The sequence below is a fragment of the Syzygium oleosum genome, unplaced genomic scaffold, assembly GCF_021117445.2.
Source record: "Syzygium oleosum isolate NSW1041296 unplaced genomic scaffold, Sole_v2.1 Sole_v2.19, whole genome shotgun sequence".
Classification (NCBI taxonomy): domain Eukaryota; kingdom Viridiplantae; phylum Streptophyta; class Magnoliopsida; order Myrtales; family Myrtaceae; genus Syzygium; species Syzygium oleosum.
The window spans coordinates 4722064-4781211 of NW_026607503.1; the positions used below are offsets into that span (position 1 = coordinate 4722064).

At 40.6% G+C, this 59148-nt stretch overlaps 4 protein-coding genes and 2 pseudogenes across 4 annotated transcripts; 3 read left to right on the plus strand and 3 right to left on the minus strand.

Moving 5' to 3' along the window:
* Positions 1–818: 818 nt before the first annotated feature.
* On the minus strand, positions 819–4970 carry LOC115674059 (uncharacterized). The gene is made up of 7 exons (XM_030596381.2): positions 4684–4970; positions 3510–3635; positions 2760–2960; positions 2580–2676; positions 1635–1738; positions 1479–1530; positions 819–1209 (listed from the first exon to the last, which is right to left on the minus strand). Exons 1-7 carry the CDS (start codon positions 4914–4916, stop codon positions 988–990), a joined length of 1035 nt encoding a protein of 344 aa, XP_030452241.1. The 5' UTR covers positions 4917–4970; the 3' UTR covers positions 819–987.
* A 3244-nt stretch (positions 4971–8214) lies between these two features.
* On the minus strand, positions 8215–9691 carry LOC115674077 (loganic acid O-methyltransferase-like). Its single transcript, XM_056320114.1, has 3 exons — positions 9608–9691; positions 8708–9376; positions 8215–8565 (listed from the first exon to the last, which is right to left on the minus strand). Exons 1-3 carry the CDS (start codon positions 9689–9691, stop codon positions 8215–8217), a joined length of 1104 nt encoding a protein of 367 aa, XP_056176089.1.
* Positions 9692–11214: 1523 nt separating this feature from the next.
* Positions 11215–14159, plus strand: LOC115673950 (integrin-linked protein kinase 1-like). The gene is made up of 9 exons (XM_030596213.1): positions 11215–11469; positions 11622–11714; positions 11910–11993; positions 12188–12279; positions 12395–12515; positions 12877–12956; positions 13489–13551; positions 13873–13964; positions 14128–14159. The coding sequence occupies exons 1-9, from the start codon at positions 11215–11217 to the stop codon at positions 14157–14159; spliced, it is 912 nt and encodes a 303-aa protein (XP_030452073.1).
* A 3475-nt stretch (positions 14160–17634) lies between these two features.
* LOC115673923 (protein DETOXIFICATION 14-like) lies at positions 17635–19880 on the plus strand. The gene is made up of 7 exons (XM_030596189.2): positions 17635–17865; positions 17946–18490; positions 18576–18662; positions 18741–18797; positions 18903–19141; positions 19333–19538; positions 19794–19880. The coding sequence occupies exons 1-7, from the start codon at positions 17635–17637 to the stop codon at positions 19878–19880; spliced, it is 1452 nt and encodes a 483-aa protein (XP_030452049.1).
* A 466-nt stretch (positions 19881–20346) lies between these two features.
* LOC130140549 (protein DETOXIFICATION 14-like) lies at positions 20347–38818 on the minus strand (annotated as a pseudogene).
* Positions 38819–42585: 3767 nt separating this feature from the next.
* On the plus strand, positions 42586–45432 carry LOC115673924 (protein DETOXIFICATION 14-like; annotated as a pseudogene).
* The last annotated feature ends 13716 nt before the right edge of the window (positions 45433–59148 follow it).

Here is a 59148-nt window from a genome sequence, read left to right on the forward strand (position 1 = left end):
TATCATGCCTTCGTCTAGTCTTAGTGTACAAGGCATATAATTTTGTCGAATTGCCACATGACCGAATCAATCGGGAAAGGGCTATATGAATAGTTGACAAGTACTGCTCGAAATTTTAAACATCTAGTGTCAATTGGAGTTTGCAATCCTTTGAGTATGCATGCTTGGTTTGTTTATTGAAAATTTACAATAAACGAGAGTTTCGATTCATTGAAATTTGGCCAATTACATCTTTTTCGTTTTGTATTTGTAACAAGCTTCTTCTTAATATTTCTAATAATTTCAGATGCAGAATTTCTTTGTTATTTAAGAAAATTGAACCTAACTGAGTCTCAATAAAAGGTGGAGGTCGGGAAAGAGGAGAGCGATCCCAAACTGCCCTAATTTCTGAGGGAAGTTTCCGCTCTTCCAAGCCAGGCACAGGACTGCGCGGCCCAAGGGTTGGTTCGATTCAAGTGAAGGACAACGACACATTCCGCACCCGACCGAACTGATTCCTCATGTAACAGGTTGATCCCGCTCTCCAGACCCCTCCGGAACCGACTTAATGCCCACACCCGGGTCACAAGCTCCAGTTACGGAGCTCGGCAATTTTTGATCTATCTATAGACTATAGTAAAGCGTCCGCTGAAGACACATTCTGTCGGTATAGGAGTTTGGACAAGCATACACCAAAGCCAAAAAGCGAGTGCTCTTCTTCTCACCCGTGCCCAATTTGTTGCGTTTGTAACCCCAGTCCTTGTTCGTTCACATCGAAGAAAGAATCCCACACACCCACACAAATAAATAAGTGGAAGACAGCACAAAAAATTACCAGCTTTACATGAAATTCTGTATTCCTCCGGCATCTGCAAGTCCAGTAAATGCAGCAAAAACTTCTAGCCTTTCACTAGATCGTTCGGGTTTTCAAGAAACATGAGTTGTTTTGACGATGCTATAATGGACAAAGAAAGATATCTTGGGGGAAACAATTGCAAGAGTGGATTCCTAGTTCCGGAGAAACGCAACTGTGGCGACGCGTGACCCGACTGACCCACCAAACATGAAGGTCTGATACGAGCGAACATGGTTGATGTATCTAAAGGGAGGATCTCTGCACGTGTCATTGTCCTTTGCCTCTAGTTCCAACAGTTGACGACCTCCCCTTTGATTATAGTTCTCCACTTCTCGGACCAGTTCATCTTTGGTGCTGTTACACGAGGTGATGACCTATCATCACCAGGCATGGGGACAAAAAAGATAAGTTAACTTTCATCAGTACATATTTCTATGTGCAAAATTAACAACAAAATTAGCTATATGGCAGAGAAAACCATAAGTAATGATCAGCATGAACAGAAACCATGGTGTTCTAAGTGGAACTGTTAACTTGAAGATCCCTGTTTACGAAGGATAGGGATAACAGGACCTTTTAGTTGAAAAATATTCAATGAAACTAGAAGTACAGAACTACATAGGTAACAGATTCAGGACATTACCAACAACCCACCAGGAGCCACCAATCTTGAAACAGAATCCCAGTACATAATCCTGAAAACGAAGCATGTATTCAGATCTTAATAGGGAATCAACATACAAGTATATGTCAACTCTACATGAAACACAAAGGAATGTCAAAGTATTTTGCTGCTTACCTTTTAATATTGCCATCAGGATGCAATCCAATGGCATCTAGTGTGCCTTTGTCCACGACAAGCTGAAACTGCTGATCCAGCTTTGTTTCAAGAATATCATCAACCTAAAGCCAAAAGAGAGGAAAATGAATACAAAAATGACACAATGCTAATTAAATGCCTCGGTAATGCTCCATGCCCATCCTATTAGAGAAACTACCTTTAAAAATTTCTGCAACTTGTTGCATAAATAAGTCACAGACTGAGCCATGTATTGCTGTACCCGTTTCAAGTACAACCAGACAACATAAAAAACAACTCAATATAAGACAAACAAGAGAGAATAAAAGAAACATAAGCAAATTGCAGAGCATGATGAGGCTATGGAGCAATGGTTTCTTGGGAAAGAGCTTGGCATAGTCCTGGAAGCCCAAGCACATACCAGGGCCCCTCATGCAAAATAACCCAGGTAATTCGAAGAAGAGTTGATCAAACCATTCAAAAGACTCTTCAGGCTAATATCTGCCTTTTGGCTAAATAGTTTGCTGCCACATGAAAGGATATGGAAAACAGAGAACAACAAAGATATAATTATAACTTTACCAAAAAAAAAAGATATAATTATAATGGGTAGTCAATCCATGTGATGTAGTATTACTCAACTGTCTTCTTGCTTTGATAGTAGTACCTACTTAGTTCCTCTTTATCAATTATAGGCAACATTGCAATCACCACCCATACATTTGAAAATCAACTATTGCACCAAAACTAATGAATAAATGGATTAGAGATCTTCAAAAGGGGGATCCAAAAATATGAACCTCAGTATATACAAATTAACCCATCAAGTAGTCGACATCTACAAGAAGCAGGATACCATCCATTTCACTTGGGCAAGGAAAGGAGAAAAAGAAACTACAGTGGGAACTCAAATTGTATGTCCAAAGAGTTTTGTGACTGTCATACCAAAAATTTAATATTGGGAAATCCATCCCGAACAGCCAACCTCCGAGCTAGGTCAATTGCCCCGTCACTATAATCAACTCCAGTCAAGTCAGAAAACCTGAAAAGGAGGAAGACAGATTAAGTCTTGGTCAAGGATCTAGGGTTAATAATCCAGGCAAACTCCCTGTCCTGAATGCATACCCCTGCTTAGCAAGCTCCTGAAGAAGCAAACCGTTGCCTGTTCCTATGTCAAGTACGCTCCAGCCACATAAATGTTTATCTCCTTCTTCAGCGGATTCATATTTGACATCATCAGCATCAGTTGGCAAGTGACCTTGGGCAATTTGAATGCAGAGATTTGTGGTCCAAGTAACTACTACATCCATAACATCTGCACCAAACCTTCAACATACCCAGCTAGTCAAACAAATTAATTTGGAAGAAAAAAAGGAGGATTTTATGTCATAAAAATCTTCAATTACCTACCTCATCATTTGTTCACTACTTAGCATTATAAATGAACTTGTGAAGCATTTGCAATTTTAGGATTGGTTGTTATACATAAATGCTTTGACTTAGAACATTAAATTCTAGGAATACAATGAAGAACTGCCTAAATACAACACCATGTAGTTCCAGGCATTGCCACCATTACAACAAACTACAACGCAAGGGGAAAAAGATACATGAGCCCAATTACAGTTTCTCTCTGACATACTAAGAAATACGCCATCATTAAACTTTCTTCCGAGTTCAAAGTTATGAGTGAGCACCAATATAACATCAATCCCCCTAATAGATAATGTTTGGGGTTAATCAATTTTCTCCATCCAAGTTTACCATATAAGGTTATTGTCAGTACAAATATTAAGTAAATACAAATGACTATTCGCTCAAAGTATGAAAGAAAAGAGAATGTGTTCTGCACTTTTAAGTACAAGAAATGCTCACCAAACTTCACCCACATGACCATGCTCACGGAAGTTCGTCAATTCATCTGCATACGCAGCATCCCAATAGCTCTGAAGACCAAGCATTGAGCTTACCCCATCAGCATCGGGTTCTTCCTTGTCCGAACTGTTAGCACACGTCCAAGATAGTTAGCATTCCACATTCGAAGATTTTCATATATGTTGTTGCTGAATGGAGTATAAACTAGTAGAAACAAAAAAAAAAGGCAAAACTAATTCAAAGTAAAGCTACCAATTAGCTCATTTCTATACAATAGTACCAAGAAAACGGAAAACTTTTAGTCAAAGTAGAGCTATCAATTAGCTCATTTTGCAACTTTTCAAGAAGCAGTCAAACAATCCTCTCTTCTTCAAGAATCAATATTGGGAGCCCTACACTGCCAATCATCTACTCCTTGGGTGAACACCAGTCATTTACCTCCAGTTTATAACTGCAGAGCCGCATTCAAACAAGATATTGATCGTACCAAGAAAAGAATTCATTCAAACTGACATTAACCAGAGAAGGTACAGCCCTCCAGCCAGTAATTTCCACGGAAAGATTTCAAACTAAGTCAGCATTGCGTTTATACATAGGCTCCACAAATTTCGCACCTTGCAAATTCTGAGTAGCCGGTGGACCAGATGTTGGCCCTCCCTCGCATGCCCTTACAATTATTATTTTTTTTTTTCGTATTCACCTCCGAGGAAGCATCTCAGAGGTTTTTCCTTTTGGGTGCAAATCTCAGTTTAGTCTCACACCAATTCATAGAGGAAACTCGCATACATGAGAAATGCATAAATTCCGCAAATTTAAGCATCATACAGACATTAACGCGGAACTCATATAACTATCTACCCCAAATTGACAACTGAGGTTAGGTTAAAGAGAAAAGGAGTTTGTGCAGAGTGCCATCATAAAAAACTACGAACCCATCTCCAGCAGCCGCAAATCCACCCGAAATCGTCAGTTTCGCGGCAACACAGTCCGATTCACTAGCTCAACGCTAATTCAACAAGTCAAGAGCCACTTCGATCATCAACACGTAGAGCAGCCAACATTTCCACAGGACATCTGATAGCCCCCAAAACGATACGGGAAGAAAAAGGAGCAGCGAAAAGGCCCGGAAACGAAACACGGAGCGCGAAGAGGGGAAGGAGGAAGAGCGCGAGACCTGTAATCGGAGGCGGCGGCGCGGAAGTTGCCGGAGGTGAGGAGGGCCTCGGCGGCGTCGGCGTGGCGCTGGTCGTCATCGAGGGTGCTGCCGTACTCGCTCTTGATCGACCAGGAGTCCGCCGCCACCGAGCGGTCGTCGTCGGACACGAGATCGACCGACGCCGGGCCGGGCCGGGCCGGCTGGGGCGGCGGCGGCTCGGGGTCCTCCGGCGGCGATCTGATGCCGGCCATCCGATGCTCGCTCTCTCTCTCTCTCTCTCTCTCTCTCTCTCTTCCTCGGACTGTTGTATTACTCGTGGGGGTTTTGGACATTTTTGAACCTGCGAGTACGAGATTTGGATCCACGTTCTCAGAGATCCGGTCCGGTCCGGTCCGATCCGGCGGTGCTGACTCAGCGGACCGGACCGGACCGGTTCGGGCCGGAGCCTGGTAGAAGCTTGGGACCCGCACGGCCATCTCGAGGGCGTAATTGAACCGAGCCGAGGCGGAGAAGAAAAAATAATCACTTTAATAATCGAGTCAAAATCTCGAGCTTATCAAGTATTTTTGTCACGTCCATTGCTGATCTGATAGACCAAAGTAAAAAAAGCGCATATTCAAATTTATTTGAGTTGTGGCGACAAAGAAAATCTGCTTTGATGACCCATGTTCTTAGGGTTAGGCGATAATAAGCACATTGAACTGTCATGTGGTTTTGACCAAAGAAAAAACTATCATGTGGTTGAGAGCACTCACAAATTAGGCACAGCAGACGAGATTATCAAGGGACCACTTGGCTAATAGTGGATCACATTGGCCTCCTCTTCAGGCTCTGTAATAATCTGGTCCAATGAGAGCAGGGAGTGATCGTCGGGCCAAAGAGCCTAAATAAGGAGCGGCTCCTGGTAGGCTTTTAGGATGGTGAAAGGGGTAGGAATGAACCGAATTATGTATCAAATATAAGGAGAATAATTCTAATGTACGTGTGTTTATGTGTAAAAAACTAGAATTAACTCACAGAAGCATTTTTTGACGTAACGGCAAACTTTGCTTTGAAATTCCAAAGTTGAGCAAGCCCAAGCTAGGGCACAACCAAAATGAGTGACCTTCTGGGAAAGTGAACGCATATACGCTAAAGGACAAAACTGTGAGGTTTGGTATGAGACTGGCCAAAGTAAGCAACATCTCGAATGAGTTAATTCAAGGATGTCGTAAACTCGCTATGTCAAAAGTGAGAGAAATCCCATCTCCCTCGAACCCTTTTTCGCCCCATGTCGCCACGAGCATAGGACTTCAAAAAAAGGATCCTATCAACTCATCTTGACCCCGGAACAAATCATGCGGTCCGTGCAATCGTACACATGGTGGAAAATTTTAGACATTAGATTGGTCCATGCTTGCTAAAGAAAAGCTCGTTTATAATAGTATTTCAAGATTTCGTCATTGAGAAAATCACTTTCCATTTCCAAGATAATAGTATTTTTGCTTGGAGATGCGTATACGCATGTATAAGTACAATGAAAGATATAACCAAAGTGTCCCCCAATAAAAGGGAGCAATGATGCGGATGAGAACCATTATATTTTTTTGTCTTAGCAAGCGAAGGACGGCGTGTCATTTTCCAGCAATGCCAAGCCATGAAAATGGCCATGATAAACTTTATTCATTGCTTGATCATGGGTTAATCGTCTCCCTTTTGTCCATGAAATGTCTTGTCTTATATCATCCACATTCATTATTCACATCACCATCAACCTCAAAAAGGGAGATCTTATTTATGAGGTTGGGGGACAAGCGCATTAAAAGCCCTAAAAATATCACGAAAGTACAATCAAGTCCTTAAAATTGTCGCAAAAATGTAATCAAGTCTTAAAATTTATTTAGTTGGTGCAATCAAATTCTAAAACTTGTTAACATTTCCCTTTTGTGAAGTTAGAATGACTTGATTGCACTAACTTGATAGGTTTTAGAACTTGATTGCACCAACTTGACAAGTTTTAGGAATTGATTGTAGTTTTTGAAAGTTTTAGAACTTGATTATATTTTTGTAACAAGTTTTAGGACTTGGTTACACTTTTTTAATATTTTAGGATCCTATTACACTTTTATGATAAATTTTAAGACTTTCGATATACTTATCATTGATGGGTTTGCAACATGTTTAACCAAGAAGTCAAGGGAACATGGCTAAAAGTCAAAAGCCTTTTGTTAACATTAGTTGTGGCGGCGTACTTGCACGAAATTGAGATTCCCATCCCTATATAGTATTAAATCTTGGGATAAGTGTATTAAAAGTCCTTAAACTTGTCATGAAAGTGCAATTGAATTTCAAAACTTTCAAAAAGTGCAATCAAGTCTTAAAACTTATCACGAAAGTGCGATCAAGTCCTAAAACTTTTGAAAAGTGTACTCAAGTCATAAAACATATCACGAAAGTTCAATTGAGTCCTAAAACTTTCGAAAAGTGCAATCACAAGAATGACTTGATTGGATCAATTTAATAAGTTTTAAGACTTAATTGCACTTTTTGAAGTTTTAAGACTCATCGTACTTTCATTATAAGTTATATAACTTAATTGTACTTTTCGAAATTTTTAAGGCACAACAACACTTTCTCGACAAGCTTGACAACTTCTGATTCACTTATCCCTTTAAATCTTTATGAATTGCTTTTAGTGACTATGCGAGAAGCCAAGGGAACATGGCTAAAAGTCAAAGCCATTTGCTAAACTAATAGTTGTGGCGACGGACTCGCTCGAAATTGAGATCCCCGTCCGACAGTATTAAATCTTTTGTGAATTGCTTTTAGCGACGAAGCCAAGGCCGTTCCTAGAAGTCCGCCAGCCCATTCTTAAAGTAAAAGGGCTCTAGGGACAATCGACCGTAATGCAGCCTCCATTATTGGGGTATTCACCTTGGTCTATGCACGTTGGTCTCTCGCCCGAGACGTGCTCTATTCAGCGGCCTTCTTTGAGAGGACTTGGTATATGCTATTCCACTTGTGGACTAACTAATCATATTTTAGCAGGACAATGATACAAATGGTCCCTGAATTTTGATCCAATGTATAATGTGATCCATGAACTTTTAACCTGTTTAGTGTGGTCCCTAAACTTTAGCCTAATGTCCAATGTTGTCCCTAAACTTTTTTTTTGTTCAATATAGTCTCTCGACTTTTGGTACATGTCCAATATAGTCCATGAACTATATGAAAATGTTTAATGCAGTCCCTGATCTTGAATTAAGAAAATGACTCTATTGAACTATTTTCATATAATTCGGATACTAAATTAAACATGTACCATAAGTTCAGGGAACAAATTAAATATTCAGGGATCACATTGAATAAATTTAAAATTTAGAGATCACATTATATATTGAGTCAAAGTTCATGGACTATTTATTTTGTTTTCCCTATTTTAGCTGAGAGTGAGAGGCCTGTGCACAAGGATGATAGCTTCTGTTAGACCGTCCAATGGACAACGCAAACAAACAGATGGACTTGTCATATAAGAGTATCTGTTCACATCAAACGCAGTACACTCCGGAATCAAGCGACTGTGCGCTTCAGGAGGATGAACAGTTCGCCGGGTGACTTGTACCCGGGGTCCGATAGCATGGAAGACTCTTCGATCTTCTTCTCGAACCGGTCAAATAACCCGTCCACTATCTCGGCCCCGAAATGCTCCTTGATGAGCCCCTCCAGGAGCGCCCTGAAGTACGAGGTGACCATGGACAGCCGCTCTGTGATGTTCCCTCTGTTGATCTTGGGCCGATCAAGCAGCTCGATCCTCTCGATGCTGAACGAACCGTTTCTCTTTATGACTGCTTCCAGCTCTTGCTGACTAGCATAGTATCTGGGGAGGTTGAAAGAGTCCACATCGTTTTCACTTAGCAACCCCTAAAGCCAAGAAAACAAGTAAGATTGATCATTGAACGCAAATTCGAAATGAACTCGAGACATTCCATAGAGATGGCCTCAATGTACTCAACTTTCTGACCAATGTCAATGGAAGGCGCAGACTCGGAAGCAGATTTCGTACCTCAATGGCCATGTCGATGAGGCAGGAACCTAGGACTCCACCCATTGCTATGAGCGTGCATTGCTGGGCAGTTGTCCCGTACAAGAGGCACGGAACGACAAGGGCCATAAGCCCTCCGCACATGAGCTCTTGCTCTCTGGCTCCGAGGAAACGCTCCAAGTCTCTTGCAAATTGAGCTGCGTACGCCTCATGGACCTCTGGAGGGCCGTATGCATAGTCGATCCTTCCCTTGTTCCATGCAGGCGAGTCCTTGTCCACCACTTCTTTCGGCACTTCTGTGAGCCAGTGCAGGGCGTAGGAGCAGTGGATAATGTGAATCGAAGCCTTGGGAAATAGGCGGCCATGAAATCCTCCGGGGACGCCAGCCACAAAGTAGTGCCGGTCACAGGGAATCAATTTGAAGAGGGTGTTGAAGTCGTTGGAAGTGAAGTCGTTGAAGAACACTTGGAACTCGGTGGTCTCAGAACTGAGGCCATCAGAACTGAACTTGACTTCAAGGGATTCAATAATGTTCTGCACCGCAATGAAGGTGTTGGGCCCGACGGAGCAGCCTAAATCTGCGATGCAGAATGTGGTTGAGGCTGCCAAAGGAGAAACGAATCGTTTGGTATCGAGCTTCTCGGCGATGGACTCTTTGATCAAGGCCTTGGCGGCTTCTACTCCCCATTTCTGCAAAATTTCTACTCTTGATCATAATCCTGGTCAGTAAACACTCTAATCGAAAAGAATTAGTTCTTAATAGGGCATCAGGAACTTTGATGGTTGAACATAAAGAAGACACATAAGATGATTATTAGCCTGATAAAGGATGTCATCCAGAGAAAACAAAGCTGGAAAACATTGCCATAAAGGTGAAGAAACACATAAAGCTGCAGGTGAAATATGTTGGCCAGAATGCACTGCCTGAAAGGTGGAGTTGCGGGTGTAACTGTACAAGCCATCTCCTCCATTCGCCGGAAGTGATCGAGTTGGTACACAGGCCATCTCTCTCTCTCTCTCTCTCTCTCTCTCTCTCTCTCTCTCTCTCTCACATGTGGACACACACAAGGGCACTTTCCACTGGACCTGCTATATTAGGTCTGTCATGATATATAAGCCAAACTGCATTTTAGGCTCCGAAGTAACCGAGGCTGATTGCTCAAGTTGAATGAAAAATGAAAAAGATCGTTAAAAGATACTTGTTAATTGATTTAAAAAAATGAGCAGAAGTAGTTAATTCCTAAGGCCGGCCAACAATCCTTCAGTACAACTCACACTTTCTTGGCTGACAGTAACCTATGTCCGGACACTTGCATTCACCTTCTCCTTCTGATTATAAAAATAGGGTGAAATATACCAAACCATTGAACTATTTAGGCATTCCTGTCTTTTAGTTGGTGAGAATCAAGATCATCAGATTCCAGACCTAGACCAGGTGAGCAAAAGTGATGTACCTTCTGATATTGCTGCACATTCCAAATCCCACAAACCTTATGATGGATCTTACATGTTTCTGAACCAAAAAATATATATCAACTCTGCTTCAAACTCCGCTTCTGAATTCGGCAGATTGACTAGTTTTTCGCAGTTTGAGTTTCTTTCTTAAGATAAAACAACTGTACATTCCTCATTTGATCTGTATTAAAAGAGAGATGGGGATGATAATTGTTTGCAGAAAGGTCGTCCAAATATTAGAGCCCACTTTTCAGTAAATCCCTTCCTCTAGAACCAAAAAAATTATCAGGAACTTTGGCCCTATACAAATTTCTATGCTACCAGAATAAATGAGCATTTGCATCTCTAATTAGACCTATTTCTTCTTTTCGTTTCATCAGTTTCCTCAATAAACTGCAAAGCACATTACTTGAAAATAATACTAAATGCTTGGATCATAATTCAACTCCTAATTACACTGACCAAAAGAAATCTTAATTAGATATATACTCCTTTTCCCGCAATTAGATTGGGATTTTCCCACCAAATCTGGTTGGAGACTCAATCCTCGCTGGCTCTTAACTCGAGTTATGGACTGTACTGGACTATGAATATGGCCTTTAAAGCTCACAACAGTCTTACAAATAGTACCATTACTCATCATCTTGCCCTAGGAGCTCAAAGAAACTCAATAAAGTTCAACAATAGATGAATAATTCTGAAAGTTGGCATCAATTGAAAACAGACAAGAACAAGGGAATTGGCCGTTAAGCCCTATACTTCTTTCATAGGTGTAACCGCTGGTTTCCGCTTTGTCATTTAAGTAACAGCTATCCATTCAGCAGACTACTATTACTAGGCCAAACTTCTTCGCTGATGTGCTCAGAAATTAGATTCTTACCAACAGGGTAAGTGGCACATTGTTGCTCACACATGAATCACAGGATAGCAAAGGACCAAGAAGAAATTTTAAATGCAGTTTCTCTCTTCCTTTCACGTGATAGTTAATTTCTATGTTCTTGCTGGACACACCTAAACAAGGGAAATTCTCATGCTATACAGGGAAGCTGTGAAGTTTTGTTGAGATCAAGATGATGGGTCAGTTGCGGCATGAAGAATCTACTGATGACTTTGACATGCAACTTATTGGAAACTTTCTGAGCTTTGCTTCGAGGGGTGATAGAGTAGGCTTGAACCAGATGCTCAGGAAAGGCATATCTCCTAACGTCCAAGACTATGATAAGAGGACTGCTTTACATCTCGCAGCGAGTGAGGGCCACGCTCCTATCGTTGAGCTTCTTCTTCTTTACAAGGCTGATGTTAACCTTCAAGATCGATGGAGCCGCACTGTAAGCTTCTATCTAGCGCATCATCTCTTGTTGATAACTGATTTGTTTGTTGTTTTCTTTTTCTGAAGATATCGTGCTTGAAGTTAAAAACCATCATGTGTCTATTTTATGTTCTTTATCAGACTAAAACTCTATGATTTTCTTACCTGAAGCCCTTGACTGATGCGAGAAGTTATGGACACCGAGATATTTGCAGGATCCTGGAAGTGAATGGCGGCATAGATTTCAAAAACGATCAACCAATGGTAACTAGCTTAATCTCTACAGTAAAGTTAGTTCATAAAAAATATTTTCAATGTGGACTTTATTACTTTGTTGAGCCAAGTCCTCTAAGCAATGTGCCCGAACATGGTTGATATCTCCAAAGAGTACCCTGTTAGCTTTTATTAGAGAAAATGGATGCAATGAATGCATCTAACCCCGTAATTTCCATTTTGCAGACGGTTCGACATGAATCTGATTTGAATGAAGTGAATATCGATATCACAGAACTTAATCTTCTGCATCCTTCTATTGTCAAACAGGTAGGAGCCTCCATGAACAGATGTAAGAGGTATCTAAAGAGGCCATGTTCAGTACTTTATCAAGCATATAAATCACGTCTGAGATTAGCTAAATCACATTAACTATATTACATGGCAAAACTACCGACAGAGTGTGAGTAAATGACTGCAAATATTCAGGTATTAATTGGTCATTAGCATTGTTTCTGCTGCAGGGTCTATTTGGCAAGTCTGAGAAGGTCAAGTGGCGTGGAACAATGGTCGTCAAAACCATAGTTGAGAACCAAATCTGCCATCCTGTCAAAATGTGCGTAAAAGCTTCAGTTTTTCTCATCTTCCTTGGACAGTTTCGTGAATTTATTTCTCTCTGAGGATGGAATTATGCAAGGGGACTGAATTTTCCTATTTCAAGAATGATACAGGAAATTATCAGCGAAGGACAACACTCTCTTACGAGAACTCAGGCACCCCAACATATTGCAGTTTCTTGGTTCAATTGTGCATGGAGAGGAAATGATTTTGATCACTGAATATTTACCAAAGGTATCATCAAACTTTATCACTCTACTTCTCAAATGACCCTCCCTCTGTGTTAAACTAATTTTCTTTTTTTGTGCATGAATCTTCATTTACTACTTGAAATTGTGATATCCCATCTCATTATCTGTTAGAATTCTGTTGTTTTCAATGTCTAGGAGGCTCAATGAACAAAATATTATGCAGACAGTTATAACAACTGAAGAATATTTAAGATCAAATATAGAACTCTCCTTTTAATTAGGGTTTGCATTGTACAGTGAAGATACTTTTGAGCAGACCAAGGCTTGAGCTCTTAGGAAGCTACTTCACTCATCAATCTTTCTTTCAACTGTCCACTCACCTTGCTGTTCCAAATGTGTTTCAGGGGAATCTTGAGGACATCGTGGAGGGGAAAGTAAGAATAGAACTGCACACTGCTTTGCAATATGCGCTGGACATAGCTAGGTGAATGAAGCTTTTCTCTCTCTCAATCTTTTTTCTCACTGGAAAATAAAATTCATTATTCTGATATTATTTCAGCTGCGCAAACCTTTTGATACATTAGATATCTTAGGATTCCACTCTTATTTACCCTTCTAAGTGGCTAGACTATTCAAATTCATGATGTTCAGTGAAAGCAAATGGTCTGAAACTAGTACTGTGAAGCTTTGGAATTTTAGCTGTCTTTTTGTTTGCGGTCGAATCTGATGGCCAACTTGTAATGTTTCTGTTTAGAAACTTTATCTTCTCTATGCAACATCATAACCGTGCTTATTTCTGAAACACAAAGCTAAAAACGTACATCATGTGCTCAAGAGTTCAAGACTTGCTTGATTGAGGACTCGGTTGAAGCAGCATAAGCATATATAGCTAGTAATTATGCTGATAAAACTGCAATTCAAGTGTGCTGCAAATTCACCGACTTAAGTTGCATCATTCAAAAAGTAAATTACACAACCACCATAATACATTTATCAATTTCCAAAGTAATTTGCAGGGGAATGAATTATCTCCACCAGCATAAACCCTTTCCTATAGTGCACAATCATCTCCATCCCAGGTAAGTATGTTTCTGGGCCAGGCACTGCATTTGCTGAAGTGATGTCAGGTATTGAAACTTAGGACACAGTTAAGATCAAGTCAATTCCTAGACTTTTTTTTCTATTACAACACTTATAGAGTGATGGTGGAGAACTTCTTTAAGAATAATTAGACAGAGCACAAGCTAAAGTGAAGTCTTAGCAGAAGTAATACAATATGTAGCATCACTGAATGCCCTGGCTTTGTACCTCATCAATTTTTAGAACCAAGAATTGTTTTGAAGTCATGTCCTGACCCTGTGTCAGTGTATCTCACCTATGCTTCCTCCCTTTGTATATAGAAACCTGTTACAGGACGAAGGGGGACACTTAAAGATTGGTGAATATTGGGTCCCAATGTTATATGAGAAAATACAACCTAATCAAGAAACCGGTATGTGACCAAGTATTTTTAGTTAAGTCAATATTAACTTTACCGCTCCTCTTATCAAGTCTTCTGCTTCACAGGTACAAGAAAGGATGGCTCTGGCCACAAAAGAAACCCATCGGGCGACATTAAGAAAGATATCCTTTTATTTGGTATCATAATTTATCAGGTCAGCAAACTGCATATGACAAGCGCAAATAGCTTGTAGCATAAGCAGAAAAAGTAGCTTTTCTTCCATAAATTTATCACCAACTACTTTTAAGCATCGGTGACTGACAAACATCATTTTGTTGTGTTTTCATAAATCTTGCCACTCTTTTTTTTCTCTTCTATTTCCCGCTAAGTCTGTCGCATTGTCTAAGCTTACAAGAGTTATTTCCTGTTGGGGATTATACGATTGGAGAGCAGATGTTAGAAGGAAGGCACCTGCCAAATAGTAAGAACTCTGATGCCATGCATATCGAGTATGCTGATTTCGAAGTGAAGTTCCAGATGAGCAAGTGTCCGAAAAGAATTCAACAGTAAGTGAAGCCAGTTATGCATATCGAGTTCTATACTGTCCAAGTACTTCATTTCGCTTTATGAGTTGCATATCGAGAAAACTTATATTTTGCAAATCAGAGTTAAGCACTTACATCTCTTGCTTCCGTGGTTAGACAGTGATTTTGACTGATTAGCGAGTCAATAGCATATAAAATATCCCAAAGAAGTTGCCGAAATAAAGTATCTTTGATTTTTCATTGCATCTCTCAAGATTTAGTATGCTTTCAGAGTATTTCATGATTAGGTCCAGCAAAGGCAAGTACACATTGAATGCAATGCAAACAGACTGGTTCACGAAAAGTAAAGCAACTTTGACCTCTAGGATAATCCGCATGCTTATACATCAAGGTGTTCTGCAACATCAATGTGGCCTACAAGCTGAGACGTTCATTATACTCATTTTCTTTAGTTTCGATTGCAGATTAATCGAGGAGTGCATAAGTAAGGATCCACATCAAAGGCCTGACTTCATAGCTGTGATCCAAACACTTGAAGAAGTTTCCTCGAGCCTCACGCGGCCCGCATGCGTCTGCTGAATTTGCAGATACACACCTAACATGTGGATGGTGGACATAGTAAGGGAAATGTTGTTTTCTGTTACTCTACCACGGCAGCGTGAACCAAAGAAAAAGACTTGGGTAAAAAATAATTGCAGAAATAAAACCTGAATACAGCAAATTTTGGCGGTGTGCCTAATTCACGGTGAGAGATCAATGAAATAGTTCTACTATGATTGGCGAGATGAAATTACAATCGTTCAATCACACTATTTCAGTCCTAGATTAAAACCAAATTCACAAGAACCAATCACAAGAAAGGAGTTTTCTCACTCTTAACCCTCTTGGGTGACCGGTAATGGTTCTCAGTGCTCTCTGTCTCTTGCAAGGTTTTACTCATAGTAAGCACACTCACTACGCACACCAGACATTTATGTGCAAAAAACTACGAGTTCGCTGACCTGGACATAGACTTCATCTTGAATAAGGAAAAGAAGTACAGTGGGAAATCAATTTCCCTTTTTGCATCACCCACGACTTTGTCAACCAGAGTCCAATTTAGACTTTCCTAATATGGGTCGGGTCTTCTTGCAATTCAATTGCGGATCAAATTTTCAAGTCAATGGAGATTAATTTCGAGCCACAATCAGTACTTTCTTTAACTAACAACTTAGCATGCTTTATAGACAACGATCCAGGCCGTCCTTTATCTGACTCTAGCTGAGGATTGCCTGATTCGAATGGTTAAGAAAAGAAAACTAAGTTTGTCAAGAAGGTTGGCAAGTCCTTGCCTAAAAGGTTCTTGTTGCCACATGCTAGACGATCATAAGTATCTATTACGTGGATCAACCATCCCAAATCTTAGCCAAACAAAGGTAAAATAGGAATGGGATGCCAATTCCTTTTAGAACCACACATGATGTAAACAGTTCAGGAAACACGAGGTTCGACTGTCCAATCAACGTGAAAAAGGATCCTCATCAAATACATCAGCAGATCCTCCAACCTATAAGAAGTTACTGCAGACAATGACTTAACAATCACAAACATTTGGTCCAGAAACGAACACAATCAGATATTCTCCTGGATTGAAGGCACTTTCGAACGAGCATTGCCGGGTGCATTTGTGGAGCCAGGTTACTGCACAATCTGTATGCCATGTCCTAATGAAAGGCACCCTCCCTTTCACGCAACTTGGATGACATTAGAGGCGCATAGGGATCTTCGGTTGGATCCACACGTGGAATGCGTGATCCTTCAGCTATGGGGCGACATATTAGATTATATCTAGAGTTTGAGCCGTGTAACGAAGTTCAATCCAAAGCCTGGCCATGTGTCATTTAAATTAGGAAAGTTCTGATTGGACTTATGGTTGACCTGACATTTGAAGTAACAATAAATCCTTGTTGGAGCTGGATGATTGAGTCGGCAAAAAAGTACGGAAATTGATTTCCACTTTGAAATCGATGAACAAAGAGTTTCCTAGTTTAATATAGGGTTAATACCACGAAAAATCCTAAACTGGAACATCTGGAACAAATTTACCCCAAACCGGTACATTCGTAACTAATTTTTTTACCACAAAAAACCCCAAACTTGTATATTTATGACAAATTTACCCTCTGTTAAATTAGATAATATCACGAAAAATCACAAACTATTACACATGAATTGAGGGTAAAATCTCGAACTGGTACACCCGTCAACTGCTATGTATCATTTAACTCAAAATTTGACAGTAAAATTTAACGTAAACTGACGAAGGATAAATTTGTCATGGATGTACCACTTTAGGGTTTTTAGTGGTCAAAAAATTAGTTTTGGGTAAATTTATCAGATGTATATCACTTTGAGGTTTTTCGTGGTATTAACCCTTTTTGTATATACAAGCTTGTTTTGGTGCCGAACATCCCACTGAGATCGCTTGTCTTATTGAAGGTGAAAGTTTGGAAGCTAAGAAGTAATTCTCCGTGATTTATTTTTTTGAGAAGTTATGTTAAGCTAAACACCGTGAATTTTGGTGTAATAGACTTGTAAGCACTTGAGTAAATGATTGTAACTCTGTGACTCTTTGATTGATCAGTGAATTCTTTGCGGCTGGCTCTTTCCGTGGAACAGCTATGATACCCAAATCGAACCATGTAAATCTTTTGCATTCTTTATCGCCTCTTTTTAATTTCTCTGATAATTTTGATCTCTTCTGTTAGAGTTGAGTTACATAGCTTCTTCGTTATTTAACAACATATTCATTTTAGTTGATTTTGCAATATGAAGACACATTTCATTGAAATCCCATCGTACAATATAATAGATTTGGTTTTGAATTTGGCTAACGCCGAAAAAGTCCTCTTCTTTCAAACAAAATAACGGGTGCTGAGTTGCTTTTCTTTACTTCCGAAGAGAAAAGAATAGTTTAGTGCTTTGAACGTTGTTTTTGTCCCAACACAAGCTGCCATCGGTCTCGTCATACGTGCACTGACCATGTTGATCATATAATCTTTCAGGGGACGATGATTAGTCAAACGCAACTTGGAGACAAACTCAGGAATAATGTAGTAGTTGCAAATTGCCTCTTCACTCACCCTTTTTTAAAACTGTTGCATCCAGGAGCAGACCTGAAACTGACCCGAAGAGCCATGGAAGAGGCGCCGGAGAGCGAGCACATAAAATGGGTGTTAACAAGAGACCTGTATGTGCAAGAACTGAAGAAGGCTACTCGCATAGCAGCTCCAATGGTGGTGGTTTCGGTGTTGCAGTACCTCGTGCAACTCGTGTCAGTGGTTGCAGTCGGACACCTTGGCCAACTCTCGCTATCCAGCGTTGCCATCGCCACTTCTCTGGCCAATGTCACCGGCTTCAGTCTCCTTGTAAGCCAATGCCATTGCTTAGTAACTTGGTCACATTCTTAAACAATAGAAATCTAAGTCGTATTGGATATTCCTAACAGTCAGGATTGGCTGGCGGACTCGAAACTCTATGCGGGCAAGCTTTCGGTGCCGGGCAATTCCAGAAACTCGGAGCTTATTTTTTCAGCGCCACCATGTCTCTCATTCTCGTTTGTCCTCCAGTTTGCATCCTCTGGATTTTCACGGACAAGCTCCTGGAACGAATGGGCCAAGATCCTGTAATCTCACTCGAAGCCCGTAAATACTTGATGTGGCTCATTCCTGCGCTGCTCGGGGGCGCGATCCTCAAGCCGCTCGTTCGGTTTCTCCAAACTCAAAGCCTGATACTTCCCATGCTCCTCAGCTCCTTCTTGGTCCTCTGTTTACACATACCCCTTTGCTGGATTCTTGTGTACAAATTGGAGCTAGGAAGCATGGGCGCAGCCTTGGCCTTCAGCATATCGACTTGGTTGAATGCAATGCTGCTCGGGTTCTACATCGTGTTCTCGTCAGCATGTGAGAAAACCCGTGCACGGTTCAATAAAAACGCCTTTCATGGAATCCTCGAGTTCTTCAGATACGGAATTCCTTCTGCTGTAATGATATGGTCAGTCTCTCTATGTCCCAGAAAAGAGAAACTTTCTTGCTGTTTCATCCTCTCTTCAATTGTTTCTCGATGCCTGTTCTTGCAGCCTAAAATGGTGGTCGTGTGAGCTGCTCCTGTTGTCATCTGGCTTTTTACCAAATCCAAAGCTCGAGACCTCGGTTCTCTCCATATGGTATGGTATAAAGCAGTTCAGCAATCATTTTTACACAAATCGGCAATCTTTCTGACTGTAATAATCTTAATGGTTCAGTCTTACGATCTCTACATTGCACTTCACTGTGCCATATGGTTTTGGAGCTGCTGCAAGGTAAAACTCGCGTTTCTCTCCATCCCTAGTAAGGTACAGTCACAAGAATGTTAGGTAAATTATGTTTCAAGTTTTCAATGGATTTGGTTTTCTGAGTTTTTGCAGTACTCGGGTCTCAAACGAACTCGGAGCAGGGAACCCGAACCGGGCAAGGGTGGTAGTTCTGGTAATATTGTCTCTAGCTATTATTGAAGCGGTCATTGTGGGAATTGTGCTCTTCTGCTGTCGTTATGTACTGGGATATGCTTACAGCAATGAGAACGAAGTGGTGCATTACATTGGAGTCATGACTCCTCTTATTTGTCTCTCCATTTTCATGGACAGTATACAGGCAGTCCTATCTGGTCAGCTCTTACATATCTCTATTCCTTCCATTTTCCTTCTTTCCTCCTTTGAGAAACCGTACTCGTTACATCTCGGGGACATTCTCTCAGATATTTGTCCTCCTTGAATGTGGTTCGACCCTCTCTACAGATTAAGAACTTCAATTTTTTGACCACCAGTTGAATTGATTTGATCATGTTTGATGAATCAGGAGTAGCCAGGGGAAGTGGATGGCAGCGCATAGGAGCATACGTAAACATCGGGGCGTTCTATTTGATAGGACTCCCAATTGGACTAATTCTCGGTTTTGTCCTGCATCTACGAGCGAAGGGGCTTTGGATCGGTGTCATATCAGGAACCGCCGTGCAATCGGCCCTCCTCTCTCTCATTACTGGAGCCACAAATTGGCAAAAGCAGGTGCTTGCTCAAAAAGCTCCTGTAGATGGCACGTTGTTAGATTTTGAAGTCTGCACATCGACATGACATATAAACGAAAAACCCACTTCCACTTTCAACAACACCTTTTGAGCACCCCCTTTTAGGAACAGCCTACCTGAATCCGGTCAGGGATCATAATGTCTCTCGATCTAAAGTTCAATTGGGAGGAAGAAATTGCGCAGCAACACAAGTTTAATATGTCCTCGTTTAACATGCCGTGAACTTATGTTGCAGGTGAACGAGGTCAGGAAGAGGATATTTGCACAAAATCCTCACCAAGAGCAATGTGACCAGAGGACTAGGATTATATCTGCAAGATAAATTGCGAATTTCACTTGCTGCGTTTCCCATCAATTGTTAACAGGGAATAGTTAGTATTATTAATCAGATGCGCTTACTTTCCGTGGAATTCATACAGTTGGTGTAATTTTGAGTTGATTCCGTGTGTATGTGCAGTAATACCATGGATAGTGTTGTCATTACATTGCGACCCTACTTGCACAGTTGTGACTACTGTATCTGTACGTACTTGATTCTGATTGTGTCCTTATACGTATGAGTACACGATAAATGGATGAATGATCAGAAATCGATTTGCAAGAGCAGGGGAGATTTAGATCAGGGTCATGAACACGTGGGGGCAAGCTAGCACATGCAATGCCATCCTAATTTCATGGAGTTCACATAGGCAAAGGAAAGATCGTGAAGTATTTGAACTATCACGAGGGACCACAACAGATGATCCTCGATCATGAATCATAGAATTATCACGATGGTCCATAGTTCTTTAAATTGGAGGATGGTTTTGATTAGAAGCAATACCTAACAAGAGATCCATGTATAGATGAAAGACCATGACAACTGTAACATGAATTTTTCGTTTCCATATTATCAAAGACGATGAACATAGTGATAGAGGACAAAGACAACATGCGTTACTAATAACACATCCAGATATGAGGCAAGGCTCTTCTAGGCCATCCTACACAGTTTTGAGTTCTCTCTCCCCCGCACCATTCTCCTCCATATGCATCATACCATATAGAAAAAATCTGGGATATTGCCTACAGTGCCTTGATCATGAAGATTTTGCGAGAAAAGGGCATTGCAATCCCAGTGAGCTCAAGACCAAGAAGATGCAGACTTTGGAGATAGGGAAATGGACCTGAGGAAGATGAATCTTAGGCCAACCCCTGCTGGTTGGATAGATCTAAAAGGTGAAGCTGTGAAGATTGCAGAGAAGGATGATCTTGAACATGCGTGCAACATACATGCAAACCATGTCCTTTCAAAACTTGATTGCATGCATATTGCATGTGTATTCAAGATTATCACAAACATCATTTTAGGTCTAGGCCCGGTTCGGGGTTCCCTCCTCCGAGTTCGTTTGATACCCGAGTACTGCAAAAGCGCAAAACCCCATGTCCTTTCAAAACTTGAAACATAATTTGCATTACATTCTTGTGACAGCACATTGGAAGGGAACAAGGGAAACACGAGTTTTACCTGGCAGCGGCTCCTTGATATAGCTAGCAAGGATCACCTAGAGGGGGGTGAATAGGTGATCTAAAACAATTTTAATAATTTATGCGGAAACAAAATAAACCACAGAAGAGTCTGAATAAAATTCAGATTCAAGACAGATTATATAGACGGTGCTCTGGATGTGTAGAATGTAAAGTAAGAGATAAGGGATAGAGAATCTGCACACAAGTTTATAGTGGTTCGGCTTATAGCAAGCCTACGTCCACTCTCCCACGCTTACAGCCTACCGGCTGGATTTCACTATGTAATCAAGAGGAATTACAACTTCTGAGTGTCAACACTCTTGTGTATGATAGGACTCTCTATCTCACACAATCACTCTTACAAAGTGTCCCTCAAGATCTTAATGTTTTGCTCAGAACGACAAGAGAAATGATTGGAGTATGCTCAGACTTTGGACTTGTTGATTCTTGATTCTATTCTTCCTTCTGCTGCTCGTTGATTTCTTTAAATACTCCTCTACTTCCAAACTAGCTGTTGGACAGCTTTCAGAGGATCATCTTCCAATCTTCACCTTGGACAGATTTGTATAGAAAGGATTGAGTAGCCGTTGGATGACAGATTCTGAATCCCGCTGATTCTGGCCGCCCATACAATCAGAATCTTGGTTTCCATAAGTAGAGCTTTGTCCGTTGTAATGCATTCCTTTCGTGATGTTTGATTGTCAATCAATTTGATTTAGATTGAGACAATCAGAACATTCCTTCTGTGAAATCCATGCCAGATCACTAGCTGTTGTGTTACGTTCTGAATTCTGCCGTCTGAAGAAATTCTGCGTCTGCATCTGAGGAGCTTCTGCTTCTGCGTCTGAAGAATTTCTGCATCTGAATAATTTCTTCGTCTGCATCTGCATCTGAATAACTTCTGAGTTTGAATTTCAGAACTTTGATTATGTGGGTCTTCATAATCATACTTGACAGATTGTAAAGTCTGAATAACTTTCTTCTCAGCTTCCAGAATATACAGTCCTGGAATAAAATTGTTCAGAATAAGTATCAGACTTTCAATAACATAGAAGGTTTTGTCATCTTCAAAATTAATAGAAGTTTTCCTCAACAATCTCCCCCTTTTTTATGGTGACAAAACTTTCTTGCAGTTTGAATTATTTTGAAAATAAATAAATATATTAAGCTCATGAAACACAAATTGAAAGATCAAACTCTGTTGATATCTATGTCTTTCTTCCTTTGAATATAACATGTGAATCTGCAAAACCTGCATATAATTTCTCCCCCTTTTTGTCATCAACAAAAAGAATAATAATAGATAGAATAATGCACTGAGATTAAGTAATCAACCAGTCTAACAAAAGTATGAGATATATTACAGACCAATGGAAAAAAATGTGGATAGAAAAGTTGAAAAACATGCTATTTTTTAGGAGTACGAATCAGTTGAAAATTTTCCAATATTGATACAGCCTCCTCAATCTTTGAACTGCATTGACTTATGGCCTTATCCATGTTGGATGAGCACATAGTAATGGCTTCCTCTAATGCTGCTTTATCTGCTGCTGACTGAAGTTGTTGAGCCTTAGTGTTTTCCTCAACAATGTTCTGTAGATTCTGCATATGTTGTTCTAGAGCAGCTTGCTTGTCTTTAATCTCAAGCAGAATAGAAAGGATGTTCTGATTTTCGGATGGCTGACCTTGGACATTAGCTTCCTCAGACTGATTGTACTCTGTGGCTGATTCTGGCAGAATCTCCCCCTGAACAGGTGATGGATCTTCAGAAACATGTTCTGCATGAATGGATTCTGAAACCTTGGGATCTGGTTCAGGAACATGTTTCGAGCCTCCCTGTTTCAAAGTGATCAGCTTCTGCTTCATCATTTTCATCTTGCAGAAGAATTTTACGCTTTTTGCTGTACACTTTTATTGGGGTAGGAGAATCAGGCTGCTTGCTGGCTGAACTTGTTCTTTTCCTTTGCTCATTTGCTTTCTGAACTTTCTTGCCAACAGATTTTGCCTCTGACTTTTCAGCCTCTTTTCCTTTTACTCTTTCCCTTATATCCTCGCAGTTCTTCATTTTGGGGAGCATTCGTTCTCCAACAAACATAACAGGTAGCATGGTTTCTCGTAACTCATCAGGAATAGATATATTGAGATACATGAAGATACGAGTGATTAAAGCTCCATATGGCAGATGACCCTTATCCTTCTGTAGTGCCCTGTACATATGGAATATGATGAGGTGAGGGAGAGAGAAAGATTGACTTGTCAAGATAGCCCAAATAAGCTTGATCTCTGATTTTGATAGGTCAGTTTTTGAGGCATCTTTTGGCTTCAAACAGTTTGTTATGATCTTATACAAGATCACAGATCGTCTTGATAAGTCAGAATAGGAGAGATGACGCTTTGATCCTTGAGCAAAATTCGGATTTTCAGAAGCCACCTGAGAAGCCTTTTCAAGATTTATTGCCAATGGAGTAAAAGTGGAGTGTGTGGCTCCAATTATCCTTGCCAACTCATGCGCTTTTAAATCAACCTTCTTGTCACCAACAGTAAACTGAATCCAATTTGGTGACAGTATTGAAAGATTGGAATAAAAGTAGGCAGTTAATTCAGCATAAGTATGGGCAGATTGAAGACAAAATTCATAAATCCCTAACTTCTCAAACAGGTGCTGTACAGAAATGCCAGCCTTCTTCAGATATTCGAAATCCACAGTTCTATTGTTCATTACTCCTCTAGTAAGTAACAACTTGTAGTACATATGATGCGCAGTGCTTCTGAACAAGCTTCCTGTTCCAGGCAAACTAGATGCTATGCCCACCTTTATATCAAAAGTCTCAAAAAATCGTGCATCATTATCAGGAATGACAAATTTTGAAGCACTAGTGGATTTAGGGCTTACATGAACCGATTTCTTTTCAGAAGGAGTTGAGGCTTCTCCAACTTTTTCTTTGCCCTTTCGTGAGGAAGTCTCTTGTGGGGTAGAACGGGTTGGAACTTGTCCAGATTGAGTACAGTAATCAGTATAGGTTTTCACAATGTGAGTTTCAGAGCGAAGATTGTTGTCTTTCAGACAAGCACGAAGAGCCGACTCAGAGGCATTGAACCTTTTCAACCTTTGATAATGTTCCCACACATGTTTAATGCTTCTGAACCGAAAATCAGTTTTACCAGACGATTTTGGAGGAGACGATCGCTGAGGTGTTGACGCTTCAGAAGGATCTGCAGGATGATCGGATTCTGAGTCCGAAACTTCCAGATATTCTGCCGATGCAGTAGGTTTCGAGTCTTGATTAAGAATACGAGAAGATCTTCTACGGGCCACCATCTTGACCGGCATTATGATCACCTTTGGAGACGAAAGTTTCGATCTTTGGAGGAAGAGGAGGAGAGTCTCTGAATATCGGAAGGGTTTTGAGAGTGAAAAAGGTCGTACTGATAGAGTTTTGAAAAGAGAAGAACGGGTTTAAAAAGGAGGTGGATAATTTTTGGAAGGAAAAGTTACTTTTAGAAAATAAAAAGATATCCCAAGCAAGTAGGAAGAGAATATACTTGAAGCTTAACCAAACAGGATGATATCATAACAATATATGAAGCACAATTTATCAGATGAATTAGAATACATACCTGATTTGCTTCCAAAAGTAACGATTATAAAAATATCCTGCCAGACATGCCAAATATATACCCGCCAAAATTTGAATAAGGAACGTACCTTTCTTTGTGAGTCTGAAAAATGTTCAGACTGAGAATACTTGAGTCTGAAAAATTCCTGTCTATCAAACACTTCAAGAAAATGGATAAGTGATGCACAGTTTGTCTCTTATAAACTCAAATGAAGATTTGTCAAGAGGTTTTGTAAATATATCAGCTAATTGATTCTTAGAATCAATAAATTGAATATTTACATCACCATTTTGAACATGATCTCGAATAAAGTGATGCTTGATTTCAATATGCTTAGCTCGAGAATGAAGAATCGGGTTCTTTGTCAAATTGATTGTACTTGTGTTGTCACATTTGATTGCAACACTTGATTCTTCAATATCAAAGTCTTGTAATTGCTGCTTCATCCACAGAATCTGTGCACAGCAACTTCCCAATGCTACATATTCTACTTCTGCTGTAGAAAGTGCAACTGTATTCTGCTTCTTTGAGTACCAGGATACCAACATATTTCCAAGCAGTTGACATGTACCTGAAGTACTTTTCCTGTCCACTTTACATCCAGCTAAATCAGCATCAGAATATCCAGTAAGAGTAAAATCTGAATCTTTGAAATACCAAAGACCTAACATTGGATATGTTCCAATGTATTTGATTATTCTCTTTACTACAGAAAAATGAGATTCTCTTGGGTCTGATTGAAATCTCGCACACATACAGACACTAAAAAGAATATCAGGTCTAGATGCAGTTAGATACAATAATGAACCTATCATGCTTCTATATACCTTCTGATCAACCTTTTTACCATTTTCATCTTTGTCCAGTTTGGATGAATGAGACATGGGAATATCTGTCTTCTTGCAATTTTGTAATCCAAACTTCTTGATAATCTCCTTTGCATACTTCTCTTGGCAAATGAATGTACCATCTTTGGTTTGTTTCACTTGAAGGCCAAGAAAAAATGATAATTCTCCCATCATACTCATCTCGAACTCGTTCTGCATATTCTTTGAGAATTCCTTGCAAAGCAATTCGTTAGGGGATCCAAAGATTATATCATCAACATAAATTTGAACAAGTAGGAAATCCTTACCCTTTTTCTTAACAAATAAAGTTGTATCAACCGTACCTTTGGTAAAACCATTTTGCAGAAGGAAATTACTTAACCTTTCGTACCAAGCTCTGGGTGCTTGTTTCAGACCGTAAAGAGCCTTCTTAAGTCTATAGACATAGTCAGTCTTTCTAGGTTCTTCGAAACCTGGTGGTTGTTCCACATATATTTCTTCTTTGATATATCCGTTTAGAAAAGCACTTTTCACGTCCATCCGAAACAATTTAAAGTTATGGAAACAAGCATAAGCTAATAGTAGCCGAATAGGCTCTAACCTTGCAACTGGTGCATAAGTTTCATCATAATCTATGCCTTCTTCTTGAGAATAGCCTTTTGCAACCAGTCTTGCTTTGTTTCTTGTAACTTTCCCTTTGTCATCCAGTTTGTTTCTGAATACCCATTTTGTTCCAATGACTGGATAATTTTTGGGTCTTGGTACAAGCTCCCAAACTTTATTGATTCTGAACTGCTGAAGTTCCTCCTGCATAGCATCGATCCAGCTTTCATCTGATAAGGCTTCACCAACTTCTTTTGGTTCTATTTCTGATATCAATGCCAAGTTGCTGATGTTCTCTTTGTGTTTGGATCTTGTCTTGATGCCATCTTCTATTTCTCCAATAATGAGGTTCTTCGGATGACTGGATTTATGTTTCCAGTTTTTGTCAAATCTTTCCTTCTGAAAATCTGCAGACTCTGAACTTTATGGTTGAGTCTGTATTGAATCTTCTTTTCCTTCTTTTCCTTCTGATACTGATTGCTGATGATCTTCTGATAGCTCTTGAATGTTTGGAGGTGATTCAGATTCATCTCTATGAGTCTGAAAGTTTTCTTCAAACTTTACATTCATTGATTCTTCAACAGTCTGAGAGTTCTTGTTGAAGACTCTGTATGCTTTACTTGAAGTAGAATATCCAAGGAAAAATCCTTCATCTGCTTTCTCATCAAACTTACCAGTGCGGTCATTTGGATTTTTCAGAATAAAGCATTTACAACCAAACACTCGAAAATATGAAATGTTGGGCTTTCTACCTTTGTAAAGCTCATAGGGGGTTTTCTCAAGAATAGGTCTGAGAAAAGCTCTGTTAATGATATAACATGCTGTAAAAACTGCATCTGCCCAGAAATGAAAAGGAATTTTGCTTTCAATCAACAGAGTTCTTGCCATTTCTTGCAAAGAACGATTTTTCCTCTCCACAACACCATTTTGTTCTGGTGTATAAGGAGTAGAAAAATTGTGTTGAAAGCCATTTTCCTCACAAAAATCTGAAAAACTTTGATTTTTAAATTCTCCCCCATGATCAGTTTTAATGCTGGAAATGGAATAGCCCTTTTCATTCTGAACTCTTTTTGCAAATTTTGAAAAATATGAAAATGCTTCATTTTTATGAGCAAGGAAGAACACCCAAGTAAATCTTGTGAAGTCATCAACAATGACTAAACAATATTTCTTACCACCAATACTCTGTGTTCTGGTTGGTCCAAATAGATCCATATGAAGAAGCTGCAAAGCACGATTAGTGGAAACATGATGTATAGACTTGAAAGAACTTCTTACTTGTTTTCCTAGAGTGCAGGCATTGCATAACTCTGTTTTCTTGTATTTCAAATCTGGTAGACCTCGAACCAGTTTCTTGTTTGAGATCTTTGAGATTTGTTTCATACTGATATGCCCCAATCTTCTATGCCATAAATCTTCATCCTCTTTGATTGAGATCAAGCAATGAGTGGAGATTGGATTGACATCTAGAAGATAGATATTGCCATATCTTCTTCCTGTAAATGTTTGAGAAGAATCTTTGCTTGTCCCTGAGCATGTATCTTCTTGAAAATTAATTCTGAAACCTGTATCACATAGTTGGCTTATGCTTATCAAGTTGTAGTTGAGTCCTTTCACCAAAGAGACATCATTGATTGTAAGTCCTCCAATTTCAACTGTTCCTTTGCCAACAATCTTTCCTTTGATATTTCCTCCAAAAGAAACTTTTCCACCATTCAGGCTGTGTAGATCAGCGAATATGCTTGGATCTCTAGTCATATGTCTAGAACATCCACTGTCTAGGTACCACTTCCTTTTTCTCTTTGTGGTAACCTGCAAAAATCACAACATCTCAAGCTTTCTTTGGTACCCAAATTTGTTTGGGTCCTTGAGTATTAGTATACGCTGTCTTAACAAAATCTCTTCTGACAGGTCTCCAGACCTTAGGACATTCATTCTCAAAATGTTGTGGATCTCCACATTTTGAGCACCTGAGTGCACTTCGGCCAACAGGTTTTACAAAATTCCTTTTGAAATGATTTTTATAAGCTTGTCGAGGAGGTCTTTGTTTTAATCTCTCCTTGACCTTTGGAAAATCAATCAAGCTATCACTTTCCTTCACAAATCCGAGACCAGATTTGTTGTAGTAAGGAATTTGGATAGAAAGGATATGCTTCAAGGTTTCTGAACCCTTTGAAAACTTGGAAGTAATTTCTGAAACTTGCTTTTTCAAAACCGCATTTTCTTTGGAAAGAAAATCTCGACTTTCCTTGACTTGATGAAATTCTTTTTGAAGGAAATCGATTTTCTCTTTTTGTGAAACATCATGTTGCCTCAGTGATAAATTTTCCTTTTTCAAGGAAGAGATGCATTTAAGAGCAGTCTTGAATTCAAAGCATAATTCATCAATGTAATTTGATACTTCAATAGGCATGTCAGAATGTTTTACCTCAATTTCCACTTTGGGATCAGAATCTGAATCTGAGTCTAAGTCTGAGTCTGACTTAGCCATTAGACAGAAATTTGAGATATCTTCATCACTGTCTTCACACTCTGTGTCACTCCAGGTTTCTACTTTTAAGGCCTTCTTTGCTTTCTCAAACTTGGTCTTCTTTTTCAGAAGTGGACAATTTGGCTTGATATGTCCACGTTTCTTACAGTGAAAGCATATAACATCTTTCGATCTCTCGGTTTCATTGAAAGATTTCTTCTTCTCAAAAGGCTTCTTACCTCTGAGGTTTCTTCCTTTGATCTTCATTTTCTTATACTTCTTTATAAAGAGAGCTAGTTCTTCATCATCAACGTCTTCATCTTCAGAATCTGCATCAGAATCAATGTTAGTCTTCAAAGCAATTGATTTATTACCTTTGGATTCAATCTCCTCATTCCGTTTCTCAGTCTCATATGATTGAAGAGTTCCAATTAACTCATTCACTGATAGAGGCTTGATCCTTTGTGTTTCTCGAAGAGATGTTTTGATGTTATCCCACTGATTTGTCAGTCCTCTCAGGAGTTTGTTGACTTTCATTGCATCCAGAACTGGTTGTCCTTGATAAGCAAGACCGTTTACTATATCAGTAAACCTGTCATACAAATCAGCAATTGATTCTCCAGGCTTCATTTTGAAGGATTCATATTGACCAAGCAAAAGATTGATTTGAGTTTCCTTGGCTCGATCTGTTCCTTCATAAGTGACAAGGAGAGTATCCTAGATTTCTTAGCTGATTCACAAGCAGCAATTTTTTTATAGTCAATAGGAGATAAAGCACAATAGAGAGAATAAATTGCTTTGGAATCTAAGGTTTCTCTTTTGGATATCTCAGTTTGAGATAATGGAGGATTTATTGTTATGCTTGCTTCTGCCTTTTCTTTTGAACCAGAAGATCTTGGATTGACTTCTCTGATGATGACATCCCATTGCATGTGATCAATTGACTTTATGAATGCCTTCATCTTATTCTTCCAGACACTATATTCCTTGCCATCGAAATATGGTGGTCTGTTGTTGCTCTGTCCTTCAATGAGCCCTGGAGCACCATAGCTAGCCATATAGATCGTTAGCTCAGAAGTAAGACACTTTAATAAATGAGCAACCCGGTCTGATACCAATTGATATAACTAGCAAGGATCACCTAGAGGGGGGTGAATAGGTGATCTAAAACAATTTTAATAATTTATGCGGAAACAAAATAAACCACAGAAGAGTCTGAATAAAATTCAGATTCAAGACAGATTATATAGACGGTGCTCTTGATGTGCAGAATGTAAAGTAAGAGATAAGGGATAGAGAATCTCGCACACAAGTTTATAGTGGTTCGGCTTATAGCAAGCCTACGTCCACTCTCCCACGCTTACACCCTACCGGCTGGATTTCACTATGTAATCAAGAGGAATTACAACTTCTGAGTGTCAACACTCTTGTGTATGATAGGACTCTCTATCTCACACAATCACTCTTACAAAGTGTCCCTCAAGATCTTAATGTTTTGCTCAGAACGACAAGAGAAATGATTGGAGTATGCTCAGACTTTGGACTTGTTGATTCTTGATTCTATTCTTCCTTCTGCTGCTCGTTGATCTCCTTAAATATTCCTCTACTTCCAAACTAGCCGTTGGACAGCTTTCAGAGGATCATCTTCCAATCTTCACCTTGGACAGATTTATATAGAAAGGATTGAGTAGCCGTTGGATGACAGATTCTGAATCCCGCTGATTCTGATCGCCCATACAATCAGAATCTTGGTTTCCATAAGTAGAGCTTTGTCCGTTGTAATGCATTCCTGTCGTGATGTTTGATTGTCAATCAATTTGATTTAGATTGAGACAATCAGAACATTCCTTCTGTTAAATCCATGCCAGATTACTAGCTGTTGTGTTACGTTCTGAATTCTGCGTCTGAAGAAATTCTGCGTCTGCATCTGAGGAGCTTCTGCGTCTGCGTCTGAATAATTTCTTCGTCTGCATCTGCATCTGAATAACTTCTGAGTTTGAATTTCAGAACTTTGATTATATGGGTCTTCATAACCATACTTGACAGATTGTAAAGTCTGAATAACTTTCTTCTCAGCTTCCAGAATATACAGTCCTGGAATAAAATTGTTTAGAATAAGTATCAGACTTTCAATAACATAGAATGTTTTGTCATCTTCAAAATTAATAGGAGTTTTCCTCAACACTCCTAAACCGTATGGTACACTGAACTGCAATGTAGAGATTGTAAGACTGAAGCATTAACGTTGTAACAGTCTGATTAATGTAAGAATGATTGCTGAACTTCTTTATATCATACCATATGGAGACAGCTGATGTCTTGAGATTTGGATTCGGTAAACGGCCATATAACAAAATGAGCATCTCGCACGACCACCATTTTAGGCTGCAACACAGCCATTGAGAAACAATTGAAGAGAGAACGAAACAGCAAGAAAGTGTTGTCGGCTAAGTTCGTACACAAGAAATTGAAACCAAACGTTAGGAAAACTAACCTGAAAGCAGTACAAATAAATAAACAGAATGTTGATCCGAGCCCAACGAAATAACGTCGTGTCCTTAAGACGAATTTGGCCCCTCAATCAGTACCCGAGGATATTGGACAATCGTCTCCCAGGATAGAACGGATCTCGTTCCTCCGAAGCGGTACGTATTCGGAGGACCCCTTCGTACGCAATTTCGCAGAATAATCGCACGAAATGATGAAGTGAAAAATGTCTAGAGTGCGTCGGGAAAATGTCTCGCGGAAATATGAATGCTACGAAGTGTCACACTGTTCCAAACTAAACTGTTCGGTCATACTTAAGTGGCGAAAATGAAGAGTTGAGAGTAATTAAGACTCGCTTTTCGTGAACAGTAGCGAAGGTTCACTTAAACCGGTTCGGTTCGTGAACAGTCGCGAAGGGCTTCGGTTTTCGTTCGGGCGAACCGAACCTCACGAACAGACATGTTTGTTTGTCCAAAAAATAATTAATTAATTAATTTCTAACAACGTGTCTGTTCGGAAAAAATAAAAATCGATAGAGAATGGACCCGGCTGGACGGACGGCGGGCGTACGCAGGGGGAACCAACCTAGCTTGGCGTAGGTCCTCTCCCTTCCACAAAAGTGGGGTACCTCTTAGGGCCCAAACCCATTTGTGAGGCTCAACTATTTGAACCCATCTCCCATCTCTCTTCTATTCAATGTGGGACACTTTCATCCACACACTTTTCATTCAATTCTATGGGATTTGGATGCCAAAATCCCAACAATCCCCCACATGAATGAAAAGTTCTGATATCATGACTCTTCGTGTATGCATGAGATGTAAAGTGCGATTATTTCATGAGAAAACGTTGCATCAGGATAAGTAGTCTGAGACTTTGAACTTTCCTTAGTGAAACCTATCGGACTTACTCAGTCAATCAGTAGACTTGATGTCTTTGAACTGTCGACCTTTGGTGTAAGCCTAGACAATAGAAATCACACAACTGTTTCTCGAACAAAATTGGTTCTCACTGTTGTGTTCGTTTTGGCCATGAACACCGCCTGGTCTCATGAGTGTTTTAGAGAATTCGGCCTTTTCAATTCTCACATAAGCGGCCCTCACTTCACACTCACATAGGTGATTTCTGAACATATAGTATATCACATACTCAATTCAGAATCATTAAAAGCTTTTGCTTAACCTTCACATATTAGTACTGTCTTCATCCGGAAATAAGTAAACAATTTGACAGTACTTTACACTGTCTTCATAACTTAGTTGTCCCTTTGAACCTAGATCTTGGGATCTCCAGTCAACTAGGTAGCGTTTCCGCTATGATGACTTGTTTATAGGCCTTAAACCCATTCTCCTTGATGTTTTCGCAACCATCTCTCTAGTTAGGCATTTTGTCAATGGATCCGCAACATTATCTTTTGACTTCACATAGTCAATGGTGATAATTTCACGAGAAAGAAGTTGTCTTACTGTGTCATGTCTTCAATGTATGTGTCGAGACTTACCGTTATACATGACATTCCTTGCTCTTCCTATTGCCGCTTGACTATCACAATGTATACAAACAGCGGGCACTGGTTTAGGCCAATTAGGAATATCTTCCAAGAAATTTCGAAGTCACTCTGCTTCTTCACCGGCTTTATCCAAAGCAATAAATTATGATTCCTTAGTGGATCTAGCAATACAAGTTTGTTTGGATGATTTCCAAGACACTGCCGCTCCCCCAAGTGTGAATACATATCCACTTGTCGATTTTGTGTCTTTAGTGCCGGTTATCCAATTTGCATCACAGTATCCTTCAGTACCGCTGGATATTCTGTGTAATACAAAGCATAATCTTGAGTATGCTTTAAGTAGCCCAATAAACGTTTCATAGCTTTCCAATGATTTTCATTTAGACTAACTGTAAATCGACTTAGCTTGCTCACAGCACAAGCTATGTTCGGCCTAGTACAGTTCATGACATACATTAGACTGCCTAGTATACTAGCATACTCATTTTGAGCTTTGCTTTCACCAGTATTCTTTGAAAGATGTAAATTAACATCTATCAGAGTCTTTACTGGTACAATATCTAGATTCTTGCACTTTTCAAGAGTCATCTCAATATAATGGGACTGTGATAGAGCTAATCCTCCAGATGTCTTATGGATTTTAACTCCTAAAATAACATCTGCAACCCCCATATCTTTCATATCAAATTTACTTGTGAGCATGCGTTGGTCGCCTTAACAACCTCACTATCGCTGCCCATTATAAGCATGTCGTCTACATATAAGCACAAAATGGCAAAACCATTATGAGTGTTCTTAACATATACACATTTGTCACACTCATTAATCTTAAAACTATTCGACAACATGACTTAGTCGAATTTAGCATGCCATTGTTTCGGTGCTTGTTTCAATCCATAGAGTGACTTGATAAGCCGACATACTTTCTTCTCTTGTCCTGGAACAATGAACTCTTCGAGCTATTCCAAATATATTTCTTCTTCCAAATCCCCGTTTAAGAAAGCCGTTTTCACATCCATTTGATGGATTTCAAGCTTGTACACCGCTGCTATGGCAATTAGCATCCTTATTGATGTAATTCTAGTAACAGGTGAATAAGTATCAAAATAATCAAGACCTTCTCGTTGCTTGTATCCTTTTACTACAAGCCTAGACTTATATTTATCAATAGCACCATTCGTTTTCATTTTCCCCTTGAAATTCCACTTACATTGTAGTGGTTTATTACTAGGAGGAAGGTCAACCAATTTCGATGTATGGTTTGACAAGATGGATTCAACTTCACTATTGATAGCTTCTTTCCAGAACGGGGCTTCTGGCGATGTCACAGCTTCTTTGAATGTCCGAGGCTCATTCTCTAACAGGTACGTTAAGAAATCAGGTCCAAAAGACGTGGAAGTCCTTTGTCTTTTACTACGTCTAGGTTCATCCTCCATTGGATCACTTCTAGATATAGTATCTCGAGACCTCTTATTATTATCAATTGGCTTATATACTATGTTATACGGAAATATATTTTCAAAGAACGAAGCGTCCCTTGATTCAATAATCGTATAAACATGTATATCTGGGATCTCTGACTTGTGAACAAGAAAACGATATGCATTGCTATTCTGAGCATATCCGATAAAAACACAGTCAACAGTCTTTGGTCCTATCTTAACCTTTTTCGTCTTAGGAACCGCAACCTTAGCCAAACAACCCCACACTTTGAGATAATTCAAGTTAGGCATTCTGCCTTTCCATTTCTCATAGGGAGTTTGTTGTGTCTTTTTGTAGGGTACTCTATTTAAAATAAAATTTGCTGTTAAGATAGCTTCCCCCCACAAATTCTGCGGTAAACCAGAACTGTTCAATAATGCATTCATTGTTTCCTTTAGGGATCAATTTTTCCTTTCCGCCACACCATTTGATTGTGGTGTATAAGGAGCAATCATTTGGTGAACAATACCAAACTCAATACAAATTTCCTCAAAAGGAAATTCATATTCACCTCCTCTGTCACTCCTTATTATTTTAATTTTCTTATTCAACTGAGTTTCAACTTCGGACTTATAAATTCTAAAAGCATTCGCAGCCTCATCTTTGCTACTAAGCAAATAAACATAACAATACCTCGAACAGTCATCTATAAATGTGATAAAATACTTATTACCACCTCTTGACGGTATTGATTTCATATCGCATATATCTGTGTGTATTAAATCTAAAGGTTATGTATCTCTAGTATCTACAGAATGGAAAGGAGGCTTAGAAAATTTAGATTCAACACACACTTGGCATTTCTCACTTGGACAGTCAAATTTCGGCAACAGTCCCATATTCATTAATTTCTTTATCGACTTATAGTTAACGTGTCCTAGTCTAGCATGCCAAATATTAGAAGACTCAAGCACATAAGAAGAAGCAACTTTATTCAAATCATCCTTGGTTACAACAGTCATTACATTCAGCTTGAACAAACCATCACTCAGATAACCCTTTCCTACATACATCTCATTTTTGGAGAGTACAAACTTATTAGATACAAAAACCAACTTGAAGCCATTCTTACTAAGGAGAGATCCAGACACTAAATTCTTGCAAACATCTGGCACATGCAAAACATTATTTAGCGTCACAATCTTTCCAGATGTCATCTTTAGAGCAATCTTTCCGACACCTTCAACCTTAGAGGTTGATGAATTACCCATATAAAGTTTTTCATCACCCCCCACAGTTGTGTAGGATGAGAACATCGATCTGTTTGCACAGATATGACGGGTTACTCCAGTATCAATCCACCACTCCTTGGGGTTTCCCATCATATTACACTCGGATATCATGGCAGTCAGATTGATATCATCAACACCACTGGAAATCTCTTCCATCACATTAGCCTGAGTTTTCTGTCTTTTCTTGGCTCTGCAGTCTTTGGCTCGATGTCCACACTTGCCACAGTTGAAGCACTTGCCAACGAACTTCTTCAGGCCTTGGGTGAATCCCTCACTAGACTTGCTAGGCATTTTCCTCTTATTGTTGGGTTTCGATCCTTCTTCAACAACATTGGCCTTTGAAACCTCTAAGTTCTTCCCAACTTTTTTCTCAAAGAGCCTATTGTCTTCCTCAATCCTCAACCGAACAATCAAGTCTTCAAGTGACAACTCCTTTCTCTTGTGTTTGAGATAATTTTTGAAATCTCTCCAAAATGGTGGCAGTTTTTCAATGAATGCAGCCACTTGAAATGTCTCACTTAGAGTCATTCCTTCAGCATGAATATCATGCATAATCACTTGAAGCTCTTGAACCTGACTTAAGACGGTCTTTGAATCAACCATCTTGAAGTCCAGAAATTTACCGACAATGAATTTCTTCAATCCGGCATCTTCGGTTTTGTATTTCTTGTCCAGACTATCCCATAACTCCTTAGCCGTTTTTAGCGGACTATAGACATTATAGAGAGTATTGTTCAGACCGTTGAGGACATAGTTGCGACATAGGAAGTCAGAATGCTTCCATGCATCCACAGCAGCAACCTTTTCTTTATTTGTCTCTCCAACATCCAATTTAGGACCATCCTCATTGAGGAATCTAGCCAAGTTCAAGGTCGTGAGATAGAACAACATCTTTTGTTGCCATCTCTTGAAATCCGTACCATTGAACTTTTCTGGCTTTTCTCCATGATTCGGAATAGGGTTAACCGGAGTCGAAGTCGAAGCCATTTCTGAAATACAAAAACAGAACATATTCACAAACAGAATCGGAAATATATAACTACGAACAGAATTGTTTGTTCATGAACAGAATTGAAAATTTTAATAGGAACAGAATGTATGAACAGAATCGTATTCCTATACGGCTATAACAAGGAACATACAAACTATACAAAAATTCGACTTAAAGGAACGCCAATCTAGATATTTGACAGAAAAACTCAATGAACAACGCATAAGAATATACGAACAGAACCGAAGCAAATTTGTCTTAAAATTGTTGTCGGCTAAGTTCGTATACAAGAAATTGAAACCAAACGTTAGGAAAACTAACCTGAAAGCAGTACAAATAAATAAACAGAATGTTGATCCGAGCCCAACGAAGTAACGTCGTGTCCTTAAGACGAATTTGGCCCCTCAATCAGTACCCGAGGATATTGGACAATCGTCTCCCAGGATAGAACGGATCTCGTTCCTCCGAAGCGGTACGTATTCGGAGGACCCCTTCGAACGCAATTTCGCAGAATAATCGCACGAAATGATGAAGTGAAAAATGTCTAGAGTGCGTCGGGAAAATGTCTCGCGGGAATATGAATGCTACGAAGTGTCACACTATTCCGAACTAAATTGTTCGGTCATACTTAAGTGGCGAAAATGAAGAGTTGCGAGTAATTAAGACTCGCTTTTCGTGAACAGTAGCGAAGGTTCACTTGAACCGATTCGGTTCGTGAACAGTCGCGAAGGGCTTCGATTTTCGTTCGGGCAAACCGAACCTCACGAACAAACATGTTTGTTTGTCCAAAAAATAAATAATTAATTAATTTCTAACAACGTGTCTGTTCGGAAAAAATAAAAACCGAACTGATAGAGAATGGACCCCGCGCGCGCCGCGGGGGTGCGGGGGGGAACCGACCGACCTAGCTTGGCGTAGGTCCTCTCCTTTCCACAAAAGTGGGGTACCCCTTGGGGCCCAAACTCATTTGTGAGGCTCAACTATTTGAACCCATCTCCCATCTTTCTTCTATTCAATGTGGGACACTTTCATCCACACATTTTTCATTCAATTCTATGGGATTTGGATGCCAAAATCCCAACAGAAAGTCTCTGTTTTCTAAAACTACAGTGTCTGACCACAGCAGAAGGAACTCCGTGTCTGAAGAACTCGAGGATTCCATGAAAGGCGTCATTAGTGAACCGTGCGCGGGTTCCCAAACATGCTGAAGAGAACACCATGTAGAACCCGAGCAGAATTGCATTCCACCAAGTCAAGATGCCAAAGGCCAAGGCTGCGCCCATGCTTCCTAGCTCCAATTTGTACACAAGAATCCAGCAAAGGGGTATGTGGAAAAAAGAGGAACAAGAAGGAGCTAAGGAGCACGGGTAGTATCAGGCTTTGAGTTTGGAGAAACCGAACAAGCGGCTTGAGGATCGCGCCCCCAAGCAGCTCAGGGATGAGCCACATCAGGTATTTATGGGCTTCAAGCAAGATTACAGGATCTTGCCCCATTCGTTCCGGGAACTTGTCCGTGAAAATTTAGAGGATGCAAACTGGAGGACCAATGAGAATGAGATATATGACGGCGCTGAAAAAATGAACTCCGAGTTTTCGGAATTGCCCCGCGCCATAAGCTTGCCCGTATAGAGTTTCTATTCCGCCAGCCAATTGACCGCTAGGAATATCCAGTATGACTTAGATTTTTGTTGTTTAAGAATGCGACCAAGTTGCCAAGCAATGGTATCGGCTTTGGGAAAAGTACCAAAAAAGTCATAAATCTATTTACCAATTCAGTCATAAACATTTAGGTTGGAAATCGCTGACGTGGACATCGGCGGTCCTACGTGGCACTACCAACGCTGACGTAGACAAATTTTATAATTTTTTTAATAATTTTTTCAGATTTTTTTAATTTTTTTTCTTTTTTTTCTTTTTCCTAGAGTTGGTTGCTGGCAAGGTCGTCGGCCAACCATCGCCGGTCACAGGTTGGTCTGGACAAGGACCCCTGCACCCTCGTCAGCCACAGGCGAAGGCCGAAACCCTCGTTTGTTGGCCGGTGAGGGCGACAATGCCCTCGCCTAGTCTGGGCAAGGGCTTCGCCACCCTCGCCTGGATCTGGGCGAGGGCGTCAGGCATCTATGGTGAGCGAGGGTTTCAGCCCTCGCCTATGGTCAGCTGGAAACCTCGCCGGCCAACCAGTTCTTGGAAAAGAAACAAGAAAAAAAAGAAAAGAGAAAAAAACATAAAAAAATATGAAAAAATTATTTAAAAAGTTATAAAATTTGTCCACATCAATGTTGGCAGTGCCACGTACGACCGCCGAAGTCCACGTCAGCAATTTCCAGTCTAAATTGGCCGGATGGACTGAATTGGTACCAATGTAAAAAGATTTATGACTAAATTGGTCCAATTAAAAGGTTTAGAATTGAATTACTATTAATATAATAGGTTTAGGACTTTTTTGGTACTTTTCCCCATCGGCTTACAAGGAGACTGAAGCCGGTGACATTGGCCAGAGAAGTGGCGATGGCAGTATACATGCAAACCATGTCCTTTCAAAACTTGATTGCAATTCAAGATTATGACAGACATCATTTTAGATCTATCAAACGAACTCGGAGGAAGGAACCCGAACAGGGCTAGGGTGGTAGTTCTGGTAATATCGTCTCTCATCATGGCAATCAGGCTCTTCTGCTGCCATAATGTCTTGGGATAGCGGCAATATACGTGCAAAAACATTCATATTTGTTCCAACATCCAAATAAACATGATAAAATCATGAGAAGCATGATATAGTAATATCGAAGTCAAATGCGATAAATAAAACCCAATACAAGTTGAGTAAATAATATTACACTGCCTTATAAAGTCTCGGGACAGGTCCGAGAAATGTGTCAGAAAAGTCCTAAACCTATTGCATTTGTACCAATTGAGTCATAAACCTTTTTTTTTGCACCAATTCAGTCATAAACTTTTTAATATAGTGTTAATTAAGTTATTCCGACTAATTACACTGCCTTACGTGGTACCGTTGGCGTTGACGTAAACAACTTTTAATAATATTTTAATAATTATTTATTTATTTATTTTTCTTTTTTTTATTTTCTTTCTTCTTCTTTTTTGCTTCTCCTCCAGCCAGTCACCAGGCCTAGATGACTGGCTAGAGGCTAGGGTTGGCGAGGTCAACCTTGCTTACCATAGGCAAGCCTCGCCAGATCCGACAGGTCGTGACCTTCGACCTCACCGGATGGCCACGAGGGTGGCCTTGCCCAGCCGCCGGCGAGGCTCAAGCCCTCGCTAGAGGCCATGAGGTTGCGGCCTTCGACCTCGCTTGATGGCCGCGAGGGCAGCCTCAAGCTGGGCTAGCGAGGGTCAAGCCTCGCCTATCATGGGTGAGGCTCAACCTCGCCAAATTCGGTGAGATCGCGCCTCGCCCAGCCATGGCAAGGCTCGCCTTCGTCGTTGCTGGTGAGGGCAAGCCTCACCAATGGCCATTGAGGTTGACCTCGTCGGCTCTGGCCTCCAACCAGTCACCTGTCCAACAATCGGCTAGAGAAAGAATAAAGGGATGGAAAAAAAGAAAAAAAAAGAAAAGAAAAAAATATTAATATTAATATTAAAATATAAAAAGTTGTCCACATCAACGCTAGCAGTGCCACGTAGGCTGTCTGGCGTTCACGTCAGCAATATCCAACCAAAATTAGTTAGAATGACTGAATTGGCACAAATACAAAAGGTTTGGAACTAAATTGGCATAAATACAATAGATTTATGACTTTTCTGACATTTTTCCCAAATAGCTCCCCATGAGCTATGCCCAAAATTAAACGTACACGCACTTTAAATTAAATGATGCATGCTCCCTTAAACTAGGTGATGATCATGCAACATTTAACAAGAACGAGCTATGATTAGGCATAGATCAAATTAACCCTAAACATTAAACATTCAAACACCTTGAACTAGGATCCATACATCCTAAAACTAAACAATGGTGGAATATCTAATAACATGGTAGCCGATTAAACATGAATTAGACTATTCCTAAAAAAAAATTTACCCCAAAATGCAAGTTCCATCTTTTTTACGCTTTGTTGATTACCATTTTTTTTGTGATGTTTCATTTATACTGAAGATAACATGATTAAATATGTAAACCACACTAAAATGCACCAAGTCATAAATCGACCACGATAGAACAAATTCAACAACGATAAGACCTAAACATGCAAATTTCACCCCGAAACCCTATACCAATATAAAAGGGATGCTCTACGAAACCTAGAAGGACCAAATAGGCCTCAAGTGGACATTCGACACTCATTTGCAGTCCAAACGACTACGGAAGTATCACGAAACAACATCGGACCATTGCGACGCCTAAGGCCACCGCAGGACACCACGAACGAGTTGCCACCATCCCTCAACACACCAAACCCGCCGTGGTCCACTGTGGATGGAGGCGGGATGAAAGGTCCATTCGAGAATCGGTTCACCGAGTGATTCGACCGTGGTTGCACGACATGATCTTGATAATAATGCTCCTAACATGCATCTACAATATAATAGGATCGATCATGAACACCACAAATGAGCAAAATGAGCAAAGCTAATATTATCATGAAATTTTTTAGCTATCTAGGACCGGTTCACACGATGGCAACTATTAAGCAATCATGAAGATTTAACTTAAAATAACAATGCTAAACTTTAACTTATCACGAAATATGGCTTTATCACAACAAACAAGGACGGAATGGACTCCTAAAGGCCCTTGAAGCTCTCGCGTCAAGGGGAATCGTCGACCGATTTTAGCACAAACTACACGTAATTTGCTCTAAAGCGTAAAGAAACATGGTCCATGCCTTTTTCCGGGCCAAAGAATCGTAGATCGAGATTACAGGCTCGCAATACCCATGAAGGTGAAGTGAGCCACGGTATCTTAACTTTTGACCACGGTTGGGGTCCGGGGTCCTCGGCAAACGACGTAAAGTGAGAATAAATGAAGTTCCTACCTTCAACGGGCGGGACGAGGCGACACCAGCCCGGGAACAAACCTAATACTAATTGCCACACAATTTTCCATTTAGTACCGTCATTAACGATCATTAATTCGATGGTATTATTATATGCCAGAGGAGAAAGTTAAGTAGAAGCTAGCTTTGTCATTTTTTAAGTAGAACATTAATGAGTTTTCTAATTATTTTTGCTTTTTAGGGCACCTAGGGAATACTAAGATTCATTGCTAGCTTCGTGCCCAACCTTTCCAACTGGTTCATTTGTCGTATCCTCATCAAGCACATAAGCATGTGCCCAGTTTTAGATGATGCGAGACATTGGGTCTTCTGTGAATGTCTTTGAGAATTAGGCTGAATGAAGAGAAACAGGAAAGCGACCTCCAGCAAAATTGCAACACATAAGAGTGAAATTGCTACTTCAATAGAAAATGGCAGTCACGACTCCTCGGAAAAAAAAATTCTAGGAGGCATATATCCTTCTAACCATATGAAGTTGCTGCAGACAATGACTTGATAATGATAGTCCTTGGTCCAGAAACGAACCAGATCTGATATATTCCTGCCGAATCTGCATGCCAGGCTCTGTTGCAAGTGCTCATCCCTCTCATGCAACTTTGCTCCCTTTCGACCAGCATAGGGCAACTTGTTTGCATCCGAACGGCAAATGCGTGATCCTTCAGCCATGGAGCATATATTCATTGCTCTTGCAATGTCAAAACATATTTCACGTGTGTCCTCACTTGCCCTCTCTCGCGATTCGTTAGAAGGTCTGCATCGACGAGCCTTTATCATTCCGTTCTCACTTTGCTACCACCACATACAGGAATCTAAGCATTAATTCGATCTCAGAGATTTTCCTAGTTTCGTATGTTTATAATAGGTTTGTTTTGGTTCCACTATTGATGTCATCAGACAGAGTTGTCTTCATCGTAGGATTTGATATTACACCCATGTGGTGCAACACTTCTCGTCATTAGCGTTTCTGTGGCCGCACAAAAGAAGTCCACAAGCTGTTTGAATATTTAGAACTTCTTCTTCATGGATTTCACTCGATGATTTGTGCAATACATCCAATTGAGATCGCTTGTCTTGCTGAAGGCGTGATTGTTTGGAGCTGAAGGTAATTCTTCGTGATTAATTTTCTTTCCTTCGGATAAAAAGAGTAGTTTACTACTTTGGACGTTGTTTTTGTCCCAACAAAAGCTGCCATCAATCTTGTCTTAGTGCACTTGGCCTACCCCGGATCGTAGAGAGAAATTTGGAGAGAGGAGTGATGGGGAGATGCTTCTAATGCAAATGATCGGAAGAGGGCCCTTATTTTATATATAAAAACTTAAAATTACAATTATAGATCTTTTGATACGGTGGAGATTCAAACTCCTTACCTACTATCTACCCCATTATTATAAAAAATCCCATAAAATGCAGGTGTGCATTTCGAATATTACCCCTAGGAATGTTCAAGAGTACTCAAGATAATCCTATACTCTTAGAAGCTTTAGGCATGTCCGGTCAGCCTATTGTGTCTTGAAAACCGCCAGTCCATCACGGACCAACCATGATGTTGATCAACTACATCTTTCAGGAGGCAACGATGAGTCAAATGCAACTTCGAGACATACTCAAGAATAAAATAGTAATTGCAAATTGCCTCTTCGCTCATTCTTTTCTCAACTTTTGCATCCATGAGCGGTCCTAAAACTGACCCAAGGAGCCATGGAAGAGGTGCCGGAGAGCGAGCACATGAAATGGGCGTTAACAAGAGATGAATTCGTGCAAGAACTGAAGAAGGCCACTCGCATAGCAGCTCCAATGGTGGCGGTTTCGGTGTTGCAGTACCTCGTGCAACTCGTGTCGATGGTTGCGGTTGGACACCTTGGCCAACTCTCGCTCTCCAGCGTCGCCATTGCCACTTCTCTCGCCAATGTCACCGGCTTCAGTCTCCATGTAAGCCAATGCCATTGCTATGTAACTTGGTCAAATTCTTACACAACAGAAATCTAAGTAATATTTGATATTCCTAGCAGTCAGGATTGGCTGGCGGACTTGAAACTCTATGTGGGCAAGCTTATGGTGCGGGGCAATACCAGAAACTCGGAGTTTACGTTTACAGCGCCGTCATTTCTCTCATTCTAGTTTGTCTTCCAGTTTGCATCCTCTGGATTTTCATGGACAAGTTCCTGGAACTAATGGACCAAGATCGTGTAATCTCACAAGAAGCCCGAGAATACTTGATGTGGCTCATTCCTGCGCTGCTCGGGGGCGCGATCCTCAAGCCGCTTGTTCGGTTTCTCCAAACTCAAAGCCTGATACTACCCATGCTCCTCAGTAGCTTCTTGGTCCTCTGTTTCCACATACCCCTTTGCTGGATTCTTGTGTACAAATTGGAGTTCGGGAGTCCAGGCGCAGCCTTGGCCTGCGGCATGTCAACTTGGTTGAATGTGACATTGCTTGGGTTCTACGTGCTGTTCTCTTCAGCATGTGAGAGATCCCGTGTGCGGTTCACTAAGAATGCCTTTCTTGGAATCCTCGAGTTCTTCAGATATGGAGTACCTTCTGCTTTCATGATCTGGTCAGTCTCTCTACTCCTAGAAAAGAGAAACTTTCTTGCTGTTTTGTCCTCTCTTAAATTTTTTCTTGATGCCCGTGGATGCAGCCTAAAATGGTGGTCGTGCGAGCTGCTCACGCTGTTATCTGGCCTTTCACCGAATCCAAAGCTCGAGACCTCGGTTCTCTCCATATGGTATGATATAAAACACTTCAGGAATCATTCTCACACAAATCAGCTATCTTTCTGACTGTTATAATGGTTAATGCTTCAGCTTTACAATCTCTACATTGCACTTCACTGTATCATATGGTTTCGGAGCCGCTGCCAGGTAAAACTCACGTTTCCCTCAGTTCCCTTTAATGTGCAGTCACAAGAATGTGATGCCAGTATGTTTTAAGTGTTAAAAAACATGGTTTTTTGAGTTTTTGCAGTACTCGGGTCTCAAACTAACTCGGAGCAGGGAACCCTAACCGGGCTAGGGTTGCAGTTCTGGCAATATTATCTCTTGCTATTATTGAAGCGGTCATCTTGGGAACCTCACTCTTCTGCTGTCGTCATGTCTTGGGATATGCTTATAGCAATGAGGAGCAAGTGGTGCATTACATTGGAGTCATGACTCCTCTTATTTGTCTCTCCATTTTCATGGACAGTTTACAGGCAGTCCTATCTGGTCATCTCTTATACTTCTCTATTTCTTCCATTTCCCTCCTCATCTCTACTTGAAGTTTGAGAAATCGTCCTCATTACATCTCGGGGACATTCTTCGAGGAAAAATTTTCTCCTTGAATGTGGTTCAGCACTCGCTACAGATCAGGAACTTCAGTTTTTTTATCACCAGTTGAAATGATCTGATCAAGTTCAATGAATCAGGAGTTGCCACGGGAAGTGGATGGCAGCACATAGGAGCGTACATAAATCTCGGGGCGTTCTATCTGATAGGACTCCCAATGGGAGTGATTTCCGGTTTTGTCCTGCATCTACGAGCCAAGGGGCTTTGGATTGGTGTCGTATCCGGAACCACTGTGCAATCAGCTCTCCTCTCTCTCGTTACTGGAGCCACAAATTGGCAAAAGCAGGTGCTTGCTCAAAAAGTTCCTCTGCCTTAGCAGATGCACGTTTTTAAATTTTGAAGCCCGAACACGTTAGACGGAGACGTGATATTTAAACGGAAAATCCCGCTTACACATTGAACAGCACCTTTTGAATACCCTTTTGGAAGGGAATCCGTGCGTGGATCCTAATGTCTCTCAATCTAAAGATCAATCAGGAAGTAGAAATTGCACTCCTACACAAGTTTAATGTGTCCTCGTTTAACATGTCGTGAACTGATCGTTGCAGGCAAACAAGGTCAGGAATAGGATATTTGCACAAAATCCTCACCAAGAGCAATGAGACCAGAGGACTAGGAGTATTTCTGTATGACAAAATGCGAATTTCGCTTGCTGCTTTTCCCATCAATTGTAAACAGGAAATAGTTAGTATTATTGATCAGATGCGTTAACTTTTAGGGGATTACCTACGGTTGGTGTTATGTGAGTTGATTCCCAACATATGTGCAATAATACCATGGATAGTGTTGTCATTACATGGGACACTACCTATACAGCTACATGAGTGTTGTATGTACTTGATTCCGATTGTGTCCTTATACGTATGGGTACATGATCAAAGGATGGATTGATCACAAAATCAATTTGCAAGAGCAAGAGGAGGATTAGATCAGTGTCATGAACTCTTGGGGTCAAGCTGGCACATGCAATGCCATCGTAATATCATGGAGTTCGCATTGGAAAAGGTAAGATCGCGAAGTATATGAACTATCAAGAGGGACCAAACCAGATGATCCTCGCTCACCAATCGCAAAATGATGACAATGGTCCATAATTCTTGAAAATGGAGGGTTTTGATTAGAAACAAGATCTAAAAGACATCCATACATATGTCATGGGCTGAAAACTTACTGGCCAAAGACCATGCTAGCCTTCCATCGATAGATCATTCAGTATGGCGAATCGCGTCCTTATGTTGGATTGTACCATGCCCAATTCAGCTCGGGTATCTAGTCTCAAGCGAGACATATAAATCACTTTAACACAATAACTGGTTTTGATTTGTCATTGCCATCATCAAAAAAGCAATATCAGTTCCCGACCAACTTATGCATAAGAGACCAATCCCGCCTTTAATGATCTCTAAGATGATTGTTCTATCCGTGTTTCCTAGCACAAACACGCTGAGGCCACTCCAACGAATCAATCATATTAACTCTTCTACAAATCTCACATTCTCGATGCGGCAAAGTTTTACTTCTTAGCCCACATGGGTGTGGAAGAGACCGGACCGCAACATTCGCCCCACTCAATTTCCACAATACCTTCGTAGCTTCCTTGTGTTCTTCGACCATCACCGCCACTCATTCAGGACTTACATGTCAGTTGCTTCACCCAATCAAAGTTGTCCACAAAATCTTCAATCACTTGTGCTCTCCCTAACAAGTCTAGCACCCTGAACCTACTCCAATCCCTTGATAGTACTTCTTCCACCTACTAAGCTTCTCGTGATCTCAGCAAACAGTAGAGGTTCCTCCTCTTGTTGGAAACATGGCAACATATCTTTTCATAGCATCCGTCTGTGAGATTTTGTAAGACCATTGCTGATTGTTCTAAAAGCTTAAGTTGTTGACGAAGGCATGGTTTATTAAATATTCTATCACTCTTCTTCACGCTTAATTTGGTGTTTTTGCCTAGTACTATGCGTAGAAATATTTTGTTCCCCCTCATACTTAGTCTGGTCTTTTTGCTTAGTACTAAGCGTGGAAATATTTCATTGAGAGCATATAGAGGATTGAAAAGATTTGAACTTAAGACCTCCTACTTTATTACCATGTGAAATCAATACTAACTATTTAAAAAGTTTAAGCTGTTAAATGAAAACGTGGTTTAATATTTAATTATTCTAACACTCCCTTTCATGCGTGAGCTGAGCTTTGGCCTAAGCCCAAAGCATGGAAATATGTACTTGGGAAGGCAAATAGATGCCTAGAAATATTGGAACTCATAACCTCCTACTCTAATATCATGTGATATTTTATAAGACCATTACCAAGTTTTCTAAAATTTTAGGCTCTTAAATGAAAGATTGGTTTAATATTAATTGTTCTGACACTGTCCATACAGTTTGGGAAACCTACTCTGATACCATTTGTCATGGATCGAAAGCTTCCTAGTCAAGGATGAGCCTATGCAGCGCCTAGTGATCTAGAACACCAAGCCAGCTTGTCCTTGATAGATCATTCCTAAGGACAATAAGGTGAATTGAATCCTCATGTCGATCGTATCACGCCTAGTTCAACTCAAGCATCCAGTCCTTCGAGCGAAACATAAAGATCACTTCAACACAACAACTAGTTTCAACCTACCAGGACCATCATCAAAAAAGTTACATCAGCTCTTGATCAATTTGTGCACAGAAGACCAACCCCACCTTTAGAGATCCTTTAGGATAATAATCATCCCATCCTTGGATTCCAAATGGAAACATCCTAATGCCCCTCCCACGAACAACTTGTATCAACCATTCTACATATCTCACACTTCACCCCAATGCCACAAAGCTTCACTTTCCAGCCTACATGGGTATGAAAGAGATTAGACCGTGACAAATAGATGAAAGACAATGAAGACTATAACATGAATTTTTCGCTTCCATAAGCTAAAAGATGATGACGCATACCGATCAAGGACAACATGCTTTATAGAGGTTAAGCAATGAAGATCCAATTCAGATGAGATCAATTCATTGATAAAATGTTTGTTTAATATGTGTGAAATTTTGGGGGACCACTATTAATTGTTCTAAAAACTTAAACTATTGGTTGAAGGTGTAGTTTAATAATTTAAATATCCAAATCCTCCCTCTTGCGTGTAGGCTGGCTTTGGCCTAAGACTAATAGGTGGAAATATGTCATAGGGGAGGTGAATAAGGGGGCCTACAAAGATTTAAACTCGGGAACTCCAACTCTAATATAATGTGAGATTTTGTGGAACCACTAGCAACTATTCTAAAAATTTAAAAAATGACTTAATATTTTAAATATTCTGAAAATATACATCCCGATCAAGGATACGTGCAAACATGAATCAAGAATAAGATTTATTTCTTAGCGTTTTTCACATACGATCGAATTCAAATGTTCCTATGGACCTTGATTCGTGGATCTAGTCCATGCGATAATATACACTTTGCTAATGTTTTTACAATTGTTACATGAGCACGTCGGTTAAAATGAACCTACAAATAGGCAAGGGCTATTCGGTCTAGAGGGGTACAGATCAACTAGAGAAGCCCATGCACTCTAACATTTGTAATATACAAACTATTCAATAAAAATTACTTTATCTTGTGTTGACACAAAAAAAATGACCGAGTCCTTGACTGTCGACTTAGATTAAAAGAGGCCACACAAGATGAGACTGGAGAGAAATTGAGTAAATGTCGACAACCCTTAGTCAGCAAATTCTATCAGTCGACAAGAGTACTGGTTTTAGCCAACAGAGGATGTTGCGGAAGTAAAGCGATCAAATAATAAAATAGACAAAACAAAAAAATAAATCGCACACCAGATTTACGTAGTACGGTCTTAGTAACATACGTCTACGGAGAGAGCAACAACGAATTACACTATAGATCAAGCGATACAATAGAGATTACAACCACACTCGAGTCACTCAAACACTCTAAGTGTTTCCCAAGCCCCAATTACATCCAATAACTCACGCAGTGTTTAGCCCACAATTTCTCACGAAATAATCTCTCAATCTCATGAAGAAATTAAATACAAATTCTTACCACAAGAATTTAATCGACTTCAACACACTCGGATATCTTCAGAGTGCAATTCATTAGCAGAAACTCCTCTTTGATGATCTTTACAAATAACATCTCCTTCTTATTTATAGGCAAGAATTGGATCTAAATTAGGAAACCTCTTTTTAGGAACCTTTTCTAACTAGGAAACCATTCATTTAGGAAACCTACTTGAATTAGGAAACTTACCTTTTTGGGCTCAAAACTGAGACATAATTTTAACAATCTTTACATTGGCTCGACATTTAAGTTAAGTCACAATCGCTTTAATAGAAATCTGAATTTCGCTACTACTCTTCTACTGCCCCTAATGGGCTTAACTACCACAAACATCTTCTAAGTCCAAGCCATGCTATAACCATGGACCTCATTTTCGAACACAACCTCCTTAACCTTAGAAAAAGAAAAACCATCATTGCATCCATATCTATCAGGAGATCGAACACATGTCTTGTCAATATCAACAGTTACAGCAACAGTTAGCTCTACAGGCTCCATCTCGCTACAAGCATCATTTGTGTCGATTACTTCGTTAGTACCCACTACCTCAAGAGTTTCTAGTTGCAACTCTACCTCAAGCTGAACACTGTTCAAATCCTTATAAACATTGCTATAAACACTTCTACCCAGAAGTATTGGAGACTCGTCAAACATAACTTCTCTACCAACAATAGGTGAATTTAATTCCGGGCATCACAACTTATAGCCCCACTCACCTTGTGCATAACCTAGGAACATGTACTTTCTTGCCCTTCCATCGAGCTTGTCATCATTAACTCGAACATAACATGGGCAACCAAATATTATAATAATAAAATAATCAGTAACATTACCTGACCACACATTTTCGGGAGTCCGACATCCAATCACAGTCGATGTGGATTTATTCATCAGGTAGCCTGTCGTACTAAGCGCATTCGCTAAGAATCTCGTAGCCATACAAGCACTAGAGAGCATTTTATGGGCCGTCTCTAGTAACGTTTTGCTCATCAATTCTGCAACATGTTGTGGTTCATTGGTACTAGTATAGTGTCTCACTATGCCTTCCTTCATGCAGAATTCGTTTAACAGTTTCGAGCAAAACTCCATACTATTGTCAGTCCGCATCTACTTGATCATCTTACCAGTCTCCATTTCGATTAAAGCTTTCAACTGCTTGATCTTGACAATAGCATCAAACTTGTGCCTAAGCACGAGCACCGAAGTCTTCCTCAAGTAGTCATATATAACTGTTAGCATAAATCTGGCACTCATCCTCGAAGGAAACTGCGACAACATGCGAACATCCAAGTGAATTAATTCTGCAATTTCCGTGGTTTCTTTGACAATCGTACTGAACTACACTTTTCACCATTGATCTAAGTCACGACACATGCTTACATTCAGTTCGTTAGCAACATAACCATATAACAAATTCCTTTCACTTAGAACCTTTAGGCTTCTATCGCTAATGTGTCTCAAATGCATATGCCACGGTTCAAACTCTCGAACCGATGCATTCCACGTCTCCGCAGTGAATTCCGTCACTGTCTCACCTTGAAGTTCATACAGGCTACTGTGCTTGATTTCTTTCATTATCACTAAGGAACCTCGAACGACCTTCAGAATTCCACATTCCAAAATATATCGACACCCAGCTGAATCCAGGGCACTTAAGGAAATCAGATTTTTTTTTCAACTCTTGAACATGCCTCACTCCAGTCAATGTCCACACCATATCATCATGCATTCTAATTCTGACATCACCAATACCTACAACATCGCACTCAGCGTTGTTCCCAACTACACTTTACGACTATTCATGCACTGATAAGTAATAAACCAGTTCCTATTTGGTATAGCATGAAAAAAACAATCAAAATCCATAATCCATCCATCAAACAACGAATTATCAGTGACAGACAAGACAAAATCAGCATTATCCGAATTACCATCTGTTATAGCTACAACATCATCCGCAAACTCAACTCTAATTCCTTTATCTTTGTCGTTTTTTAGCTTAAAGCAATCCCTTTGAAGATATCCCATCTTGCCACAACTCCTACAAACAACACCATCAGTCCTAAACTAACTTCATCTATTCAAGTTAATACTACTCCTACTAACACATGTGCTAGTTCTTCCTCTATTTTCACCTACTAAAGTAGCAGATACATGTTCACCATATTCTCTTCTACGGATATCCTCACTTAGAATCAAATCTCGAACACCATCAAACATCAAACTTGTTGATCCAAAGGAATTCTTAACAGTACTAACAGTAGTATTTTAACTATCGGGCAATGAGAATAATAGAATCAAAGCACATACCTCATCTTCAAAGTCAATGTCAACTGAACTCAATTGACTAACGATCACATTGAATTCATTAATATGATCAAAAACTGACGCATCTTCGCTCATCTTCAAGTCATCAAATAGACCTTGTTGATCGCAGAGGGCTTCTCTTACATGTCCGGCAGGGCTTCCATTAAAGTCGCAATGATTGTCTCTTTCACGATATTAAACGCGACATTACGTGCCAACGTCAGCAGAATAACACTAAAAACTCGTCTATCCAGTAATTCTCAGTCAGCTTGCTACATCATCTCCGGCTTCTCCCTAGACAGGGGCAAGTGTAGTTTCATCTGATATAGATGATCCTCAATTTGCATCTTCCAAAAACCAAATCCTTCCCATCAAATTTGTCGATTTTCACTTTTCCTTCTTCTGTCGCCATCGATTTGCTTTAACTCAGTCAAGCCTAGCTCTTATACCAATTATTGCGGAAGCAAAGCAATCGAACAATAAATAGACTGAACAAGAAAATAAATCGGGCACAAGATTTACGTGGTTCGATCGTAGCAACCTACATCCACAGGGAGAACAGCAACGAATTCCACTATAGATCAAGCGATACAACGGAGATTACAACCATACTCGAGTCACTTAAACATTCTAAGTGTTTCCCAAGCTTAATTACACCCAATAACTCATGCAGTGTTTAGCCCGCAATTCCTCACAAAATAATCTCTCAATCTCACAAAGGAATTAAATGCAAATTCCTACCACAAGAATTTAATCGACTACAACACACTCGGATATCTTCAGAGTGCAATTCAGGATATCTTCATAGTGCAATTCACTAGCAGAAGCTCCTCTTTGATGATCTTTACAAATAACATCTCCTTCTTATTTATTGGCAAGGATTGAATCCAAATTAGGAAACCTTTTCCAATTATGAAATCTTTCCAACTAGGAAACCATTCAATTAGGAAACCTATTCAAAACAGAAAACCTATTTGAATCAAGAAACCTACTTGAATTAGGAAACTTTCTTTTTCGGGCTCAAAATCGAGACATAATTTTAACAGAGGATCTAAGTGAAAATAGCTAAGTCCATGAGTAAAATGTAGACAAGTGAGGGTCATCTCAAGTGACTAAGGCCACTATCTTATTGACGTAACCGTCAACAGAGTGAGGAAGGAATAACCGTTTGAGTGTCGGAGCCAACAATCTCATATGCAACCGTCAGAGAAACGTTTATAAAAGGGAAATTCAATGCAACCATCAAGCAGTGGAGTTGAAGATCCTGGAAATAACCGGCAATGGTAACTCTAAAGAAATGGAAGAGGCATAACCATCGAATAGTGGAGTAAGAGGTTTCCTAGTAACCATTTGTAAAGACGAGCTGCTGAGTTACATGAGTCGCGTAGAGCATATTTAATTTTTTTGTAATTGTTGTTAACCGCCAATAGAAGGTATAAATAGATGAGTTGTAGTTTATAGCAAAGACTGCTAATCAATGAAAGAACACTAGCTGTTAGATTTATTCTTCCTATTCATCTTTACATTTCTTGTCCTTTACATGGCTGGACATTATCGTCTCCAATCTCATTTCTTTTTATTTTCTCATCGTTTGCATTTTCTGTCCCATGATCAACGAAGGACCCTTTACGCCATTTGTTAATTTACTCATCGATCCATATTTTGCAAAGTATTTCGTCAACACTTTTCGGTGAAACGCCTTGTGTAACAGTCTGAATTTTCAATCCTTTTCCCGGGATCTATGAAATGAATATTTTGGCCAATGCACTTGTAGTGAAATCTCACCCGGAAATGCGCATTCACGGGATGCTAACCTTAGGGGTAGAGCTATTACGGGATTGAGTTCGCACGACCAAAGAACTTGACCTGGGTTCGATCTTCGACCATATGGATTGATGAGGGAATGTTTTGAGCCAACCGAGACCGGTCTATTTGATTGATCGTGTCCGAAAGGCACTAGTGACAGACCCTCGCAATTATATGACAACCGAGGTCGTCCCGGGTAGAGTAAACTTAAACGTGATTTGACTTGGTGTCGGTCACGGTCGAGAGCGCGTAATCCCAATGAGCCACCCATTAGCCAGAGATAAGCTAAAGTCGTGATTGTTCAATTCTAGTCATTTCTTGGAATTCGGGCCCGGGAATCGAGAATTTTGAAAGTGACAATTTTGAGCGGCCGATGACGTTTTTGGCTTGGCCAACCTTGGGGCCACCCATTTCTGCAAAAAATGGATTTCGGTTCGTAACCGAAAAAATTACGGTTTTGCCCCTGAGGACACCAATGTTGGATTTTGAGGTCATTTGAGGTTATTTTTCGAGGCTAGCGTCATTTTGGGGTGGCCACATGCATTTAGAGTCGTTACAATCAAAAATTGGAATTTTGGCTTGGAAGCGAAAAATAATATTATTTTATTCCCGAAACTTTGCAGTCAATTTCCGAGGGCTTAAAAAGTGAATTTCGCGGATCCGACGCCACATTATGTTGGCCACGCACATATGGAACACGTATGTGCAAAAATTGGAATTTCGCCCCGGGACCGGAAAAATGACGGTTTTGCCCCTGGGCCCGTTTCAGTTCCGAATTTTGGGAAATAATTTGGGATAATTATGGATAATTATCAGCTGCATTATTAGGGGCCAAAGACGATATTACCCCTCAATTATTTGATCCTATCTCTTTAGAACCGTTAGATTAGGGGTATTTTGGTCAAATCGCGTAGGATCGCGACACGTGGCGCCCCTATGCCACTATTTTTGACCAGCTGACCCTCCTCTCTCTCTCTTCCTCCCCATTCTGGCCAGAACCCCCACGATCAGCTTTTCTCTCTCTCTCTCTCTCTCTCTCTCTCTCTCTCTCTCTCTCTCTCTCTCTCTCTCTCTTCATCTTCATTTCCTCCCATCACCGCCGGTGTTGCTGCTGCTGCTGCTGCTGTTCCGCCCGTTTCAGCCTCCAATCCAGCCCGTTCGTCTCGCCTTTCTTAGGTAAGTGACCTCCCCAAATGTCGCCTAGGACCTCGGGTATTGTTAGGCTTATTTAGGGCTCGGTTTAGGGTGAATTTAGTGGCTGGTTTGCTCGGTGGTGTGTGTTGGCTGATTTCCAGTTAGGTTGCTGCTGCGTCGCTGGTTTTTGTTATTTTTACTATGACTTATGTGGCCCGAATTTAAGGAAGTGTTCTTCATGAAAGTTGTTCCCAACATCTTGAAGTATAACTTATTTTAATTTGGGAATTTTTAGAAATCATTTGAGGCCATTCGGAAGCCCATCTTTGGACCGAAATAAAACTGCCCGATTTACTGTTCACCCGACCTTCGGGTCTGTTCGAATTTTTATAAATTTTTCCAGACATATTTTCAAAATACTTCCTTCACAAAAATTGTTGGGGAAATTTGTGGCTATAACATATAAAAATTTCAAGGTTTTCCAAAATTATTTGGGTGTCGAATGAGTTGTATTTTGATGGCCTGAGGGGCTGTCCGAGCGAACCGGATTTCTTCTGACTTTGAGTGTCAAAACGAGGTGTTTACGGTTAGAATTGGGTTTCGAGTTCTAATAGAAAATTTTCATAAAGATGTTTTGTACAACATATCCAAATTTCATAATTTTTGGAATTTATTTACTATTTATTTCAAATGGATTTCTGTCACTGTGTAACTGCCAAGTTTGGACCCGATTTTGTTCACTCTCGGTTTTTATCTCTCTCGGACTGATTAGGCGATGAATTTTGAGGTTTAGGGAGCTTGGATTAGGGCTGTGATGTTGGGGTTTGATCGGAATTAATTTGTGCGATTAATTAATGGGATTGTGCCTTGAATGGAAATTTGTGCGTGGTTGTGTGATTGTGCTTGTTGGTTGGCTTGGAAATCGTTGTGGGCTGATTTGGTTTGTGCATTGGGCTGAATGTGGTGTGGTGGCGTACCGTGTTTGTGTAGCCGTGAAGTGTGGTGATATGGTGATGTGAATGTGCATTGAATTCGCGTGCCAAGAGCGTGTGGTTAAGTGGTGCGTGTTCATGTGACGAGAATGCAAAATTATGGAATGTGTGTGAAGTGTGTATGTTTGGCAGTGTGTTTGTGTGGTGGCGTGGTACGTGTAGAGAGTGTGGAACGAAGGTTCGGATGTGTAGGATTGATTGGAAAAAGGTCCGTCCTGAGGCGTGTACGTTTACGCGGGACGATGCCATCCCTGACGAGGTGACGATGCCCGGCCTGACGAGGTGTCGATGCCTGACGTGGTCAGAAGACCGTTGGCCTGATGCGTTTTACGCGGGCGCGGTAGAAGGAAAGTGTGTGTAGGATTCCGTCTGAGGCGTGTACGTTTACGCGGGACGATGCCGTCCCTGACGAGGTGACGATGCCCGGCCCGACGGGGTGACGATGCCTGACGAGGTCAGAAGACCGTTGGCCTGATGCGTTTTACGCGAGCGCGGTAGTGGTGGAAAGGCTGAGAATGAGCAAGAATTGGCGGGACGAGTGAAATTAAAAAAGTGGCGTGTGGTGTGAGTTGGTGTGCGAGTGTGTTTGTATCGCGTGGTGTGATGTTCGATTATGGGGTAAAAACTGCTAGGCATGGTATGGGACGTGCCCAAGTGGGTTTTGCTCTATAATCGGGGCACGCACGCGGCTGTGATGTATTTCTGTGGCATACTGGCTGTGTGGTTGACTAACGTGCAGGGACGTGCATGAGGAATTCCAGGTAGGGTCGCATGTGATTGTTAGTTTGGCTGATCGTTGTGTGTTATGTGTGTTTTCGTCTGGCGGTACGTGAGTGCCTACGTGGGGTTTGGGGTTGTACACTTATTGAGATTCGTCTCACGGTTGTATAACCGCCACTTTCAGACCCCCAGCCTTAGACCCGGGAAGTTTGCCTCCTCTTTAAAAGTTCGAGAAACCGCCTTTGGTGCCCGGTGGAATTGCAGGTGAGTGTCCGGAGGCTCAAACCCGAAGGATCAGAAGCAGAGCGGAAGGGCGACCGGTAGGCTTTCCCTAGGATATTTTAGGGGTTGTGTAAATCGGGTTGACCCATAGGGAAGTTAAGTTAACCAGACCTTGATCTTTTGTTAAAACGGTGGCGGAGTATGTTCGTCTGTATTTATGTCTGTAATATGATGTTTGTATGTTTGGTGATGTATGAAGATGTTGTTTGATTGTTGTGGTGTTCTACCCCGTTGTCGTCATCTTTTTGTCCGGGGTTTTTATATCCGCTTCCGCATGTGGCTCTGATGTTTGGATTGGGTCGGCGACGTTCCTGGGACGTCGCATCATTTCGACCAGAGCAGGGAATGTCGCGAGCTCGTAGGGGTTCGGGGCGTGACACCTTGTCCTATCGTTTCTCTTTTCCCAAAAAGCCCGCACAGACACACCATTTCACATAAAAATCTATACCAAATACTCGCAGCAAAATTCGACAGTAAGATTGCTTGCTAGCTTTTCTCATACACAATCAAATTAAAAAGTTCGAATGGATGTAGAAATGTATAGAGCCCATTCAATAGTTGCGGAAATCGATGTAATGCATCGACTTTGCCCAAAGGAGAAGAAATATACCGATCTACGTTCCGTACTATAGTAACAGTGGAAAAGGAACGTGATTACATGCTCTAGTTGGCTCACCCATTCAAAGAAAAGAAATGGGGAACGTATATGAATCGAGCACTTTTAGAAGTGTAATTGTCACATGAATTACCTCTTCCTTTCAATTGAGTGGTATTCCTAGACTCGGAGACCAATAAGCTACACGTAATCAGAAGTAATAAACCAGAGCCAACGCAGTTTAAGATGGTGCTACTCGATACGGCAGCATGGACAGCGGCGCCCCCGAGGCCGCATAGGAGGGGTGGGACGAGGTGAAGATGGTGAGAAACGCTGGTGATCCGGAGGTGGAAGAGGAGGAGGTGGACGGGGATACCGCCAGTTGGGTGGCCTCGCCATCGGAATCAGCATGGGATTGTCTTGGTGTGAAGGCGGAGGAGGATAAGGATGAGCATACCGCTTAGGGAGCGGCGCTGCAAGCCGCGGCAGGTACCAGTTTGGGGGGCGGCGGATCATAAGGGTCAGGAGGTGGAGGAGGAGGTGGTGGTGGTGGACGGTCCGTTTTGGGGATGCATGATAGCGAGATGGGATTGGAATGGCAGAGAGAGAGAGAGAGACTTTCTTATGTGTGGACTATATGACTAGCGCATGCTTCTCTTTATATAATTTGAAACGTTGTGATTGTTATTTAGCTATGAAAACAACAAATTTGGATTTTTCCAATTTGGTGCTATTGCTTCATTCCTATCCCATAGTCCACATACATTTCTTGTGGAGTTAGAATTACTCGGATGACTAGCAAATGCATGATGCATTATGATTCGGCACCGCGAGCAGATCACTTAGCGATGAACACAAGCAATCCAAATGTCTCCAGTTATGCCCATGCCATAGTTTCACTTGTTCAATGCCCTGTAAAATTGCAATACCTAGAATTACTTGGCCAAGAAGTTGCAAATTTGAAGGGTACGGGAGTTTTCGAGGGATTCGACAGCTAATTGAATCTGGTCGCTGGAAAATTTACCAAAGATAATCAATTAAGAGATTGAAAGAGATAGAAAATGAAGACAAATGAGAGATCGCATGTTGCTGATTATAGTCCAACCGACCATGTTCTTTGCCAATTGAGTTTGGTACATGAAACAAATTCAGAGATGTCGTTGAAAGAATCCGTATAGTCCATGGACCGGCGCTTGGGCGGAGACGGGAAGAGAGTTGAAGGACATTCAGATCCATATAAATGTAAGGACATTAGATTTTATTTTTTTTTCTTATAGAGATGGAAAGCTCCATTGCAAACCAACAATTATATTGTACAAAATTAAAGTGAAACAAACATAGGCCCAAGGCTCAAAAAGGAAAGAGAATAGCAGAACGAGAAAGTACTTGTACTAATGTACTAATGTGAGTTTATATGAAACTCTCAGTGCCATTGTTGCTATCGTAGGAATGAAGAGAATAGCTAGTGATTGATGTCACAATCTTGGGCCGGTCACCCTAATTTGTTCAATTTTATATAGAAAATTCAATATTTTTTTTAGCATGGACGGGCTAAGCAAGGACACCTTGGCTCAATAGTAGGGCCATATCCCGTCTAGATCCGCCCATTGATCGCACCTAGTGCAAGGTAATTGTGTCGCGATCGAGTGTACATGTGCAATGTTAGAAAGACTCGCTATCTTCTCCACTCTCGAGTTCGGCCCATATATCCAATTCAAAGGTTCAGACACAATCTAGATATTTACACAGAGTGTGGCAAAATTTGTTCTCCATGGATCATTGGATTTTAAGTAGGTCGAGGCATGTGGTGTTTGTATCACTAATGCAATATACTCTCGAAATAATTGAAACGATACATATATTTTACCCAACAGAGAACAAAATTTACGGTACCCATTTTGTAATTCTTATAATAGTGATTAGCAATCGAAACGTACGTGAGAACATGTCGATAGGTCATCAATTCAAACAAATAACATGTTTGAATCATGGTAAATCTAGCAAGAATCTCACCCAACTATGCCTTCTTTATATCACAATAATAATAACCGATACTTATACTGAGCATCGCAAAGCAAATATAGACTTAAAACTAATACAAATGTTTACACTGTTACAAGAAAAAAAAATACAAATCTCTCCCTTGTTTCTTAGTCGAATAGAGCAAACCTTGAGCTACATGATCAGCAAGGGAAACTCACCCGCAGCAAGATCAAAGCTCTCAAGTGCTCCCAACCGCATACGCGAGCTCAGTAGGGCGGAGGAGGGCGGTGCCACGGCGGAGGCGGAGGTCTATAGGGGTCGAAATAAGGTGGTGGAGGAGGGCCGGGAGGATAGTGATGCGGCGGCGGCGGCGGGTGGTGATGGTGGTGGTGGTGCGGAGGGGGAGGAGGAGGAGGGGGATAGTACAAGTCGGGGCGCGGGGGCAGAGGCGGCGGTGGGGGGCCGTGCCAGTAAGGATCGGGTGGCGGGAGCGGCGGGGCAGAAGGAGGAGGGGGCGGCGGAGGGTGCGGGTGCCTACGGTGGTCCATGTTGGGGATTGAACGACGGGAAATGAAATTGGGATACGGTCAAGAGAGAGATCAATGTATATGTGTGGACCGTCCGC

Bases quoted from the DNA above. Each gene is read 5' to 3' on its own strand.
- LOC115673950 (XM_030596213.1), top strand. From the start codon at position 11,215: ATGGGTCAGTTGCGGCATGAAGAATCTACTGATGACTTTGACATGCAA. The intron at 11,470-11,621 runs GTAAGCTTCTAT...TCTTACCTGAAG, and splicing joins AAGATCGATGGAGCCGCACT to CCCTTGACTGATGCGAGAAG. The intron at 13,965-14,127 runs GTATGTGACCAA...ATAATTTATCAG, and splicing joins ACAACCTAATCAAGAAACCG to GTCAGCAAACTGCATATGAC.
- LOC115674059 (XM_030596381.2), bottom strand. From the start codon at position 4,916: ATGGCCGGCATCAGATCGCCGCCGGAGGACCCCGAGCCGCCGCCGCCC. The intron at 2,961-3,509 runs GTGAGCATTTCT...GGTATGTTGAAG, and splicing joins GGTCATGTGGGTGAAGTTTG to GTTTGGTGCAGATGTTATGG. The intron at 1,210-1,478 runs GTAATGTCCTGA...TGGTGATGATAG, and splicing joins TGGCTCCTGGTGGGTTGTTG to GTCATCACCTCGTGTAACAG.
- LOC115674077 (XM_056320114.1), bottom strand. From the start codon at position 9,691: ATGGCCTGTGTACCAACTCGATCACTTCCGGCGAATGGAGGAGATGGC. The intron at 9,377-9,607 runs GTGCATTCTGGC...GAAATTTTGCAG, and splicing joins GCAACTCCACCTTTCAGGCA to AAATGGGGAGTAGAAGCCGC. The intron at 8,566-8,707 runs GTACGAAATCTG...TCTTGGCTTTAG, and splicing joins TCATCGACATGGCCATTGAG to GGGTTGCTAAGTGAAAACGA.
- LOC115673923 (XM_030596189.2), top strand. From the start codon at position 17,635: ATGGAAGAGGCGCCGGAGAGCGAGCACATAAAATGGGTGTTAACAAGA. The intron at 18,491-18,575 runs GTCAGTCTCTCT...CTGTTCTTGCAG, and splicing joins CCTTCTGCTGTAATGATATG to CCTAAAATGGTGGTCGTGTG. The intron at 18,798-18,902 runs GTAAAACTCGCG...GAGTTTTTGCAG, and splicing joins GGTTTTGGAGCTGCTGCAAG to TACTCGGGTCTCAAACGAAC.